The sequence below is a fragment of the Zootoca vivipara genome, chromosome 11, assembly GCF_965207765.1.
Source record: "Zootoca vivipara chromosome 11, rZooViv2.hap1.1, whole genome shotgun sequence".
Taxonomy (NCBI): domain Eukaryota; kingdom Metazoa; phylum Chordata; class Lepidosauria; order Squamata; family Lacertidae; genus Zootoca; species Zootoca vivipara.
The window spans coordinates 34,161,794-34,213,442 of record NC_142594.1 but is presented as its reverse complement, the minus strand read 5'-3'; the positions used below and the strand labels follow the sequence as shown (position 1 = coordinate 34,213,442).

The 51,649-nt window shown below is 46.6% G+C and overlaps 2 protein-coding genes across 6 annotated transcripts; one reads left to right on the top strand and one right to left on the bottom strand.

The window, feature by feature from the left end:
• The first annotated feature begins 11,523 nt into the window (after positions 1-11,523).
• On the top strand, positions 11,524-43,360 carry NMT2 (N-myristoyltransferase 2). 4 transcript variants are annotated; one of them, XM_035129571.3, is made up of 12 exons: positions 11,524-11,636; positions 22,861-22,937; positions 29,948-30,050; positions 32,192-32,310; positions 32,526-32,617; positions 32,863-32,979; positions 34,915-35,085; positions 37,004-37,112; positions 38,684-38,854; positions 40,105-40,272; positions 41,679-41,816; positions 42,634-43,360. In XM_035129571.3, the coding sequence occupies exons 1-12, from the start codon at positions 11,609-11,611 to the stop codon at positions 42,652-42,654; spliced, it is 1,314 nt and encodes a 437-aa protein (XP_034985462.2). In that variant the 5' UTR covers positions 11,524-11,608; the 3' UTR covers positions 42,655-43,360. The 4 variants fall into 4 exon arrangements, with proteins under 4 accessions (XP_034985462.2, XP_034985461.2, XP_034985460.2 ...); XM_035129570.3 differs by having other exon boundaries at positions 29,948-30,092; XM_035129569.3 differs by having other exon boundaries at positions 22,861-22,996.
• Positions 43,361-45,434: 2,074 nt separating this feature from the next.
• RPP38 (ribonuclease P/MRP subunit p38) lies at positions 45,435-48,569 on the bottom strand. 2 transcript variants are annotated; one of them, XM_088654448.1, is made up of 2 exons: positions 48,324-48,569; positions 45,435-46,559 (listed from the first exon to the last, which is right to left on the bottom strand). In XM_088654448.1, exon 2 carries the CDS (start codon positions 46,524-46,526, stop codon positions 45,678-45,680), a length of 849 nt encoding a protein of 282 aa, XP_088510574.1. In that variant the 5' UTR covers positions 46,527-46,559; positions 48,324-48,569; the 3' UTR covers positions 45,435-45,677. The 2 variants fall into 2 exon arrangements, with proteins under 2 accessions (XP_088510574.1, XP_034985464.3); XM_035129573.3 differs by having other exon boundaries at positions 48,476-48,569.
• Between the last annotated feature and the right edge of the window lie 3,080 nt (positions 48,570-51,649).

Here is a 51,649-nt window from a genome sequence, read left to right as displayed (position 1 = left end):
CCACCGACAGTGATTCAAAGGCCAAAGTACATCTCTAATGCAGAAGCCCAAATGCAGTGCAGCCATATAAATCCTGTACTTTTCCCCGGGGGGCAATTTTAATACCTGTTGCGTTGTTTTTGAAAGAAAATTCAAGGCAATTAAAATGAACATTGCCATCTGTTTTAAATGGCTCCCTAAACTGGGGGCAAAGGTGAGTGTATCATTAAAGAGCATAATAATTCTTGTGGATTTCACAGATGTTACACAATTTGCTTTGTATATTTTGTTCTAATGTTGTCGACAACAAATATTAAGAAAGCTACACTACTTGAGACCTTTGGGAATGCTTGTATTAAAGAATACATATTTAACGTTCTTGCTATGTTTCAAGGGCAAGGGTGGTCTCTACATTGGAGATCCATAATGGATGTATTGCAGTATATTAAATAAGAACAGAAGATGAGCCTGTTAGGTCAGGCCAAAGGACAATTTAGCCTAGCATCCTGTTCTCACAGTGGTCAAACATATGCTTATGGGAAGCCTGCAAGCATATTATAATGTACATAATTCCTGTAAAAAGAAACTAAAGCTGCATTCATAGATGGGGTTTATTGCATTTGTTTTACTGGTTATAATGAAAGAGCGTCTGTCCCAATTTGCAATGTTCATTTTACCCTGCAAATACCTATTGCATTACAGAACTTTGGCTTTCTGATTAATTTACCAGAATGTTGCGCTAAATTTTAAACATCAGGAAAGAACTGCATGTTGGAACACCGTTTCAGATTTCATCGCATGAGCAGCTGAGTTGTAATCATAATAATAATAATAATAATAATAATAATAATAATAATTTATTATTTATACCCCGCCCATCTGGCCGGGTTCCCCCAGCCACTCTGGGCGGCTTCCAAAGAAAAACAACAGAAATTCTAAAATACAGAAATCCATCAAACATTAAAAGCTTCCCTAAACAGGGCTGCCTTGAGATGCCTTCTAAAGGTCTGGTAATTGTTCTCTTTGACCTCTAGTGGGAGGGCATTCCACAGGGTGGGTGCCACTACCGAGAAGGCCCTCTGCCTGGTTCCCTGTAACTTGGCTTCTCGTAATGAGGGAACCGCCAGAAGGCCCTCGGAGCTGGACCTCAGTGTCCGGGCAGAACGATGGGGGTGGAGACGCTCCTTCAGGTATACCGGACCGAGGCCGTTTAGGGCTTTAAAGGTCAACACCAACACTTTGAATTGTGCTCGGAAACGTACTGGGAGCCAATGTAGGTCTTTTAGGACCGGTGTTATGTGATCTCGGCGGCCGCTCCCAGTCACCAGTCTAGCTGCCGCATTCTGGATTAGTTGTAGTTTCCGGGTCACCTTCAAAGGTAGCCCCACGTAGAGCGCATTGCAGTAGTCCAAGCGAGAGATAACTAGAGCATGCACCACTCTGGAGAGACAGTCAGTGGGCAGGTAGGGACTCAGCCTGCGTACCAGATGGAGCTGATAAACAGCTGCCCTGGACACGGAGTTGACCTGTGCCTCCATGGACAGCTGTGAGTCTAAAATGACTCCCAGGCTGCGCACCTGGTCTTTCAGGGGCACAGTTACCCCATTCAGGACCAGGGAGTCCTCCACACCCGCTCGCCTCCTGTCCCCCACAAACAGTACTTCTGTCTTGTCAGGATTCAATCTCAATCTGTTAGCCGCCATCCATCCTCCAACCGCCTCCAAGCACTCACACAGGACCTTCACCGCCTTCACTGGTTCTGATTTAAAAGAGAGGTAGAGCTGGGTATCATCAGCATACTGATGGACACCCAGCCCAAACCCCCTGATGATCTCTCCCAGTGGCTGCATATAGATGTTAAAAAGCATGGGGGAGAGGACAGAACCCTGAGGCACCCCACAAGTGAGCGCCCAGGGGTCTGAACACTCATCCCCCACCACCACTTTCTGAACACGGCCCAGGAGGAAGGAGCGGAACCACTGCATGACAGTGCCCCCAGCTCCCAAGCCCTCTAGACGGTCCAGAAGGATGTTATGGTCGATGGTGTCAAAAGCCGCTGAGAGATCCAGCAGAACAAGGAAACAGCTCTTACCTTTGTCCCTAGCCCGCCGGAGATCATCGACCAGTGCGACCAAGGCAGTTTCAGTCCCATGATGAGGCCTGAATCCTGACTGGAAGGGATCCAAATGGTCCGCTTCTTCCAGGCGTGCCTGGAGTTGTTCCGCAACCACTCGCTCAATCACCTTGCCCAAGAATGGAAGATTTGAGACTGGGCGATAGTTGGCCATATTGGCCGGATCTAAAGATGGTTTTTTAAGAAGCGGTTTAATAACCGCCTCTTTCAGCGGGTCTGGGAAGGCTCCCTCATGGAGAGAAGCATTTACCAACCCGCGAAGCCCATCGCCCAGCCCTTCCTGGCTAGCTTTTATAAGCCAGGATGGGCAAGGATCAAGGAGACAGGTGGTTGGTTTCATTCGTCTAAGCAGCCTGTCCACATCCTCGGAGGTAACAGATTGAAATTGATCCCACAAAACTTGACTAGACAGGACTCTAGCACTCCCCCGCCCCGGCCCTGCTCCCACGGTGGAGTCTACCTCTTCCCGAATCTGAGCGACTTTATCTGCAAAAAACTTTGCAAAATCATTGCAGGAGATCATGTGGCCCGTACTGGGCCCGGATGGAGCAGGTGGTTCCGCTAAATTGCGAACCACCTGGAAGAGTCTCCTGCTGCTGTTTTCTGCAGATGCGATGGAGACGGTGAAGAAGGTCCTCTTCGCCGTCGCCATTGCCACTTGGTAGGCTCGAAGTTGAGCTCTAGCCCGTGTCCGGTCTGATTCAAAATGAGTTTTCCGCCACCGGCGCTCTAGCCGTCTCAACGACTGTTTCATTGCCCTCAGCGCCGGGGAAAACCACGGGGCTGTCCGGGCTCCATGCAATCTGAGAGGGCGCTTCGGAGCCAGACAGTCAATAGCGCTGGTTAACTCCGCATTCCAGCGGGCCACCAGGGAATCAGCTGAAAGGCCATCGACATGGGATAAAACATCCCCTACCACTCTTTGGAAGCCAATTGGATCCATTAAGTAGCGGGGGCGGACCATCCGAATCGGTCCCACCTCCCTGCAGAGGGAAAGGGTTGCGGAGAAGTCCAGTTGCACCAGAAAGTGATCTGACCATGGCACTTCTTTTGTTTCGCTTTTACTTAATGTCAGATCACCAACATCCATAGAGGTAAACACCAAGTCCAAGGCATGTCCGCGGCTATGAGTTGGGCCAGACTTATTCAGGGACAGCCCCATGGTGGCCATGCTTTCCACGAAGTCCCGAGCGGCTCCTTGTAAGGTCGTATCGGCATGGATGTTAAAATCCCCTAAGACAACCAAGCTAGGTGTCTCCAGGAGCACATCCGACACGACCTGAAGCAGCTCGGGCAGGGAATCCTTGGTGCAGCGGGGAGGTCGGTACACCAAAAGGAATCCTGTACTGCCTCTATTGCCCAACTTCCAGAACATGCACTCAGAGAACTGGGTCTTCCCAATAGGACGCCTGGTGCAAACTAATGACTTCCTAAAAATCACTGCAACCCCCCCTCCCCGCCCAGATGGCCTGGGTTGCTGTGCATAAGAGAAACCTGGTGGGCAAGCAGCGCCAAGAACGGGCCCATCGGCTTCCTCCAACCAGGTCTCTGTCACACATGCCAGGTCAAATCCTCCATCCACAATCAGGTCGTGAATGGCGGTGGTCTTATTCATCATCGACCTGGCATTGCACAGCAGCACCTTCAGGTCATGTGGGTATCCCTTGCTGATTCCAATATCCGTCCGGTCAGGACCAGACCTGGAGGCAGGGATAGTCCTCAGACAACGACTAAGTCTGCCTCCTCGGTAATGACATGGTCTGGTCTTAGCGTAACTCCTCCTCCTACCCGTGACCACTGAGATCGGTTGTTCCAGTGCACACACCCCTGTGGAATCTGCCCCAGCCATTTTGCTTGCTGGGACCCCCTCCCGGGCAGCCCTGACCCCTCCCCTTAAAAACAAAATAAAACCTCTGTAAAAAACAGCAAAGAACTCAACAAAAGAAGAACACAAAAAAGACAATAAAACAATAAAACCAAAAACAATAAAAATTACAAATACACTAAAATTTAACAGATTCCCACCCCCAACTAAAAATCCCTCCCACCTACCACCCCAAACACAATAAAACAATAAAACCAAAAACAATAAAAATTACAAATACACTAAAATTTAACAGATTCCCACACCCAACTAAAAATCCCTCCCACCTACCACCCCAAAGAAGATAAAAACATTAAAAATTCTTTAAAAAGCATTTTAAAAAGGACTCTGTGCTGTTTCAAGTTCCCCTGGGCAGCACCAGCAGCAGAGCGGCGGCAGCAGTCCTTTATGAGGCCTTCCAGGCCCCGCCCTAAACCAGGTGGAAGGAGGCAGGGACAGGGCCTGTGGGCACTCACAGCAGGAGAGAGTCCTGGGCAGCACCAGCAGCAGAGCAGCGGCAGCAGTCCTTTATGAGGCCTTCCAGGCCCCGCCCTAAACCAGGTGGAAGGAGGCAGGGACAGGGCCTGTGGGCACTCACAGCAGGAGAGAGTCCTGGGCAGCACCAGTAGCAGAGCGGCGGCAGCAGTCCTTTATGAGGCCTTCCAGGCCCCGCCCTAAACCAGGTGGAAGGAGGCAGGGACAGGGCCTGTGGGCACTCACAGCAGGAGAGAGTCCTGGGCAGCACCAGCAGCAGAGCGGCGGCAGCAGTCCTTTATGAGGCCTTCCAGGCCCCGCCCTAGACCAGGTGGAAGGAGGCAGGGACAGGGCCTGTGGGCACTCACAGCAGGAGAGAGTCCTGGGCAGCACCAGCAGCAGAGCAGCGGCAGCAGTCCTTTATGAGGCCTTCCAGGCCCCGCCCTAGACCAGGTGGAAGGAGGCAGGGACAGGGCCTGTGGGCACTCACAGCAGGAGAGAGTCCTGGGCAGCACCAGCAGCAGAGCAGCGGCAGCAGTCCTTTATGAGGCCTTCCAGGCCCCGCCCTAAACCAGGTGGAAGGAGGCAGGGACAGGGCCTGTGGGCACTCACAGCAGGAGAGAGTCCTGGGCAGCACCAGCAGCAGAGCGGCGGCAGCAGTCCTTTATGAGGCCTTCCAGGCCCCGCCCTAAACCAGGTGGAAGGAGGCAGGGACAGGGCCTGTGGGCACTCACAGCAGGAGAGAGTCCTGGGCAGCACCAGCAGCAGAGCGGCGGCAGCAGTCCTTTATGAGGCCTTCCAGGCCCCGCCCTAGACCAGGTGGAAGGAGGCAGGGACAGGGCCTGTGGGCACTCACAGCAGGAGAGAGTCCTGGGCAGCACCAGCAGCAGAGCAGCGGCAGCAGTCCTTTATGAGGCCTTCCAGGCCCCGCCCTAGACCAGGTGGAAGGAGGCAGGGACAGGGCCTGTGGGCACTCACAGCAGGAGAGAGTCCTGGGCAGCACCAGCAGCAGAGCAGCGGCAGCAGTCCTTTATGAGGCCTTCCAGGCCCCGCCCTAGACCAGGTGGAGAGAGGTAGGGACAGGGCCTGTGGGCACTCACAGCAGGAGAGAGTCCTGGGCAGCACCAGCAGCAGAGCAGCGGCAGCAGTCCTTTATGAGGCCTTCCAGGCCCCGCCCTAGACCAGGTGGAAGGAGGCAGGGACAGGGCCTGTGGGCACTCACAGCAGGAGAGAGTCCTGGGCAGCACCAGCAGCAGAGCAGCGGCAGCAGTCCTTTATGAGGCCTTCCAGGCCCCGCCCTAGACCAGGTGGAAGGAGGCAGGGACAGGGCCTGTGGGCACTCACAGCAGGAGAGAGTCCTGGGCAGCACCAGCAGCAGAGCAGCGGCAGCAGTCCTTTATGAGGCCTTCCAGGCCCCGCCCTAGACCAGGTGGAGAGAGGTAGGGACAGGGCCTGTGGGCACTCACAGCAGGAGAGAGTCCTGGGCAGCACCAGCAGCAGAGCAGCGGCAGCAGTCCTTTATGAGGCCTTCCAGGCCCCGCCCTAGACCAGGTGGAAGGAGGCAGGGACAGGGCCTGTGGGCACTCACAGCAGGAGAGAGTCCTGGGCAGCACCATGTGAAAATGGCAATGCAAAACTCCTGCGATTTTCTGGAAACGGCATGGAAATGAGCAGTGGTAAACTTCCTCAAATTCTGCTACATTTCCAGAAGTGGCTTTTACATCATGTGGTGAAAGAGCATATAAAATGTAAGCATTAGCAGGTAAGGAAACAAAGGTCTCTGATACATAGTTACTCATCTCATCCTGGGGATCAAACAAAGAAGATACTCGTAGGAGATGTTTCCGAGCACAGTTCAAAGTGTTGGTACTGACCTTTACAGCCCTAAACAGCCTCGGTCCAGTATACCAGAAGAAGCGTCTCGACCCCCATCGTTCTGCCCGGACACTGAGGTCCAGTGCCGAGGGCTTTCTGGCGGTTCCCTCGCAAGAAGCCAAGTTACAGGGAGCCGGGCCTTCTCAGTGGCACCCGCCCTGTGGAACGCCCTCCCACCAGATGTCAAAAAGAAAAATAACTACCAAACTTTTAGAGGACATCTGAAGGCAGCCCTGTTTAGGGAGGCTTTTAATGTTTCATCAATTATTTTATTTTTCTGTTGGAAGCCGCCCCGAGTAGCTGGGGAAACCCAGCCAGATGGGCGGGGTATAAATAATTTATTATTATTATTATTCAGCTGTTCTCCAGAGTACCTGGTGTGTAACTTAGATGGCACTTCCCCCAGCCAACGTATTCAAGAATCCCCTGCCACCTTGGTAGGGGAAAGGACCCTGGTTTGTGGTATTGGGGAAGCATTGGGATTTGCTCGGGGCAAACTACTCTCTCATGATCCTGCTTTTTTTTCTCATCTCCCTTACTCCACACCTCCTCAGCCACTGCTCCTCACTCTCCCTCACCGCCATCTTGTAAAAAGGGACACTTTCTGGTTGTGTCCTTCCTAAGAGGTGTTGAAATGCATATTTACTCTGCACCCTATCCTACAAGCTTCATAGTATAACATTTATACTAGTGGATGTATACCAGGGGTACCTAAGTCTTAGCCCAGGGACTTGATGTCGCCCCCGCAAAACAATTTCTTATGACTGCAGACCCCTCACAATTTTGGTAGTGAGCATGGCATACTCCAAAAATAACTATCCACCAGCAACTCTGGGCCACTGCTGTCACAGGGTGGAATAAGTTTCTGCCATGTTCACTGGCTGACCTTGGGCCAGGTCACTGTTTGGAGAGTCTGGTAGATGTTTTTCTCTTTGACATCTGGTGGGAGGGCATTCCACAGGGCAGGTGCCACTACCGAGAAGGCCCTCTGCCTGGTTCCCTGTAACTTGGCTTCTCGCAGCGAGGGAACCACCAGAAGGCCCTCGGCGCTGGACCTCAGTGTCCAGGCTGAACGATGGGGTTGAGAGACTCCTTCAGGTATACTGGACCAAGGCTGTTTAGGGCTTTAAAGGTCAGCACCAACACTTTGAATTGTGCTCGGAAACGTACTGGGAGCCAGTGTAGACCTTTCAAATAATGTAGGTATTTGAATGAATATAGCATATCCTGTCTTCTAAACTCACCTCCCCACAAAAAAAGAGAGATCACCACATTGGCAAATGCAGCTCCTGGAAATGTCAGCTGTACTGGCAGGAAGAGTTGAATGGAATATGTGGCTAGGTCAATAATTTAGGTGACTCCTAGAAGACAGCCAGGCCACACCCAGTAGAGAAAACCCTCAATGTATCTAAAGCAGCTCCCCTGTTAATCACACAGAAGTGATGCAATCATTGATTGATGCAATGCCTACAACACCTAACAAATCTGAACTTTGCCTCTCCTTCCTTGCGATAGCATTCTGCTTCTCCAGAGAGCCGTTTGAAAGTGCCACTGTTGTCTTTTTGACCTAGATGCTGGCACAAGGAGCAGTGTTTGAAATTAATTGAGCCAGCAGTCTCTTTGATAGTAACTCTCGGCAATAACCCTCAGTTACTCACCAAGGACCAGGTTATAGCTCTATAAACGGTGGCACCAGCTCCACTGTGCTTTTCGTTAGCTTATTTCTGGCAGTTTTTTAATTTCAAGCAAAGGCTGTTAACGAACAGGATGTAATTAGTGTGCACAAATGAGGCACTTCTCGGGGATAAAACAGCTACCCAAACAAAAGCAATGATCCTAATTTAAGAAATCAAATCTCTTCAACACAGAAACCTGATAACCATTAGAGAGTCACTAAGAGAAACACGTATTACTTCTTCAAAAGATTCAAAGACCGCTTTTCAAACAAAATGCTTCCCAAAGTGATTTACAAACATGTTTACAACAAACTAAAGTTCAGTCCAGATAAGATGAGGCTCTGTTGGTGGGTGGACCCCAAGATCAGATGGATAGGATGTTGGTTGCTCTTGGTGGAGTTGCACTCTGTCGCTTGAGGCTCAGGTGGCTTCAGTGTGCTTTCCAGTAGCTGTGCCGCTCTCTGGACAGCGATAGCCTAATTTCTGTTGTCTATGCTCTGATAACCTCTAGGTTAGAATACTGTAATGCATTATATGTGGGGCTGCCTCTGAAGACAGTTTAGAAACCTCAGCTGGTGTAAAATTCAGTGAGGCAAGATGGCTTGAGCATATTACACCAATCCTGGCCTGACTGCCAATTAGTTTCCAGGCCCATTTCAATGCCTCAGTACTGTACTGCAATACTTCAAGAACTGCCTCTCCTTATGAACCTACCTGGACCCTGTGACCATCATCTGAGACCCTTTTTCATGTGCCTTCATGAGAGATCTGGAGGATGGCAACATGAGAAAGGGCATTTTCTGCAGTGTCTCCGTGTTTGTACAATGCTCTCCCTAGGGAGGCTCATCCTGCCCCTTCATTATACCTATTTAGGCATCAGATGAAAACGTTCCTCTTCAACCAGGCCTTGGGTTGATTAGCATTCTATGGTATTTTAGATGTGTTGGGTTTGGGTTTCTTCTTCTTTCTTTTTTGTTATTGGTTTTGTTATGTATTTTGTGTTTTTATTTTGTATTTTTATGCTGTGAACCACACCATGAGATCTTGGGACGAAGGGCAGTATACAAATTTAATTGATAATAATAAGAATAATGCATACAAGCAAACCATAATTTTAAAATCAGATTAAAAACAGACATGTCATTGCATTTTAACTGTTACAGAATATGACTAAGGTCAGCATAAACTAGCAACAGACTAGCGATTAAAAGCAACAGTCAAAAGGTAGGTCTTCACACCCTGTTTAAATAAGGAATGGAGCCTGCCTAACTTTGTGCAGAATTGAGTGCCGTAATTATAGGGCCGCTGCTGAGAAGGCCCTGTTCCAAGGGTATGTGAAGCAGGGGCAGATTACTCGCTAGCTGCTAGAGGAGGAAAAAACAGTCAATCGGGTGAGCGGTTGGGGAGAGATAGAATGGAGCATCCCATCTGGCTAACCACTGCACAGTTAAATGTTGTAATTTGCTACCACAAGGTGTGTTGAATGATGGCCAACTTATGTGGCTTTGAAAGCAGATTGGGAAAATCCATTGGCTATCAATGGATGCTGTTCACAGTAGCTGTATTACCGGTATGTTACCTCCAGGATCAGATGCCTCTGAGAAGCTGCTGCTGGGGAGCAGCAGTTGGAGAGGATAGGGCACTCAGTTCCTGCTTGTGGCTTTCCATAGGCACCTGCTTGTCCACTGGGGGGAACAGGATGCTGGAATTTGATAGGCTTTTGCTTAGTGGCTCTTCTTAGTGTGAGCCAGTGTGGTGTAGTGGTTAAGAGTGATAGACTCATAATCTGGGAAGCCGGGTTCGCGTCTCCACTCCACATGCAGCTGCTGGGTGACCTTGGGCTAGTCACACTTCTCTGAAGTCTCTCAGCCCCACCAACCTCACAGGGTGTCTGTTGTGGGGGAGGAAGGGAAAGGAGAATGTTAGCCGCTTTGAGACTCCTTCGGGTAGTGATAAAGCGGGATATCAAATCCAAACTCTTCTTCCTCTTCTTAGTGCAGCCTCATCCTTGTGAATTTCCTCTACAACATCTGTTCATGTAAGCCAACAGTGGGGAGGTACAGTAGTGGCCTTCCAAATGTTGCTGGAACTACAAATTCCATCCCTGACCATTGGCCATGCTGGCTGGGGCTGATGGGAATTGAAGTCCACCAACATCTGGAGGACCATAGGTTCTTCACTCTCTTATGTAAACAGTGGGCACGCTGCTTTTTAGTATAGCATGCTTATTTAAAGAGCGTGTACATCCTTTGGCTACACAGGAGCACAGCAGATGAAAAATTAAATGCGGGTTTAGTTTCACACAATAGGTGAAATGTTTTGGCCCCAGTCCAGTGGATCCAGTACACATGCAATTGGCCACATGAAGCCCCATCTGTTAACCATACAGAGCTCAGGGTTGGGGACACCACCAACCATGCAATGGGGTGCTTGCACAGAACTTTCCCCAACATAAAAACCGTGGGTAAAATTAATAAAAAAATATTTCTCATACCCTGCCCATCTGACTCGGTTGCCAACAAAAACACAGGAAAAACAAGAAGCAGCATTAAAACTTACCTATATAGGGCTGCCTTCATATGTCTTCTGAAAGTCAGATAGTTGTTTATTTCCTTGACATCTGAAGGGACCACCACCGAGAAGGCCCTCTGCCTGGTTCCCTGTAACTTCACTTCTTGCAGTGAGGGAACCACCAGAAGGCCCTTGGAGCTGGACCTCAGTGTCAGGGCTGCATGATGGAGGTGGAGACACACCTTCAGGTATACTGTACAGGGAGCTGAGGCCGTTTAAAAATCAGCACCAACACTTTGAGAAAACAGGGAAACACCTCTGCTAAGATAGAGGTGCTGTCCCACAGGCATGCATAGCTCCAAAGGAAACAATATACATTGTTCATCCTCCCCGCTTTTAGGATGTTTTTTAATTGTGCATATTTATTCATTTAAAAATATGTACATACCTATTAATCAACAAAATCCTCTAACCCGTTTACATAAAACAATAAGGAACATTCATTTAACCCCGGTAAAACCACACATTAAAAGCAAGTAGTCATAAAATTTACTAAAATGCAACCAGCAGTTTTAAAACGCATCTACGTAATAAAATTCCACGTTAAAAATACAAATTTGCGCAGGCTTTTTTTATAAGATGAATGAGAAGACATAGCCGACTGGGGACATAACATTTATTAACATATAAGCAAAGGGACCCGTCCTAAAACGCACGTGCCCGTTTAACATTACGGGGGCAGGTTTAGCAAACTTCAGGAGCGGATGAGTCGATTGCGCTCGAGCCAGCCTCGCAATCCTGAGGACGGGCCTCCCGGCGAGGGAGCGTCTCGCTTCCCGGCGGGCTGCGTCTGGCGACGAGCGAAGGCGGGGCAGCGACGGGGGGAGGCCCGCAGCTAGGGGGAGCTCCTCCGGCCGCCGCCGCCGCCTTGCGCGCCCAAGCTGGTTGTCTTTCATAGGCTTGTGCCGGCGAGTCCCTCCTCCCTCCCTCCCCCCCCCCACCTTCCCCCCGTGATGGCGGAGGACAGCGAGTCCGCCGCCAGCCAGCAGAGCCTCGAGCTGGACGACCAGGACACCTGCGGCATCGACGGCGACAATGAAGAGGAGACGGAGCACTCCAAAGGGTAGGGACGCCACCCTCCACCCAGCCCGGCGCAGTTGCGCTCGCCTCGTCTGCAGCCCGGCCGGGGACGGAGCCCGGGTGGGCCCGGCCTGGCGAGCGGCAAGCGCGGGTGGGCGGCCAGACCCGCCGACGGCTCCCTGCGGCATTGGCGGCGCGCGGCGTGGCCCGGGGAAGGAGGCGGCGGCGGCCGGGGCGACCACGACCCAGGCGGGAGGGAGCGCGCAGGCCACGCGGGTGCAAGCGGCCGCCTCGGGCTCGGCCGCCGCTTTTGTGTGAGGTGGGAAGGCAGAGCGAGCCGCTCCCCTGCGCGCCTTGGGCGGGCGGAGGGGCGCGGGGCCCAGCGGCTGCTGCTGCTCTTGCTGCAGCTGCCGGGTGGCCGCGGAGGAGGCAGCAGCCCCGCCGCCCGCCGAGTGTGCAAGCCCGGGTCCCTCCACGCCGATCCGACGCTTCCTTCGCCCGGCCCTGGGCCTGGCATTTGCTGCAGCTGGCGAGCAAGGGAGTCTGCTTGGGAAGGGGGCTTGGCCGCCCTCTGCACTCGCCGCCGCCGCAGCCGCCCCCCTTCCGCGGTTGCCTCTTTCTCTTCCTCCACCTTCCCGCGTGCTTCCTTTGTGGACGTCTCTCGTGTTTTGCAGCCGTTTGTCTGCCGTTCAGAAGGGCGGCACACACACACACCTCTCTAAATCTGGCTGCAAGGATATGGCCCCTCGCTTGCGCCCCCCACCCCGGGATAGGGAAGGGCTGTTTGCACCGCTAAAGTGTCTGGGAGTCAATGGAACCGGGGTACCAGTCTCTGATGGATTGATGCAGAACCCAGGGATGTGGTCCACCCCCGTGGAAATTAGGTTGCGGTGGGTTATCTGTAGCCCTGCTGACACCCCCCCCCCATCCCTCAAAGTCTTTATTGCAGGTAAAGCAAAGGGTGTGTGACTTCTCTAGCCAGAAAAAACCTGTCATCTATAATAAATAGGGTTTGGAGGAGAGAACATGTATCAAAGAGTTATATGCAGTGTGTGGTTGGTTCTGAAAGCCACAATCTCATCTCTGATGCAGGTAGAGGTAAAAGCCAGTAAACGCATTGAGCATGCACAGAGTGCTTTTTAATATTATGGTTGATTCACCAATGAAACCCTCATTTAAGTTGAAAGGGCTCCGAGGGCAGAACTTGCAGTCAGATGTAAGGCACCCAGGGAGATTTTTGTTTCAGTGGTATTTTCTTTTTCCAAATGTACCTGCTAGGGGCATACATATACATTCAGCAAGCTGAGTGTCTGGTTCCAACTGGAAAAATCAATGAGGGGAAAGTAGTTTTTTCCCCAGATTGGTAACTACCAATCATAGGAATGTGTTGGGTGCTAACTTGTGTTGCTGTGCAGACTCTCCTGAATCTGATAGACAGACTTAGGACGCAATCCTTCCTTCCAGGTATGCAGGTTGGGAGAGGTTAGGATGTGCAATATAATCTTGTCCCTTCTCCTACCATTGGCTGAACTTAAGCTGGCATAAATTGTGGGGTGTTTTCCTGATGTTTCTGCTTAGGCTGGCTGAGGGACAGCTCATGGAAGTTAAGCCAGGTCCAGGACTAAAAAGGGGCATTTAAAGGGTATGAAAGGGGCAAGTTGGAGATACGTAGAGGGATAAACGAAGTTATGCTGCCTTCTAATTTCCTCTGTTCCCTAGTCTCGCTACACAGAGCATAGCGTAACTTGCACCACCAAAAATGCAGGTTTCACTAAATTCAGCACCTACGGTAGGAGGTCTTTGAAAGGGCAGGAAACACAGTTAGGATGCAGCTTATCTTCTATACAGAGGATGTACCACCATATCTGCCTGTTTAGGATTGATCTGTTAGATCAGGAGTGGCCAACTCCCAAGAGACTGTGATCTACCCGCAGAGTTAAAAACTGGCAGTGATCTATCCCCTTTTGTGGGGTTCAGGTCAAAGTTGTTGAGCTTTTTATGGGCTGCAGGGCTAAAATGTTTAGCTTTTTTTTAGGGGAGCCAAAGTTCTTGGGCTTCTTTGGGGGGGATCCAGTGATCTGCCAGTGATCTACTGCAGACACCCAGTGATCTACTGGTAGATCACGATCTACCTGTTGGACATACCTGTGTTAGATCATGAGTGAGCCAGACCCTGACCTTCCTGATCAAACCCTTTGAGTTCAAATAGCCTGGGCAAAGGAAATTAGGCTATGCTGGCAAAGTCGCAGGGATCTGCAGGCGTTACTGGTCAGCTCGTTGGCGCTGCTTTCAAACTGTGCAAAGGCACAGGGGTTTGCAGGCACTGCCAGTGAGCTGTCTGGTGGCACCTGCAAACCCTCCCTTCATACACAATGCTAAACGTAGGGCAGATAGTTATGGCTGGTGCATCTTCTTATGTTCTGACATTGGTGCCACAAGAAGCAGCAACTAAAGCGGAAGTGGGCAACCTCTGGCCCACATGCCAAATTAGGACTCCTGCTGTGTCTAATTTGGCCCGCAGGCCAGAGCTTCCCTACTTAAGAGCCTAAGAAGAGCCCGCTGGATCAGATCAGTGGTCCAGCTAGCCCAGCATGCTCTTTTCACAGTGGCCAGCCTGATAGATGCCTGTACGAAATCTGCAAGCAGGAGAAGAGCACTCTCCCCTCTTGCAGTTTCCAGCATCTGGTGTTCAGAAGCAGACTACCTCTGGCTATAAAGGGAAGGCCATGGCCTCCGTCATGGCTAGTAGCCATTGATCCTCCAGAAATTCGTCTGAACTTACAAAGCCGTCCAATTGGGTGGCCATCGCTGCATCTTGCGGTATTGACATTAGAACGTAGGACAGGCACCCCCAAACTGTGGCCCTCCAGATGTTTTGGCCTACAACTCCCATGATCCCTAGCTAACAGGACCAGTGGTCGGGGAATATGGGAATTGTAGTCCAAAACTTCTGGAGGGCTGAGGGGATGCCTGACGTAGGAAGATGCCTCGTACTGAGTCAGACCATTGGTTCATCTTAGCTTAGCATTTCCAAAAGTAACAAGCAGTGACTCTCTAGGGCAGGTATGAGGAACCTCAGACCTGGGAGCCAGAACACTCTGTGTGGCCCTTGGGACTCTCCCCAGGCCTCTCTAGCCACACCCCTCACCAGTCCTGATTTGTGGTGTCCTTGATCGTGTTTTTTTTGGCCTGGCTGATATGTTGTATTCTTATTTTGTATTTTTCTGTTGTGAACTGCTCAGGTGTCTTCAGATGAAGGATGGTGGAATAATAATAATAATAATAATAATAATAATAATAATAATAATAATAAATGTGTCCTTGCTGATGTTTCCTGCTGTCTGGATGAATAGAGAGGGCTGTGTGAATGAGCAGAAACTTGCCCACTGAAAAAGGTCCCCCACCTCTGCTCTGGGGTTTTACACAGGAGTCTTTTTCAGCTGTGTTTTGGCAAAGGCTGTTACTGAACTTGGCAGCATGTGCCCAACCACTGGACCCAAGTTGCATCCAGTGTACAGTGGGAAACACCTCATTTCAGTTTGACTTCATAAAGGAACAGTCCTTTTGCAAGCCAAAACTATTTAACCCTGTATCTCACTAATGGGAACTATGGTTCATGGGCTTCAAGGAAAGCCACTTCTTACACTTTCCCCTTCTTTTTCTCAAATATGTTGCTTTCTCTTTATTTATTTATTTTAAAAGCTTCTAGTGTTTGAAAGAGAGGCATTCAGATTTTTATAACTCAGATAAATTGTCTAAAATTAAAGGCAAGTACACAAACCTGGAGGGCTGGAAAACAAGATTGTCTTGTTGCTCAGCAGATGCAAAATGTTTGCCAAGGGAATAAACGTGCTTTGCTGTTGAAAGAAGAAGTTAAGTTGTGGCAGAAGCAAAAGTATTAGTTGATGCTTAGAGGTGTATCGAATCATCTTAGCAGGTGCCTTCTGAGTCCTTCTGGCCAATGCATAGCTTATACAAGACAAACTTGGGGTATGCCCACTGAGTAGACACTTGGTGACCTCCAGATCTAGTACACCCCGATTACAAGTATGTTTGTCACTCTCACATTTATTGCTAAAATGTCCTCGGTGTATTTTCCCACACAACACTCTCCCCATCCACTTGAAGATCTGTCAGCGAAGTCCTGCTTCAGATTATACCAACTTCTGTGGAAGTTAATACCATCATCTACTTGGAGCAGGGCCTTTTCAGTATCTGCCCCCAAACTGTGGAATGCTTTGCTTCAGGGAAGTGCATTTGGCCCCATAACATTTGGCAACGGAGGAATATTTTTGCTCCACAAGCACTTTGGTAGCAAGGCCTCTGTTAATTGGAAGGGATATCCTAGGACACCAAGGAAACCTCTGGCTCATGGGTCTCATTACGGCTTCCAGTCCTCCCCATTTGGCATGGCAGACCCATTTTGGCCAAGCCACAGCCCCCCTGCCAGTCACTGGACCTCATGACATTGGGTGTTGCCAGGTCAAAAGGTACACCTGGCTTCTGTGGAGAGGCAGGTTTGAGGATTGATCTTTTTTTCTTTTTTTTATCTTGCTTGTTTGGTTTTGGTTCTGTTTTAAGATTGCCTCTTGGCATCAGTAATGCCTTTTTTTGTTTTTATTCTTTAAACAGCTTTGGGGATTAGATAGAACTGTTGTAAATTTAGTTAAATAAATAAAACTGTAATGGATGATGATGATTCCCCTAGGCTCCTTATTCATTTTGGTTAAAGGATTTCTGAAGCTCACTGGTGTCTTGAAAGCGTGGGACCTGCTAGGTAACCACCGTCTTTGCAAACATTTACAAGTATGCTGTGTGTATCCTCTTTAAAGGGTAATTTCAGCTCTCCATAGACTCCAGCTGTATCATTCAATTTGCACTGTGCTGCTGAGATAACAAGAACTAATTAGAGTGACACCAGTTTGGATACTAAGGGGAGAAATTGTACTAAATTCAGTTGTATAAATAGGTACCAGCTCCACAGAATTTCTGGTACTAACATATAGGAAAGCTTACGGCAGAGGTTAATTTGTTTCTCCTTATACAGTATCTGTCCAACAGACTTTATAAACCCTTTGTGATTGGGACCCATTATTCAGAGTGCCAAAAGTCAAAAGAGATGTTTGAAGTCATCAAAGTTGCAGTAGCAAGACTAACATTGATGGATCCTTGTCTGATAATCCCCTTATGCGCATGGTAAACATTATTTTGGAATCATTCCCTCCATCTTTGACGTGCAGGCTGTGAGTGTCACTGCTTATGTAGCCCCCAAATGGCAAACCCCCACCACACACACAAGAGGGGAGGAGATATCAGCAGATTCAGGAAAAACCCAAGACTTTCAAGACCACGCCACAAACACACCATACATTTAAAGCACATGGCTTTCTCCAAAGGATCCTGGGAACTGTAGTTTGCTAAGAGTACTTGGAATTGTAGCTCTCTGGGGGGATAAACTACAGTGCTCAGGATTCTTTGGAGAACACCATTTGCTTTAAGTGTATGGAATGGACAGGATGCTAAGGTAGGAAAAAACTCTTAGGAACAAACTTAATTAAGCAACCTCTCTCCTAAAACAGCCCAAAGGAAGACTGAGCATGTTCTGTGGATACAGAATGTAGACTGACTGTTTGGAAAAGGACTCAAAAATTTGGCTTGGGGGGGGCATAGCTGGCTGTAATGCAGAACAGGAGCACTGCATACTGCAACATTTTGTTGCTGGTCTTGCTAGGCCATTCTAAACCACTTTGTTCCAGATTGAAGTCTCTTCGTGTCCTTAAACTTGGCTGTTCTGGGCAATCAGTGTGTTCCCTCTTCTTTCAGGTATATTCTTAAACCTTGGAAGATGGTAATGTTCTGCCCTCCTATTTAAAAAAATATGTGTCCTCTTCTCCCCCCAACCCACCCCCACCCCGGTGCCAAACATCTCTTCAAAGTTCCCCCCAGCTTTTCTGTTCATGGAATCTTCTCTGCTTTGCTTTGCTTTGCAATCTTCTTGAAATGCAGTTGCTAAAACTGAATGCCCCTCCTTTGTGTTAAATCAGCTGAAATGCACAAGGCCCCTGTGTCAGCTGAAGTCCATCCAAATAAGGAACTGGATGGGCTTGGGATCCTGAGGTTGCACCACAGTGCCTGACATCTACATAAAGCTACCTTATGCAGAGTCAGGCCATAAATCCACTTAGCTGAATATTGACTGCTGCCACAGGGAACAGTTCTTTGAAAATCAAGATGTAGAGGACTGAATCCAGTAACTTCTAGATGTGAAACATGTGCTCTAACACTGAGGTATGGTACTCTAAAAATGCCCCACTCAAAAGCTTCTTCTTGTAATCAAAGTATTTGGCTATTTTCTCTGTGTGTAGATGACAGCACAGCTTATTGACCTGAGGTTTCTATGGGGGTCATTCCAATGAAGGAACCCAATGTCAGTAGTAAGAGAGGCCAGGCAATCTAGTCCTGAGTAGCCTTGTAAATAGCCACTAGCCTGGTTGCTGATGGTAAGGAAAAATTGCTTCCAGGTAATCAGTCAACAACCCGTGGAAGCATACCGACATTTGAACTGTGGTTCTTTTGGACCATTGGTGTGATCCAAATAACTAATGACAGTATTCCAAAATCCATATTAGGACAATGTCTTCCTTGGGTCAACCAAAACATTACAAAATGGTGTGCGAGCTTTCATGTTCACCAGGCGAAATGGTAAATGCTTGTGAGGGGAGTTGGCTGATGCAGAAGCTGTGGATAGAATATGCATTTAGTCACAGTCTTAAGACGGAATGTGGGAGGAGGTAGCAGACATTCAGAAGAGGCTCTGTTTGGTGTGTTACAGGTTTCAAGTTGTATTGGGAAGAAAAATACAATAGTTAACGTCCCAGTTCTGAAAATACAAAATCCAACTGTTACCTAGATTTGTCTCCATCCTTAGGTAATACACATAGGCCCTTGACAGATGGAAGACAGCAAAAAAAGGCAATTTTTACATCAACAAAACTGCAGATCAGTTTCGCTAGGTGAAAAATAATTTTAAAAAGCCTATAAAAGCCAAGTTAGGGAGCTTTACCTAATACAGTAATTGGAGGGAACATTCCCTCGGACAATACATGTATGTATGTAAGGGCTTGTAAAAATTCTTGCTTTTCAATTTATTTATAAAGCTCATCTAGGAAGGCTGACTCTACCGTAACTATTGGAGTTGCCTCTGGCTATGCCCCTGCTTCTCTATGGGTCTGGTTTTTAAAATCAGCATTAGTTTGGAATTAAATTGCTGCCGGCAGTTTCTCCCCTGGGGTGTTTGAAATAATCGGTTTGCAAAGTTCTGAGGGCCAGACTCATGTTTGTACCCCTGATCAGAATTAGGTTGGGTTAAAATACTATTCATTCTTATTTTTTTATGTAAAAAAAAAATCCTTCCAGTAGCACCTTAGAGACCAACTAAGTTTGTTATTGGTATGAGCTTTCATGTGCATGCACACTTTTTCAGATACAATTTTTAAAGGCAGCCTTGTTCACGCATCCTAATTAAACGCAAGGGACTATGGCATAGCTGTTGCTTTCTTTTTGTCATGAAGACAAATCAGGTTTTCAACCCGTTTTCCTCTCTGCAAACAGAAGTGAAAAATGTATTGGTTGGAGTGAAAGTTTCACTGCTGAAATGAATGTGCAAGTAGGCTGCAAGCAGAAGTAGTTACAAACACTTTGTCTGCCTTGTAAAGTTGTTAAAAGCTACTAACCTCCCCCCCCCCAAAAAAACCCAGTTCACTTTGTTTTTGTGCTGGACACAGAAGAGAGACACATTGTACCATCTTTCCTCTGCTAGCCTCCTTACGACTTCGTATGCAATTCCTTGTCACCTATGGCGACTGCACAAATATTTTAAAACAAATCTGATTCAGTTGGCTTTTCTTTTTTAATTGCGTTTATATGCTCAGGGTGGATTACATGGTGTTTGGGGCAGTCTCCAACCCAGACCTGCTTTAAGTGCAACACAATTGTATGCCGTTAGGTCAGCCATTGCCAGCCTGATGCTGTCCAGATGTTTTGTACTGCAACTCATCAGCTGTGGCACCAGGTTGGCAAAAGTTGTGCTATGCTACTCTCTAGGTCCAGCTCGCTTACACACCTGTGCAGGCCCGGCTCTAGGGGTAGTCTCGGTGGCACAGGGCACTGGGTAGCAGGCGCACGCTGCCGGAGCAATTTCCGCACCACAGCGCCAGGGCACCCGACCTGCTTGAGACGGCCCTGCACCTGTGCCCAAGGATGAGAATTAGGCAGGTTCATAATCACTGGGCTTGATGACAACTTGCCACAGTAGGAGTCCAGAGCCACTATATGGGCACATGGAATTGATGTTGTAGCTCCTTTGGATCCTGGCTGTTGATTCTGTCACTTCTACAGTATGCATATAGCAAGGTGCCTTGTTCCATCAATTGCCTAGTGTTACGGGGCTGTGAATCATACCATTCACTTGTTGAAATTTGTTGAGCATAGCGATGCATCCTCAGAAAATAAGCAAATGACAGGAATACATCAGCAATTACTAATGAGGGATGGGATACAGTAAATAAAAGCTCAATGGAATTGATTGCCTCTCGTTCCTCAAAATGCAGAAAAGGAACAAATTATTGGGCTGGTTCATATTTAATGTTAACCATGATTTAGTGCCAAGTGAACAAGCAGGCAAAGCAAAAGGGACCATGAGCTTTGCTTATGCAGGTAGCATTAAACCACGTTTAGCAATATGCAGTATTCAAAATTAGCCAGGCATATTTTGCACCTGAGAAGGTGCCTGGGTGCCAGGATGGTGCCTGACATCTCCACCATCTGGAGGTACATGCCAGGAGATCACTGGATCTGGACTGGTCTCACACGCAAATACCACATCCTGTAGGAATAGGCCAATATATATGTGGACTATCCCTGGAAAAAGTGCCTTTTTCTGCTTTAAGTTCTTAAAGCTCTTACCCTAACTTAAGATTGTCACCTGAACTAGCCAGATGTTTAACTGGGAATCAATCACAGCTGGTCCATCATTTGGAAAATAAGACTTTAGAGCTGCCTGGCCCCAAAATGGCAACTAGACATTCCGTTTTGGCGACTGTAACCTTGGTTTAAGGAGCCATTTGGCGCCTAGCTTATATGAGTTTCTAACACTGGATGCAAGAACGAGCTCATTGTATGAATATTTTGAGTTGCTGCTGAGGGTTTTTGAAATATTAAGTAAGGGTAGATTTGGTTCCCTCCGGATACCGCAGAAATGCAAGTTCCATCAGCGCCAGTCAGCACAGCAGTGGTCTAGGATGGTGGGAGTTTGAGCCCAACAACATCACAGGCTCTCCATCCTGGTTTTAAGGGGAGGACCATAAAATCAGAATGGGAAACTGGCCTCCAGATGTCGTTGGACTCCAGACTCCATCTTTGACCACCAACATCTCAAGGGCACCACCCTGGCTACATGAAGACTCAAAAAGAAACCAATTCACAGCAGAGGGTGTTACAGAGAAGACATGACTCAAGAGATGGTGGTAGTTATAGTCTAACAACATTTGGAAGGCAACACTCTGATAGAGGATTGCAGGGAAGGATTAGGTTAATAGGCTCCATCATAAATTCTTCAAGGAACCAGATACAGTGGTACCTCGGTTTATGAACACAATTGGTTCCGGAAGTCTGTTCATAAACTGAAGCGTTCATAAACTGAAGCGAAATTTCCCATTGAAAGTAATGGAAAGTGGATTAATCTTTTCCAGACGGTCTGCGGAGTACTTAAACTGAAGCGTTCATAAACTGAAGCGAACTTTCCCATTGAAAGTAATAGAAAGTGGATTAATCCGTTTCAGACGGGTCCGCGGAGTACTCAACCTGAAGCGTACTTAACCCGAAGCATGGGTGTAATTGGTTCTGGAAGTCTGTTCATAAACTGAAGCGTTCATAAACTGAAGCGAACTTTCCCATTGAAAGTAATGGGAAGTGAATTAATCCGTTCCAGATGGGTCCGCGGCGTTCGTAAACCGAAAATTCGTATACCGAGGTGTTCATAAACCGAGGTTCCACTGTAGTAGGCTTGCCTAGCTACAGTGCTACCTCAGTTTAAGGACACAGTTGGTTCCAGAAGTCTGTACCTAACCTGAAGCGTACTTAACCTGAAGCAAACTTTCCCATTGAAAGTAATGGAAAGTGGATTAATCCGTTCCATATGGGTCCGCAGAGTACTTAACTTCAGGAGTCAGCCAACTGAAAGCCTTTTGTTGTTAACTACCAGGAAATTTTCTTTTCCAGTTTCCAGTGCCATTTTTTTTTGCATGCACCAATGTGCAGAGAAAGGTTTGCAAGCTAATAATGCTGCTTAAAAGATGTGATCATGTCAAATTCCTTGCTGTATTTGGAACCTCCTGCTTTTGTGGTACTGAGCACACAATCCCTTTTGATCTCAAGCTTCAAGGGAGGGGACGCCTGCAATCTCTCATTCCATGGTGTGACACGAACATTTAAATGAAGACATTTCCCCCCCTAGGTTGACATTTTAAAATTAGGTTATACGCTGATGACCACAAAACAGTTTCGTGATTCTGTGGAGGTGTGGTAAAAATAGTCCTGTGCAGACGAGGCTACATAAACTTGATACAGAAAATAATGATATCATTGATGGCTGTGAGGGATGCAGGTATCAAAATATTTTTCAAATATTGTCTTTTCTGCTGGATGCTGGGAGTGTATGCAGTGCAATTCAGATAGCAGAGTTACATTTTTTTCTTCCCAAAGAACCTCATTCTATTATGTTTCACTATATTTTTCCTCCCCTATGGTTTTGATTTGGGCCATTTTAAAATGAGGCTGCATTTTTTTAAAAAATAAATAAATCTGGGTTGTATTTTATTCCGCATTTTAATAGATTGTTTTTCTTTCTTTTACGTTTTGTTGTGATCTTGTTGGTGTCAGGTGCCCTGAGCCTGCCTCTCACTGGGGAGGGCGGGGTATAAATAAAATTTTATTATTGTCCTTCTTATTCCAATTACAAAGAAGGTGCTTCTATGTGGGGGGTGCATTTTTTGGGGGGGTGGAATTGTTTTGGGGAGGGTGATGATGTAATTTAGCTCCACTTTTAAATACAGAGACTGCATGAATACGCTTCTCTTCCAAGGTTTAATTTAATTTTTCATTCTCTAGCAGAACCACCCTGAGCTACTTTTGGTACATTCTTGGAGGGGTGCGTGCTTTTTAAAAACAACACCAGGTCATCTTTTTTCCAACTCTCTATTTTTTTACAGAAGTCCTGGAGGAGACTTGGGAGCGAAAAAGAAGAAAAAGAAACAGAAGCGAAAAAAGGAAAAGCCCAATTCCGGAGGTACCAAATCAGACTCTGCATCTGACTCCCAGGAGATTAAAATTCAGCAACCTTCAAAAGTGAGAGCCTGGGCTTCATTTTAACTTTGGTAGCATAGTGTGAGAATCGTAATAGGCAGTGCTGGGTGAAGGGGTGTGCTGAATGGGCTGCTGTCACAATTGCAGGTAAAGGTAACTGCCCAACAGAAAGAAAGCTACCGTATTTTTCGCTCCATAAGATGCACCTGACCATAAGACGCTCCTAGTTTTTAGAGGAGGAAAGGGGGAAAGCCCCGTTTTGGGGGGGATCAGCTCAAAGTTGTGCAGCTTCTTTTGTGAAGGGGGAAAACCGCTTTTTGAGGATCAGCTCGAAGTTGTTGAGCTTACTTTGCAAAGGGAAAAAAATCCTGTTTTTATGGGGTTCAACTCACAGTTCTGCAGCTTCTTTAGGAAAGGAAAGGGAGCCATTTCTACAGTTTCCAAACAGATAATCTAATCAGCCGGTCACATGTTGTTGGGGCAACAAACAGCCTCCGTCTGCAGAACATTCAACAATGGAGGCCTGGGCAAGGGGGCGGGGCCTGGAAAGGGAGCCAGCGATCGACCACACATTCGCTCCATAAGACACACAGATATTTCTCCTTACTTTTTAGGAGGAAAACAAAGTGCATCTTATGGAGCGAAAAATGTGGCACTTTAATAGACTTTTCAAGGTCTAAAGGTCAGACTCTACTATCCTGTTATTCCAAAATTAGAACCTTTCCCCCTCTCTTTTTCTCTCTTTTTGGCTCCTAAAATTCATTATCCTTGTTAGCAACCATTTTGTAGAACTCCTACTCCGGAAAGGTTCATATGTGCCAAATTTAAGAAATTTTCATTTAAATTTGTTGACTTATTTTGATGCACTGTAATTTCCTTTTTTTAAAAAAAGCATCTAATAGTGCAATCCTGTATGTGTTTACTCAGAAGTAAGGCTCAATAAGTTCAAAGCGCCTTACTCCTAGGTAAGTGGACATAAGATTATAACATCCATTATAGTTGGAGGACTTCAACACAAATCTGCATTTTATTCAGTTGCCGTTTTGTGTAGTTACAGCACAAATTACTTTGAATTACCTGCTTTCTGATTTTGCCTGTTGTTTGTTCTGCTGCTTCTCTGCATGCATCTCTCTCTGCGTATTTTGGAAAGAAGTTTGCTTGCTTTGCATTTGAATAACTGCTAAGGTATCACAGCCAAATTTTTGCACAGTGGGTCCAAAGTGCAGTCTTTTGTCTTATGTTTGGATGTAATTGGATGCCATTTGGAATCACCGATGGTGGGATGAACCTTTCAAAGCTATCTTGGATTTTAACCAGGGATTTCAAAAACACTGATATTTTGATTTCTTAGAATTCCTGGCAACACTGGGCATGAGACGGTAGGTGCTTTATAACACCACTTAGTCATAGCGTTCTCTAGTGAATACCACAGGACAGAATGACGGAGAGTTCAAATACGAGAACCTCTGTGAACCCATTTCTTAGTCTATGAGCAACTCTCTGTCTCGCTCGGCACACCCCACCCGATTATCTTGAGCATAACAACTGCTAGGTTGTTAAACCTCTTCCCGCAGTGCTGTAGAAATATAATTGCATACCTACCCACACAGAAAGGGCCTGTAGGTTTTTCTGCTAAATCACAAAGACCAAGTACTACTTTGTATGTCAGCAAAATTCAAGCCTGCCTGTGACCCATTGTGTTCTCCGTAGCGTGGGGGGGGGGGAGAGTTATTTTTATTCCATTTACAAACGATTGCAGCTTGTCGTAAGTTCTGGTGCTTCAGACCGAAACTGTTTACTGTTGCTGCCTTCTGTTGCCTCGGCTTTATTCTGAGGGCAGCGATTCTAAACCCATTTCCTTGGAAGTAAGTTCAACCTGAATCTCAAAAGCCTCTTCTCCAAGTAAATGCTTTCCGCTTGCCAGTACATCCCTTCCATTTGGTTTTTCCCCCATACAAGTGCCAACTCAGGTTGGTATCTCGGGCAAATCTGACAGAACACAAGCCTCATCAAAATCATCCTGTGGATGCCATGGCTGATTGGGAAGAGTTGATGTGCTGTGGCAGTGGTTTTCAACCAGTGTGCCGGTGGCGCCCTGGGGTGCCTTGAATGATGGTCAGGGATGCTGCGGGCAGCTCTGTCCCTGATGCCCGCTCACATCTCTGCCTCCCAAAGGCTTGCACAGCTGTTTATTGCAGCAGCCCTGGCTATAAGCTCTGCAGGCAAATGGCACCTCTCTTTGGGACCAGCAGCGGCTGCCCAAAGGACTCCCAAGGAGAGAAGAGAGGAGAGAAGGCTAAGGGAACACTCCGCAAGGGAGAGTCTTCAAAAAAGGCTCAGAAATTCATGGCTTTCTGTCCCATATTTGGCAGGTGGGTTGCATTTGCTTACAGGGAGCGGGAAAAGGCAGAGAGCTCAGCCTGCTGCAAACGCACCAGCAGGGTCAGTATGGTGCTCCTGCCAGTGCATTTGCACTGCGCTGACCACACACCCCAGCCCTGCTCCCTTGCACCTTCCCATCTGCCTCCCAGTAAGCAACTGCAACATACTTGTCACACAGTTAGCATAGTGGCTCTGCCCCGCTTCTTATGCTTAGACGCACCCATTCAAAATAACCTTTCAGTGGCTAGTCTGCTTAAGATTTGGGTCAGCTTCTGCTGTTTACATACAACTTCCTTTCCGAAGATTGCCGTCATAAAAATGAAGTGATGTCTGATCCAGCGCGTCCCCAGATCACTTTCGGGTGGCGTTGATTCTCATGAGTGCTGCAGGATCTTTTCCAGCTGCTGTGTGTATGGAAACCAGTTGGCAAAAGAGGTGGCTGAATGAAATGATGTATCAGATTCTTCTGTGAACTGGCCCCTGGTGTAGGGGGATTTGTCGGTGGTTATTAAAATGTGGGTTTGATCTCTTGTATTTTTAAAACGATAACACAGCACCTGAAACCTCTGCCTCACCTGGTGCAGTTCCCTTTCTCAGGTAAGGTGAAGGAAATGGGCCTGTGCTTACATCCCTATTTCTTTCCTAAATAGTATTTTAAGATAGATTAACAAAGTTTCAATCTATTATATAATATTGGAAAACAGATGGAGAAGAGAAAACAAACAAGGCTGGCAGAGAGGATATTTGAGTTAATCTGTTACCCATAAAGTGTATTCACAAGTCAATCAGGGCAATAGTTTGAGAAACAAGTTCATTTAAAGCAGTAGTTCCCAAACTTACATTTCTGTGGTTAAAATACCTAGATGGGGATGATAGCCTGACTTCAGTTACCTGTCCTACACATTGTCTGTGGGGCTGTCTTTGAAAACAGCTAAGAAGCTGCAGATGCTGCAGAATGTGGTAACACAATTAACTGGGAAATGGAGTAACGGTAGACTTCTCCCAATTCACGGGGGGGGGATTAAGTTAGTGGCTAGGATTTTATTTTTTAATTGTCTTGCAATCTCTTACATAAAAACCATCCATCGGACCAGGTTTCAGCTAATTCCACCTGTGGGAGTTGTTGTGCCATCATTGCCAACAGCCCAATGTTTCTGTAATCAGCTCTTCAAAGTTTTTAATTCTAGTTCATTCAGGCTAAACACCCGTATTGATGGCAAAGATGACAGCCAACATCCTGGAGAAGAAGTTTCCTGCTGAGAGCACCTCAAAGTCCCAGGTGCTCTGTGAATTGAAAAAGTGTGGGAATCACTGATTTAAAGCGTTTTAAAAAAGAAAAGAAAAGTGACTTATATTGTCTTTTCCCTTATTATTCCAGTAGTCGACAAATAAAAGGCCATCGTTATTGGACTGTTTCACGTTACAATTTTCATCACAGTGGTTTCCTGAAATCTGCAAGTCTCTCTCTCTCTCCCAGGCATCTTTTTGAGGGCTTCTCATACGATAACCATTTAGCTTTTAACTAGCTCCGTAGTGTGTGTGGTAGGTCATGTACAAGCAGATAAGTGCAACAGTTTCTGTTTCATATGGTTTAAAGCCTGCAGAACGAAATAAGTATGCTAGGTTAGTGCTAGGGGGGGAAATCCAGATTTTCAGAGGCAGCACTACATTTTGAGGCATGTTGTAAGTGGGTGGCAAGTCCCAACTCACCTACTTTGGGGCTTCACCTGGGAGGGAAGACATGGAAGACCAAGTGCTAGTGAACAAAGTTCAGTGAGCCATCCTGGTTGGGGGCTCAGAAGCTGGTGGTCCACTGCGAGTGCTTCAGCATCATTGTACAATTGAGTTGAAGCCATAGCCCTTGAGCTGGCCAGTTGGGGCTCTGCAATGTCCTCCTTGAAGTGAGGGAGGGGACTGTACACAGCATTCCAGGTGTGGCGATGCCATATATTTCTATAACGCCATTATGCACCAACAGGTTGCTTATTCACAGTGAACCACAATGAGCCCAGCAACCCTGGCTTATAGTGACATTTGAATGTTGACATTTTTTTTTAAAAAAAAAAACACTTGGGGAGTCAAATTGGATTTCTTGGGTTGTCTGTATTTGCTTTTTATACTATGTTTAACTGCCGGTTTTAGACTGCTGTCATCGTTTGATGCCTTTTGCATAATGGCGTTTGGTTTCAAATGGCTCTTTTTAAATAATATGGTACTGAGAAATATGATATGGGTGGCATATTACAGTGGTACAGTGGTGCCTCGCTAGACGAATTTAATTCGTTCCACGGGTCTTTTCTTATAACGAAAAATTCGTCTAGCGAATCCCATAGGAATGCATTGAATTTTTTTTCTAATTTTTTTTTTTGCCCATAGGAACGCATTAATTGAATTTCAATGCATTCCTATGGGAAACTGCGATTCGCTAGACGAATTTTTCATAAAACAAATTCGTCTAGTGAGGCAACCTCTGCTCAAAAAATCCTTTCGTTAAGCGGAAATTTCGTTAAGCAGGGCATTCGTTAAGCGAGGCACCACTGTACCTCAGTTTAAGTACACAATTGGTTCCAGAAGTCTGTACTTAACCTGAAGTGAACTTTCCCATTGAAAGTAATGGAAAGTGGATTAATCCGTTCCAGACGGGTCCACAGAGTACTTAAACTGAAAGTACTCAAACCAAAGCGTACTTAAACCGAGGTATGACTGTATTATTATTGGGGCGCGGGTAGCGCTGTGGTCTAAACCACTGAGCCTCTTGGGCTTTCCGATCAGAAGGTCAGTGGCTCGAATCCCTACGACGGGGTGAGCTCCCATTGTTCTGTCCCAGCTCCTGCCAACATAGCAGTTCTGGAGTACTGTGTCCAGTTCTGGGCACCACAGTTCAAGAAGGATACTGACAAGCTGGAACGTGTCCAGAGGAGGGCAACCAAAATGGCCAAAGGCCTGGAAACGATGCCTTATGAGGAAAGGCTTAGGGAGCTGGGTATGTTTAGCCTGGAGAAGAATAGGTTAAGGGGTGATGTGATGGCCATGTTCAAATATATAAAAGTATGTCACATAGAGGAGGGAGAAAGGTTGTTTTCTGCTGCTCCAGAGAAGCGGACACGGAGCAATGGATTCAAACTACAAGAAAGAAGATTCCACCTAAACATTAGGAAGAACTTCCTGACAGTAAGAGCTGTTCGACAGTGGAATTTGCTGCCAAGGAGTGTGGTGGAGTCTCCTTCTTTGGAGGTCTTTAAGCAGAGGCTTGACAGCCATATGTCAGGAATGCTTTGATGGTGTTTCCTGCTTGGCAGGGGGTTGGACTGGATGGCCCTTGTGGTCTCTTCCAACTCTATGATTCTATGAAAGCATACCAGTACAAGTAGATAAACAGGTACTGCTGCGGCGGGAAGGTAAACGGCATTTCTGAGTGCTCTGGTTTCCGTCACGGTGTCCCGTTGCGCCAGAAGCAGTTTAGTCATGCTGGCCACATGATCCAGAAAGTTGCCAGTTCCTTCTCCAGGTGGATCACATTTAGTCTAAAGTAACTCTTGGTAGGGACCCAGGTGGCACTGTGGGTTAAACCACAGAGTCTAGGGCTTGCTGATCAGAAGGTTGGTGATTCGAATCCCTGCAACAGGGTGAGCTCCCATTGCTCGGTCCCAGCTCCTGCCCACCTAGCAGTTCAAAAGCACATCAAAGTGCAAGTAGATAAATAGGGACCGCTCCGGCAGGAAGGTAAACAGCGTTTCTGTGCACTGCTCTGGTTTGCCAGAAGCGGCTTAGTCATGCTGGCCACATGACCTGGAAGCTGTACGCCGGCTCCCTCGGCCTATAGAGCGAGATGAGCGCCGCAACCCCAGAGTCGGACACGACTGGACCTGATGGTCAGGGACCCCTTTACCTTTAACTCTCGGCTATGACCTGTCCGTCTTGGATGGCCCTGCACGGCATAGCTCATAACTTCTTGCAGTTATTCAAGCCCCTTTGCCACGACAAGGCAGTGATCCATGAAGGGGAGAAATTATCTAGACGAGAGCAAACACAATATATGGCATTAGTTGATTCATATATACCAGTAATAAAGTAAAACTGTTAATTCCTGCAATATATTTGAGCTTTCACACAATGTTAAAAGCCATTTCCGGAAAACTTAGGCAACATGGCATGTTTTTACTACTCGTTTCCTGTTGTTTGAGTCCGGAGGTGGGGGGTGGGGGGGATCCATTTGCAGCCCCCTTAAACCTGGAAAATCACAGGAGTGGAGTGACAAAATTTGGGTGCTCTATCCCAGCATATATTGTTGTTCCCTGCTGTTATCACGGGCAAAGAGAAACACACACATGCACAAAGGGTGGAGGGGTAGTGACATTGCCCAATGGCAGTTGTTGTTGTTGTGTCACACCACACCTAACGGTGCGAGTGAAATTTAGAATGATATATCAGTCAGGAAGCCACAGTTCCATAGCACAACAGGTAATGCAGTGAGAACGGGACCTTAGAGCACAGGACTAGAAGTGCTAGCACTATAATCAGGAAAGCTAATGCAATATTCCCCACATCTTGGATGCACCCTAATTGACTCTGCATCTCTCTCTCTCTCTCTCTCTCTCCCTCTCCCTGCAGAATCCAGCCATTCCAATGCAGAAACTGCAAGATATTCAGAGAGCCATGGAGCTCCTCTCAGCATGTCAGGGCCCAGCAAAGAACATTGACGAGGCGAGCAAACGTAAATACCAGTTTTGGGATACACAGCCTGTACCCAAGCTTAGTAAGTCTGTAGCCGGGACCGGATAATGAAAGTGTTCTGATTGACTGATTGAATATATCGATTTACAGCCTGCCTTGTGGAATCCTAGTGCAAAAACAACCAGAACGAAAGAAGCAAGTGTATCGGCAGCGTTAAAAACCAGTCTAATCGGAGGTGGAAACTTCTGGGGAAGGATGCCCAAAAGGCACCTGTTGAACCAGCAGAGAGAGAGGAGGGTGGTCACAGTTGCGTTGCCCCTTCCGCCCAGCTTCGGGGGGCGCTGGTCAGAAAGTGGGATCCATTAGCAGTTCTACGACCCCTATCGTCCTTCCACTGTATATGGGACTTAATAGAGCAATCTAAGCAAAAGTGGCAGCGGAAAGGAGAGAACTCAGACTCTCGTTTCTGTGAGCTTGCGGTGGGATCCTGGGGCAGTTGACAAAAGAGAGGCAGAAGGGAAAAGAGAAAGCTTAACAGCGGGTGGATTTTAACATCAGGTCCTGCTCCTCAGATATAGTCACGGCTTGGGGGGGGGGACTTAGATCTGCCTACTTAGGGCCCTTTGACACAGGCCTCATCTGCACTAAACATTTAAAGCAATATCATTCCACTTTGAACAGTTGTGGCTTCCCCCAAAGAATTAAGGGTACTGAGAGCAATTGGAAGGCCTTTTTTCTCCTTACAGAAATGCAATTCCCAGAGCTCCCTGGGAAGAAGGATCAATTGTTAGACCACTCTGGGAACTGTAGCTCTGTGGCCCCCCCCTGCTTTTTAACCCTTTCCTCTGTTCGGTCTTTTTTCATGCTTAGTTGGATTTGTGATGAAATGTCAAAGGAGAAAAGGGATGAGTAAGGACTGTAAAATGAGAAGTATAAAACCAGTTAAAGAAAAACTGGTTTTTAAAGACTATATAATTTCCAAAGGGAACCTCTGATAGACACGCAGGAGTTGTTGGGGTGCATAGCTGCCAAGTTTTCCCTTTTCTCGCGAGGAAGCCTATTCAGCATAAGGGAAAATCCCTGTAAAAAAGGGATAACTTGGCAGCTATGTTGGGGTGGGTGTTGAATTCCCAGTCCCCACCTTGCCATAGAAAAGTATTGCTGCATTAATTGGGAGCCGTGAGTCTGCTGTTGGGGTTTGAATCTGCATTTGAAGCGAGTTCATTTTGAGGAGCGGTCATGCTTATCATATTTATATCCTGCCTTTTCCCCTGACAAGGGACTCAAGGCGGGTTACAGAAAATAGAAACAGCTAAAAGCGCGGGGGGGGGGAGAGATTTTTTGATATATATTTTTTAAAAAAACAATTAAACATGAATTATAGCATTCAGCAAAAAGAGGCAAAAGGTGACAGGCTGACTGGTGACATCCAGGGAAATTGTGTGCTCACAGTGGTTATGCTGGTGTAACCAATCAAGATACAGTACATTGGACTGACTTGAGTAATTGAGGGCAGCTGGGAGAACACAAACTGAAGCTTACTTTAGTATGACGTCTAATATTCTCACTCCATATTGGTTCCATCAATCTTCCCCTCGTCCCTTAAAAGTAGGGATTTTCAAAAGCATGCTGTCAGGGAGTTGTTGCGGCTACTCCCGAGTAAAGACGCTGCAGTCCGTTGTGTCTTTAAAGGTCTTATTGTGCATGCTATTTACAGTGCAGAGATAGCAGAAAACATGACCGCATAGTCACTCTCAGAACCCGGCAATGGTGTCCGTCGGCTTCGGGGCCAGCATAATAACCTGGGCACCCCGAAACACCGCCCCTTCGCGCTGCATCTGGGCGCCGGAAGGAGCGGTGTCCCTTCTTCCCCTCGCTGGCTGGGGCGGTGCCTGGGCTCCGACGCCCCTCTGAGCCGTCCCTCCTCCCCTAGATGGTCAGAGTGGTGCAGGGGCTCCGATACGTCGCTGAGCCCTTCTTCCACCATCTGTTCCCCAGAGTGTTGCCAGGGCTCTGGTGCCTCGCTGAGCCTTCCCCCTTCCATTCCGCTTTCCCCGCTGTCGCTGGTCAGGATGATGGCGGGAGGCTCCCTGTAAGGAGTCGCCCTGACACATGCCCATAAGCTGCACACAATGGAATTTTTTTCCTTTCCCTGCTTCTTCTTCTTCTTTTATGAACTAGGTGAAGTTATTACATCTCACGGCGCAATTGAGCCCGATAAGGACAACATCCGCATAGAGCCATATTCTTTGCCACAGGGTTTCACATGGGACACTTTGGACCTGAGCAACGCCGAAGTCGTAAGTAGAACTGCTTGAAGTCCTTTAAACACAAGCTGGGGAGGCCCACATATTTCGCTGCTGGGCATTTTTTATGTGCACAGCTCCGCTTGGGCACCAGGGGAGTTTTCCACCAGTTAGTAAATGCAGCACTTTGAGCCACTGGTCTACAGAGTCCAGCGCAGAATTCTAGTTAGTGCATTGGGACTAATGTTTTCCCTTTAATGCCTTTTCAGCTCAAGGAGTTGTACATGCTGCTAAATGAAAACTATGTAGAAGATGATGATAATATGTTTAGATTTGACTATTCACCAGAGTTTCTCTTGTGGTGAGTAACAAAATTCCATGTTTTCCCAAGTAGCAACCTTTGAAAAAATTAGTACCTGGCTATACTTCTTTTCCTCATCCCTCATCAACTCTATTTCCTTCTGTGTCGTGTCTGTTGCATAACAAGTCTGCAGGCAGGGAATTTTTTTTATTAAAAAAAAAATCTCGGAACAGTGCCTAGAAAGCTTGTTAGGTTCTTTTTAAATAACAACAATAAATACTAACCTGTGGTTTTCTTCTTTCCAGGGCTCTGCGGCCTCCAGGCTGGCTTCCGCAATGGCATTGTGGTGTCAGAGTATCATCCAATAGAAAATTGGTAGGGTTCATAAGCGCCATTCCTGCACACATACGGATTTATGAGAGGTAAGTCCTGACCACGTCTGATGTTAGTTTTGGCTAGGCATGTTTTAAAAAATCAATTTCATCAATGGCTGATTGGGACATGTTGGAAAGATGTTCACTGTTTTCTTAGGTCGAAATCCAGTATACAGTTACACTAGTTGAAGTCCCATTTAAAGATTCCTGCTTTGGCATTTATTGGGAATGCCCTCAATACAAGTGTGATCACTTTGGCAACTTTTTACTATTCTAAATAATGGGATGCTGCTCTATTTCATGATAGTTTGGAACAAAAACCAAGATGTCCATCAAGGCCCTGGTCTACATGGTGTTCCACATATCCACCTGGGTGGAGTTACTGGTAGGTAGCCATGTTGGTCTGCCATAGTCGAAACAAAATAAAAAAAAATCCTTCCAGTAGCACCTTAGAGACCAACTAAGTTTGTCATTGGTATGAGCTTTTGTGTGCATGCATACCAATGACAAGTTTGTCATTGGTATGAAAGCTTATTCCAATGACAAACTTAGTTGGTCTCTAAGGTGCTACTGGAAGAATTTTTTAAATTTTGTTTCCACCTGGGTGGAATACAGGATCACCAAGAGCTACCAGGCTAGTGCTTAAAAGCATGGTTGAATCAAAACGCCCTACATTTAAAACACAAATCCTTAAGCCAGCAATATGAAGCGCTTCGAAAACGTTTTTGAAAGTCAGAAGGCCCCAGTATGCAGCAGCAACCCAGATGTTTACAGTCCAAAGGTCTGTCTAATAAGGGAAGAACTTGTCTAGCCATGGAAAAGGAAAAAAGAAAAAAACCTTTTAAGGGAATCATCCCAAGTGCACCTCCCCGGGAAAGAGAGTTCCAGAGAGAAGGTGCTGGCAAATTATTTCCAAAACATGTTTTGTTTATACAGCTGGAGGAAGGCAGGATTTAAAAAATGTGGCCTTATGGTGGTACATGGTCTGCAAAGAACACATTCCTTTCAATAAGAAACAGCCAACGTACCATTGGAATATTCTCTCTCTCGAAATAATCGAGCATTCCTTTTGCTGAACGGAGCCAGCTTTGAATTCTTCGTTGTTTTAAAAGGGGTGGCTCAACTCCTTTGTTCCAAAGGTCCTGCGTTCGCCCTCAGCCACCCCGTGAGGTGTGGCCAAACAGCTACTGTGGGAGCCACTGTGCTACAGGCTAGAGGTTGTCACCCCCCCCACATACACACACACTTGTACACACACATAACACACAGCTTCTTCCTTCTCAGCAGATCTGTGCAGGTCCACTGAGGAGGGAAGTTATTGCCCTCTTAACCACTTATCAAATGACCTATTGGATGACCAGGGAGAGAGCAATTTGCATCCTCACTTGGAGCACTGGGCACCTGATCCTCCCTAGGGGGAGTGCATTCCACAAACAGGGCCACTGCAGAAAAGGCCCGTTCTCATGTTGCCACCCTTTCGTAGAGGAGGCACACGAAGAAGGGCCTCAGAGGATGATCTCAGGGTCCAGGAGAGAGGCAGTGAAAGTTGGGAGCACAAGGCAATTATGTAACATGTGAAAAGGCCATTTTGCAGAAGGTTACATGGGAAGTTCTAATCGTGCGAAGAGCTTGCGATTCCTAGTTCTGCAGCCGCATCTTTGGCACATTACATCAGTGCTTGAATTACAGGGAGAGGCCTCAACTCCCTTACGTTCTGCAACAGCCCACTTGGGCTGCTCTTTTGATTTGCCCAGAATCAGGAGGTGAGGCTTATGGCCTCACTTTCTCTCTCCCGCCTCCTTTGCAAATCCCTGCAATACACTGGCAGCATAAGAGGAAGTGAGCCTTGCAGTCATCATCTCTCATTTATTTATCGTCGCAAAAGTTTATATTACATTTCTGCACCGCAGACAGAATATTAGAGAATATTTGGATTGTTGTTGTTTAAAAAATAAGTATTGGGTTATAACTTTTTGTTCCCAGTGAAAAGAAAATGGTAGAAATTAATTTTCTGTGTGTCCATAAAAAACTGAGATCTAAGCGAGTCGCACCGGTCCTGATTCGCGAAATAACCAGGAGAGTAAACTTGGAAGGGATCTTTCAGGCAGTTTACACTGCAGGAGTGGTACTTCCCAAACCTGTAGCAACTTGCAGGTAAGCAAAGGGTTTTCCTGAGATATGGTTGCTTTTCCAAAATCTTGCAGGTGGTGGTGATATGGGGTTTATACATGCAGCTTTCAAAACACATCTTGTGTTTTTAAAGTTTCCAGTTTAATGCTGCATTTTCATTTAATGATAAATCCCTTGCTATGCACAAGCAGGTAAAAATAATTCAGTAAGAGGAATGAATAGTTTTATGTGGCGTCCAAACCAGGGATTGTGGTTTGTTTATCCTCTATAAGCCAGGATTGGGAAGCCAACCACAAGCCTTGATTTAAGCCTTAACTAGTGGTCCTGGCTTGTTGGGGAGGAATCAACCACAATCCCAGACTTGGCTGTAGTGCTAAACCATTTCCTTACTGATTTGTTTGCATGCTCGTGCAAAGTGGGAGGATTCAGGCTGTGTTTGCAGCCTGTAACTCATGCACAGTATGGATGGCTAAGCAAAGGCTCTTGGCTTAGGAACATCCCTAGAAGAGGGGATTGGTGCTGGAACAGTGAACCGGCATTGGGGGGAAATAGGGTTGGGAATACTTTGAGTCGGTGAAAGCACCTTTTCGTGCCCAGTGTTCATTTTGCAAACGGTCAGTGCAGCGCCGTCTTAAGCGCCCCTGTCGCCATGGCGCGCCGGATCTCTCCGGCGCCCTTCCGCCCCGTTTCCCAGCGCAGTGGGCGGGTGGGCGCGGCGCTGCTGCGCGACGGGCGGGCAGACACAGCGTGATCTCTACGGCGCCCTCCCACCCCGTTTCCCAGCGCGGTGGGCGCCATGCGCAGCTGCGTAGCGGACCGGCCGGTCAACGGGCGGGCGCAGCTCGCGGCGCCCTCCTGGCGGGCTGGTGCCATGGTGCTCTGCGCCACCGGGGGTCTATGATGAGCCGGCCCTGGGTCAGTGTTGGCTCAATATATGCTATTGCCTCAATTTCTTTTTCTCCATCTTTTCCGCTAAGAAAAACCAGCTTGCGGGTGAATCACTTTATGGTGTCAGTGTGAGGCTGCAAAGGGATATTTAGTGGGCTGTGCGTTCAGCTGTCATTCCCTGTTAATGGAAGAGGAAGTAGAATGCACTGTCCTCTTAAATTTTGCATTATCCTTTCCTGCCCACAGCCAGCATGGTGTAGTGGTTAGAGTGTTGGTCTAGGACATGAGCAGGCAAACTAAGGCCTGGGGGCAGGATCCAGCCCAATCGCCTTCTAAATCCGGCCCACGGACGGTCCGGGAATCAATGTGTTTTTACATTAGTAGAATGTGTCCTTTTATTTAAAATGCATCTCTGGGTTATTTGTGGGGCATAGGAATTCTTTCATCCCCCCCCTCCCCAAATATAGTCCAGCCCCCTCACAAGGTCTGAGGGACAGTGGATCGGCCCCCTGCTGAAAAAGTTTGCTGACCCCTGGTCTAGGACCTAGGAGAGCACAGTTCAAATCCCCACTCAGCCATAAAATTCACAGGTGACCTTGGGACATTCACAGTGTCAAGGGAGTTGGGGAGTGGGGAGCACATACCTTAAACAAACTAATTAATCCAGCAGTTTGGTAGATTGTGTTTACAATATTAGCTGCCAGTGTGTTAAATTTTGTGGGTGCTTTGCATGGAAACACATTTCAAAGACCGAAATCAGATTTCTGTGTAAAAAAATTCTGCTCAGTTATTTTCTAGGTCCTGTCCCAAGCAGTGGAGCAATAACTTCCCTTAAATTGGATAATTTAGTTTAAAATGTTAAGTTTACTTATAATGAAACGCGGGGATTGCAATTCAGGGACTGATGTCAAGTGAGATAAATTTTATTTATTATATTAGGTGTTGTTGTTTTTTTAAAAAATGCACTGTATCCTGTTTGTAACAGTGAAGAGGGGTAGTAATAAATATTTTGAATAAATAAAATTAATATATATATATATATTAACATTTCTAGGTATTGGCATCGATCCTTGAATCCCAGAAAATTGGTAGAGGTGAAATTTTCTCATTTGAGTAGGAATATGACTTTACAGAGAACGATGAAGCTTTACAGACTTCCTGATGTAAGCATTGTGTCTGTTCACAACACCCCCAACTCTCCCAAATATCCTTCTATCAATCCTTGACAAGGCAGACTTTCATTTTGGGAAGGCAAGACTGTTCGAGAGATGTGGAAATAGTTAACTCTGGTTGGGAAGACGCTTTCAAAGAGTTGTAGAGTTGACTTGAATGTACTGATGGCATATGCCAGGCATGTCCAAGTTTCAAGAGACTGTGATCTACTCCCACTATTAAAAAAAAAAACTGGCAGTGATCTACCAAAGTTGTTGAGCTTTTTTTCGGAAGTCAAAGTTGTTGAGCTTTTTGTGGGGGAGGGGGCCCGCAATCTACTGGTTCATTAGGGAGAAATAACTATGGCCTGTGAACCTCCCGGATGTTTTGTTGGACTCCAACTCCCATCAGTCCTGCCATTTTGGCCAATGTTCGAGGATGATGGGAGTTGTAGTCTAGCAGCATCTTCAAGGCCAGAGGTTCCCCATCCCTGCTTTAAAGGCAGGGTTTGTTCCATACTCATTATGTCCCCATTAAACAGGACAGAGAAAACAGGAGATATACGCTGTGTGACAACACAGATCCGTGTGTTTTCCTGTAAAATCTGATGAGGCCATAAGGAGACTTAGAACACAGTACAGTGGTACCTCTACTTACGAATGGAGCTCCGTCCGCCATCTTGGATGCGGTTCAGATAGGATTTTTTCTACTTACGAATTTTTAGATAGGGTTGCTTCTACTTACGAATTTTTTCTCCCAATGCATTCCTATGGGATTCGACTTACAATTTTTTTCGACTTACAAATGTGTGTTCGGAACGCATTAAATTCATAAGTAAAGGTACCACTGTACTCTTGAAGCCACTGTTTGTTTTCCTGTATTTACAAAGTCCCTCTTGGTACTCAGAAGACCGGGGTCATTTATTTATTTTTTTGCTGCCCAAACATCTGTACGCATGCAGATGTTCATGAAGGATGACTTTCCTGCCTGGTTGGTGTCTCCTTGAAGGTGTTGAATTTGCTGGGAGTTATGCAAAGCATCATTCGACAGCAGACTTCAGGCTTACAGGATGTACTTTGGATGTAAGCTAAGGAACAGTGTGTCTCCATGCGCAAACTCAGCCAGGAATTTCGGAACAGTGCCAGGACCCAGCTCCCAAGCAATTTCACACAAAAATTCACTTCTGGTCTCCCTACCCCAGCATTATCAACAACATAATGGGGGAGGCTGTTTTAGTTGTCAATTGAGAGTCTAAAACTTGCCAAGCTTTAGACTCTCAAAACTCCCAGAGATCTCTCAGATCTGTCTTCTGCCCACCTGAGTAATCTAGAGCAGTGGCCCTCAACCTTGGGCCTCCAGATGTTTTTGGCCTACAACTCCCATGATTCCTAGCTAGCAGGACCAGTGGTCAGGGATGATGGGAATTGTAGTCTCAAAACATCTGGAGGCCCAAGGTTGAGGACCACTGATCTAGAGGATAGGCACAGTAGTTTTTTCCCTAACTGAATGCCCTAGCATTGTTTTTCTGCTTAATGTATAAGCTCTCTCTTTTTTAATCTCTGACCTCTTTCGTTATAACAAGGCCACAAAGACTTCAGGTTTGAGACCAATGGAACGAAAAGACATTAAAGCGGTGCAAGAATTAATCAACAATTACTTGAAGCAGTTTAACCTCGCTCCTGTTATGGACGAAGAAGAAGTGTCCCACTGGTTCCTGCCTCAGGATCACATTATTGATACCTTTGTTGTAGAGGTAAGAGAGAGTCTGTCCCCTGCCTCCATCGAGAATGTCAGAAAAGCCCCAGCTGCATCAGACCAAAAGCCAGTCTTGTCCATCATCCATTTCTCACAATGAAGGACCTGGTGCCTGTGAGAAGCTCTTCCCTTACCATTAGAAACTCCTGTATCTCCATTTTAATCTATTAATTTATGTACTTTAAGGAAAACTGAAAACTCCCAGACAGTAAGGGGTAAATTTTATTTTGGGTAATTTACCCTGGGAGTTTTCAGTTTTCCTTAAAGTTCATAAATCCTCCCCTTATTCTGAATTATTGACAAGTGACCTTGAGCCTTTACAATGCAATAAGTTTCTTTTTCCTTCTGCGGAAACTGATAGATCATTTACAGTGAAACGAGATATTTTTAGCCGGCAACTCATTTTTTGAGTTATCTAAAGGTTTCTTTGAGTTATTTTCTAGATATCTCGTTTTAGGGATCTTTCACGGTTTAGACTCGTTCTGTGCTGCATTTTTTTAATGGCAGGCTGTGCACTTCGACACTAGAGAAGGAAGCGAGAACCAACGTGATCATTGACTGGGGAGACCCTGGTTCAAATCCCCACTCAGTCATGAAGCTCACTGAGTGGTTTAAATTGGGGTGGCATACCGTGTATGCTACCTTAAGCTCCTTGGGAAAACGATGAGAAATACATGTAATAAAGGGGACAGCCTGCACATTGAGCATTTTTGTTCTAGCTGCAAGAACCTTTGGCCCTCCAAATCCCATAGTTCCAAGCCAGCATAGCCAGTGGTCAGGGATGATGGGAGTTGCAGTCCAACAACATCTGGAAAGCCACAGGTTAGCCACCCCTTGGCGTAAAGCAGTGTTTCCCAAACTTGGGTCTCCAGCTGTTTCTGGACTGCAACTCCCATCATCCCTAGCTAGCAGGACCAGTGGTCAGGGGTGGTGGGAATTGTAGTCCCCAAAAAAACAGCTGGAGGCCCAAGTTTGGGAAAGACTGGACTAAAGTAATGGTATTAGAGATCATGATCAGCGTGAGATTGTTTTCAAACAAATTTAACAGGGCTATAATAAGACAGACTGTTGGCCATATTTATTTGGCTGGCTGTAAACTCTCAGCACATCAAATAACTCTTGGCTGCAGTAGTTTTTCTTGACCTGTAGTTCTGCCAACCAGCTTGAGTTGCTTTTGTCTGCAGTGTGCTATAGTCTTTTTCGCTTTGATTTCTCAGTAGTGTCTTTTTCCTCCCCTTCCTTTCCTAGAGTTCAAATGGTGTTTTAACCGACTTTCTGAGTTTCTACACGTTACCTTCGACGGTCATGCACCATCCTGTTCACAAAAGCCTCAAAGCAGCCTACTCCTTCTACAATGTTCATACGGAAACCCCTCTCTTGGATCTCATGAACGATGCACTCATTATAGCAAAGCTGGTAAGTAGCCTTGGCATCGTCGGTCACTTGGGCTGCTTATATATAAAACATGGTTGCCTCTCCCAAGTCTTCCGTGGCCAGGAGAGCTGGGAAAACACAATTCCTGGTGTGACACCCCACTTGGCACTGGAGAGAACAGGGCAGCCTCTGCTTATGTGTTTGAGCTCCCAGGAGGCCTTTGGGTTGTACGGAACAGCTCTCAGACAGAACCAGAGAATTGTAGAGTTGGGAGGGACTCCCAAGGGTCATCTAGTCCAACCCCCTGCAATAGCGGAATCTCAGCTAAAGCACCCATGGCAGATGGCCACCCAAGACTCTGCTTTAAGACCTCCAAGGAAGGAGAGTCCACCACCTTCCAAGGGACAGGGGGTTCACGATACACCCACATATTCCAAGTCTATTATTTTCTGAGAGAGACCTCTTTTTTGCCTGCTGCTGCTGCTGCTACTTCTAGATGGAGAAACAACTGAATAAGACTGGAGCTTTCCTTGTCCCCGTATCATTGTCTTAATCCAAACTTAAGACACAACAACAGTGACTCATTGCAGGGCTCTGGAGAGAGAAGAGCTCTTAACCTATTACCTTCCAATGAGCCCATGGGGTAGTATTCAACACATTGATCCCGTCAGCACAAAAACTTGAGGCTGTGCAACAGAACTTCCCTGTTTTCTCACATTATCTGTTTTGTCAGTACTTAATTGAAAACCTCAAGAATTATTATTATTTTTTAAAAAAAAGAGAGGAGCTCTAAATGAAATAAAAACTAATGCTAAAGTAACACTTTCCATCAGTAGATGTCATTTTAGTCAGTTGGTTTAGTCATGTCAGTTTAGTTAAAGTAAATCCAGCTCTTGGTCTCTCTCAGTTCTGTTTTTTTATACCCATTGCCATTAAAAGTCTTGACTTAATGGTCTGATTACAATTTTCATGAACAATAGATTGGCTTGCCAAGCGTGCTTCAGGTTTGTCCAGAACAACTTTGTCTTGCACAAACTATAGGTCAGAAGCCAGCAGACTAAAATAAAAAAAAACACCTTTGCCATTTGTCACATGTAAGCGGGTGCCTGTTCCTTATCTCCTGTTTGTCAGGGGTGAGGATTCTGCAAACTGGACTCCTTTGGCGCAGAACCTTGAATGTTGCCTGTGATGCATTGAGTCAAAGTGAGTTTGGGTATCAATTCCACTTGCCCGCCACTTGGAAGTTTTTGCACGCTTCAAGGTACATGTGACTAGCAACGGAATTGGGGAGCTAACCCCCAGACATGCAAGAAATGGAGGGGTGACTATACTGTACAGGATGTGTACCAAATGATGGGATCACATGCTAAGCACAGCACGCTTTTATAGGTAACCTTGATGCAAACGCTACTAGGGAAAAAATCATTATTTTTTTCTCATATTGCCAGAAAGGATTTGATGTGTTCAATGCACTAGACTTGATGGAAAACAAAACATTCCTGGAAAAACTGAAGTTTGGCATCGGAGACGGCAACTTGCAGTATTACTTGTATAACTGGAGGTGTCCTGGCATGGACTCTGAAAAGGTAACACATTTCAGTTCAGAGGCTCAGTTGTCTATAGTGATTTGAATTACCCAGATGCCCTGTGACTTTGCTCCTTCTTGTACCCTGTGGCAGGGAAGGCTAAGCTACGGCTCACCAGATGTCACTAGACTACATGTAAAATCATCCCTAACCATTGGCCATGCTGGCTGGGGCTGATGGGAGTTAAGAGTCCAGCAACATCTGGAGGGCCAGAGGTTAGCAACAAGTGTGTCTGACAAAGCCTGTTCTAGCGCTAAGTCATAAAACAGGGTTGGGGAACTGGATCCATCCAGTGGGTCACTGTCTCTCACTCCCCATGGACTGCCTCTATTACTCACCTGATGTCAGCTGATTGACATTTGCGTTCAAAGAGGATCACTTTAACCACTGATCAGCTGGTGTGCATTTACAGCTACCTCCTTTAAGGGCCAGCTCCCAGTGCCCATCATATGATGCCTTTAAAAGGGCATACTCCCATCAGTACAAATCGGTTTGCATTGAAACCCAAGGGAGAACTCCCTAGTGCAGCCAATCCCCATGGGTCTCCCTGTCAGTGCCAATCAGCTGATTGGTGCTGGCAGGGACTTCTGCTCGCAAAGGAACCAATAGGAGCTCCCGGTGGTTTCTTTGTAGCCACATCCGTACCTGCCCAACAGGTGGGGAGGCAGGCAGTAATGGTTTCTGAAGGAATGTCTCCTGGGCCAACTTGGCACCTGTGCTGGGCCTAATGATGAAGCTAATGGGCTGGATATTTCCTTACCAATGTTTTTATTTGTTACCCTTACCTGCACTAACAAACCCGCTGTTGTCTTTCTAGGTCGGTCTTGTATTACAATAATGAGGAAGGACACTTGTATTTATAGTTCTCGGAAGTAATCATCTGGGCTGATGGAAGCTCTTGGATCGGTCCCGTTCCAAGAGGAGAGAAGCACAAAGGCTGGTGAACTTTAAAATAATCCTTTGAACCTTGGGGCCATGCGGAGGGGGCGTGACAGACCCATGCCTGACCAATCCTTCAGCTCAGCTCGGACCAGAGAGAAAAAGCTCATGAACCTTTTACTGTTTTGTCGATGAAACGAAATAAAAGCACATTTCTTTTAATTTCCAACGCTTAGCTCGCATCTTGATGGAAAAGGGTTCTCTCCTTTTTTTTCCCCTTCCCCTCCCCTGCGTGAAAGACTGTTTTTTGTACAACCAACTCGATTGCAGTGGTGGAATAGAGTACAAATTCTTTACTGTTAATGTGACTGAACTGCTGCATTTCTATTTATTAAGTGGTAGTGTACATTTATCAATGTAACAAAATGAAGGAGCCGATTTTGAGTGTTTCTGCTTATTTTCCATCACGTGGATGTCATCGCCGGAAGGAGGAAATTCTTGGGGAGTATTATGACTGTCTGTTAGGAAACATGGAAAACCTTGGATGTATTTTGTAACTGTGGAGTGGTACGGGAAATGCACTGGCCTTGACTAGTGCATTTGTTTCTCCATAAGCAATGCTGCCAAATCAATAAAATAAAAAAAATTACAGATTTGTACTTCGATCTTCAGTAGATCACTGACTTGACTTCAAGAGTATTGCACTGTTTCGTGCGAGTGTGTATATGTTGCCTGAATTATATATTACTCTATTAATCTTGCAGCTGTGAAGAAGGAAAATCTTTCGGGGTTTCTTTCGGTGACCGAGTTATGAGCAGCCTGTACATAAAAAAACTTACGAATTTTAGTACTGTTATCAAGATGTTACAATGAATGTGTTCAAGGCTTTTGCAAAATTGCACATACGGTATTCCTTTTGTCTACTTGTTTTTTTAAAAAAGGGGGGGATGTCCATTTTAAACAAAAAGTATGTTTGTGTAAATAAGTAAAATTTGCTTATAGTAGTATGTCCTGGATTTTGGAGCAAAGGATTTCACTGTCCCTTGTGCTTATTATAAGCAAATGTTCACAACTCTGCAAGTACCTTTTTTTGGCTGTTACCAGCCTTAACTAATATGCCATAATGTGTCTCTTTCTTTCTTCCTCCCTCCCACCCCTTGTTCTTTAATTCTAATAATGGAAACCAGCCTAAAAAAAAAAAAGCAAAGGCCATGCATAGACATTGCTTGCTTGAAACGAAGGTATTTCCCAAACTAGACTCACCCCAGATCGATTTCCCAGTGAGTTGGTATAGGTTGAACGGCTCTTGTAAATGAGTCCACGCTTCTCTAAGCTTTCAATTTAATGCATCGTGATTCAATCAAAGGTGAAGATGTTCAGTAGTGATCTGGATAAGTTTACATGACTGGTTAAACAAGTGTGTGTGAGTGAGAGAGAGAGAGAAAACATTAAAATAACACCGAATATCTGAAATTAGTGTGGAAGTAGGAGTGAGGAAAGCCTCAGAACTACGCAAGACTTCATAAGATTAATTATAACCCTTCATTTTTCTCCTTCACTAGACAACTGAGAACAATCTTCCCAATTATTATCCAATAAATTGCTGGAGCCAAGCAGGTCTGGTCAGTGCTTGGATGGGTAACCACCAGGGAACCAGCTAGGTTTCCATGGCAGAGGAAAGGCAGAATAGAAATGTAATAAAATTAGGTAAAGGTAAAGGGACCCCTGACCATTAGGTCCAGTTGTGACCGACTCTGGGGTTGCGTGCTCATCTCGCATTATTGGCCAAGGGAGCCGGCGTATAGCTTCCAGGTCATGTGGCCAGCATGACAAAGCCGCTTCTGGCAAACCAGAGCAGCACATGGAAACACCGTTTACCTTCCCGCTGTAGCGGTTCCTATTTATCTACTTGCATTTTGACGTGCTTTCGAACTGCTAGGTTGGCAGGAGCTGGGACCAAGCAACGGGAGCTCACCCCGTCACAGGGATTCGAACCGCTGACCTTCTGATCAGCAAGCCCTAGGCTCAGTGGTTTAACCACAGAGCCACCTGGGTCCCTGTTGTAATCACCTGTTGTAATAAAATTACAACAAATTAAATATTTGTGCCGGAAAGAGAAGAAAGCAAAGCACAGTTGGTGTAGACATGTGGTGATTTTGCCTTTCCATAACCCTTTAAGCACAAACTACTGCAAGCACAGAGTTTTGCACCTGACTAAATAGGTAATAATTTAACTACACATCCTATATCCAGTTCTTGCTGCTGCATCCTTACTGTCCCTACAACTTGCCTGTTTTCAGTATTAATATTAATAGCAGCTGATTGAAACACGTTTCCTCTGAGCAGCCATTTTAAGTTGCACTACCGTTTTAGCTGTTTAGGGGCATTTTTAGTTTTTAGATTCAATAGCATGCTGTTAAACTGAACGTGGTAAGGCTGTGACCTCTGTTTAGGAAATCTGCATTGTGGGGTCCGCAAGAACAGTTGTGACCTGCATCCCAAAATCCAAATCTGAAATGCTGATTGACATGCTAAAGAAAATACTCCTCTATTAAAGGCCAAATGCACCTGGGGGTCAGTTCTGCATGCATTATTTGACCAAATGCAAGTGTCCAAAGGATAACATTGTGCTATCAAATTTGCAGATGTTTTGTGATTCCGGCATCTTAAAGAGATTACTAGCTATTGGATCTATCAGCACAGATGGATGTTTGAATAAACGTTATCACTTTCATACTATTTTTGTTTTGAATTACGTTTAATCCAGAAAAAGGCTTTGTTCCAAGCACTTTTCGATTTTCTGAAAAGACATGTGTTCAGTACCAAGCTTGAATATCTTGCCACAAATATGAATTTTGTAATGTTGGTATATATTCTTAACTGCAAGCCTCCTTTATATTACATAGCTTTTACTGACTTCTTAAACACACACAACACACACAAAGGCAAATAAGAAATGCGGGAACAAGCCAATATGATTGATTACTTTGAAATACGCTTTTTAGTTTTGGGAAGCTTCCTTCGCTTGTTTGGGTTGGGTACTATTTTTTTAACCTTGAGTGCTTGCAGGGCTGTACAACCAGGAGAGATAAGCCTGCTACCACCTGCTCTTTTCCGCTTGTGGTTGGGAGAGCGCTCTTCCGGGTCCGACTCTGTGCACTCACCCGCCTGCAAGTTCGCCGGATGAGCATCTTCAGTGGCCAGCAAACGTTCTGTTCCGTGCTGAATCCAGGGCACATCCAAATGTGGTATTCGCGGGATAATCGTTTTGGCTACCTCTGCAAAAGTGTCAGTGTCCTTTTTAAATCCCAGGGCTAGGACGGACGTTAACCCGAGGACCGGTGCGAGGCTTTCACTGAGACGGGGAACCTGGCCGGCTGGAGTGGCCCGGCTTGCGCAGAGCAGAATAAGGTGAGACGTTAGCATAGCAGGTTTGGCAGACTTGCACACAAGCACCAGAAGCAGCTCGTTTTTTTCCAGCGCTCTGGTTACTTCGTTGATCCCGATAGCGAGTTGGTTCCTGATTTGCAAGTCAGTCCACCCATGTGCTTTAGCATCTCCAGGGCAATTCTCGTCTTGAAGTCTGCTGGTCTGGCCATGGCATTGTTTTTTCTCCTGCTTCTTTCCAGAAGAGGGTTTCTTCCTTCTCCGAGTCTCTACCTTTTCTAACCCAATCTGTTTCATAACATCTCCTAAGGCCCCCAATATGTAGTGCATGTCTGCTCCATCCACAGGGCTCCACTGCAGAGTATATGGGTTGCTCAAAGATGTCTTTACAGGCATTTGCTTCGATTTACGGGCTGACGATCCCTTTGTTGCCTGAAGGGACATCTTGATGCTCTTGGTATGGTTTGCCAACCTGAGCTGCGAATGAAAAAGCAGCAATAAATTCTGTGAACTAAACCAGATACACACAACATTTATAGGCATGCACTCCCCATTCCAACATATTCTTGCTTCTTTAATATATTTTTTCTAACATACTTGGCATTGCTAAGTTCTTATCTTCTACCTAGCCTTGAAACTGCAAATTAAACGGTTCATTTGCACAAAGCATGGTTGCTTGTATCCAGCGCTACATGCTTAGCCTTACAAAAGGGGCAGTCCGCAAAAATCTGCAACAAGGATCTAAAAGTTGTAAGCAACAAATGTGTTTCCATTTGATGCTGAAATATTCTGGAATTATATTTTGGAAACAGTACATGATATACTAGAACAACGAGAAGTCTAGGAGGAAAAGCTAGTATCGTTTAGAAGGATATTTAAATCCTAAATTTTAAAAAGAGCATTCCTAGAAAAACCTCAGAAATGTGTAATTCCACTAGGCTCTCTGATCTGGGAATTCAGTTCGATTTCTGCATTTCACGAGATCTCTGCAAAAAGGCTACAATCTGCCAGGAGGGGGTTCCCTGTACAAGCCCCATTCAAATGAATGAAAATGACAAAACACTACCCTGGACTCTGCCAACGATGTGCATTACCTAGTCAAGTTCAATATTTAAGCTTCCCTCGTCTCTCTCAAGAAGATATGTCACAACCCATCTGTATAGCTGACTCCTGCCTCAATGCATCAGTCTCCTGATGTTAAACCATGTCTGTCCTATCATCAACTTTACTTATTTAAACCCTGCCCCCCCCCAAGCAGGACTTGCAGCAGCTGACGAAAATTAAAACATAGGTAAAACATAGGAAGCTAAAATATATATAAAGGATAATAAATAAAAAGTAATGAGAATACCTAGGCAGTAGATTTAGGAAGGCTGTTTGCTCAACCTCTGTAACTGCACTTGAGATAGAGGCTGCAAGGTAAACTGTGGTTGCACGACCTACACTAAATAGGGAACTGTAGTTCAAGGAGTGGGTCGCATCTACAGTACTGGGAGATCGCTGGGTAATTTGCAATAGCTTATCAAGAATTACTGGCTCCCATTTTTTCAGCAGCACATAATGGCTTTCCCCACAGAAAACATGTTGCTGAACTGCAGAAAGCTAACCAGGAGTGGACTTTTTTATGCAAAAAGTTCTTAGTTCGGATTTGGAGCGGAAAACAGGTTCAGCTGACTTTGGTTGGCTCCAACCCATGCCATTTTGCCTTATTTATGCAAAAGAAAAGGTTCTAAGGTATAAAGGATGCTTATCTACGATCTATATGAATTTTGTTTTAAAAAATAAAAGTAGTTTAGGCAAGTCTATCCAGGCACATAGATGTTTCAATTGCTTTCACTGTCAATTTTAATTATTTTTTGAACTTATAACTGTTTTTATTGATGATTTAAATATATCTTATAAATTGCTCAGTGGTTCAATTAGAATATAATTTTTGTCAAATTAAATAATACATTTAAAAAAAATCAAGTGGCAGGACAGATGGATTTGGGATAACATGTTTTTTGTGGATGTGCAAAACCTAGGATTTAGCCAGAACACGTTGCCGCGCACCCTGCTCTTTAAATCTTAAATGTTTTATTCCTAGCCCTGATAGGTAGATCTACCGACAACTACTTCGGGTTGCGGCTGAGATGAGTGTCTTTCAAAGCTTCCTTAAGCGTAAAAGGAAGAAAAGCTCCTCTTTGCAAGTTAAACAAAAACGAAGCCCAACCTTCCCTGTTAAAGAGACGTGCTCAATACCGGCCTGCTCTCTCTGCTCCGGCAGCAGGAAGCATTCGGAAACGTTGCTACAACCTCTGCACGTGTAGGCTTGGCCGAAACGCCCCCCCCCGGTCTCCATCCCCACGTGGCAACAACCAACCACTCCAGCAGAAAGCAGGACTCCTTCCTACCCTCGTGGGCGTCCTCCCTCAGGCTCCTCTCCGGCGGCCGAGAGCGCTGCGGCCCCGGCTTCCTTCCCTCGGCCTTGGAAACCTCCCTGAGCGCGCGGAGGGAAGCGGAAGAGCCCGGCTCGCCTGGCCCAGGACCGCCCTCCTTCCAGGCGGAGCTTGCGCCCGGAAAGCGAGGCACAAGGCAGGCTCCCAAACCGTGGTTTGCTCCTCCGGCGACCGCCAGAGGGCGCTGCGAGCACAGTCTTCGTGTAGGTTTCGTGCGAGCTGATGCCCGACGGGAGCCCCGCTGTGCTCGACGGGGCTTTACTACGAGGATAAGGTTGCGCGGAGGGGGGGGGGGGCTGCAGCCCAAGCCTTTCGGCCTTACTAGTTTCTGGCTGAGCGTTCCCTCGGACTCCCCGCAACCCAAGACATAGGGGAAGGGGGCCCTGGGGCCCTCTAAACGTTGCTGGAGTCCAGCTCCCACCAGCTCCAGCAAGCATCGTCAGAGACGATGGGACTACTGGAGTCATAGAAGAATTGTAGAGTTGGGACCCTGAGGATCTAGTAGTCCAACCCCCCTGCAGTGCGGAAATATGCAGCTGCCCCATACAGGGATTGAGCTTGCAACCTTGGCGTTATCAGCTCTAACCAAGTCCGGCATCAGTGCACAATATCAACCGTGATTAGACCTTCCTACCGTTTCCCTCCAGCTGGCAGAGGTTCCTGTGCTACACACATACACAGAGTGAGTATATTTAGAAAGCTGTAGGAGGAGAAAGCTGTACCTGTTGAACTACCCAGATCTCTTTCTCTCTCTCTCTCTCTCTCTCTGTATGTACAGAGAGAGAGAGAGATCTGGGTAGTTCAACTGGTACAGCTTTCTCCTTCAGTAAGTGTTGTGTATTGAGTCAAAGGATTTTATCTCTGTATTATTGTCTGTATTTGCATTAGGATAAAGTAACTGCCTTTTGGTTCCAGAGGGTACAGCTACTATTGGTTCATTTAAGCTGCTGTATTTGGATCCTCTGTCTTATTGGTTCCCTCCAAAAGGCAGCACTGTGATTGCCTGATATTGTTCCCTCCAAAATGTATCCCCTTCTAGCTAGTTCCCTGTCCCTATAAATGTAGCCTTCCTGCCCTCACAGTCAGTCTTGTTCACTTTAATAAAGAGCTGTTACTAGAGAACTGTCTCCAGCATGTTTTGTCAAGAGAGCTGAAATCACAAACCCCACGTCACAACAACTGGCGACGAAGGTGGGATCCGGAATGCTGAGGAGCGGTTAAACACAACCCTGCCTCAGAGTCCGGATTGCAGCTGAGAACAAGACTCACTGGCCAGCTGAGAAGACGACCCTGCCCGCTAGGACAATGGAGAGTCCAAGGGTATTGGAGCCCTTCCAGCCATCAGAGCCCCACACCTGGGAAGACTACGTCGAACGCTTCGAGTTCTTCGCAGTGGCTCAAGGGATCACCGATGCCAGCAAAAGAAGGGCCACATTCCTGAGCTACTGTGGGCCCGAGACCTTCAAGCTAGCCAAGGCATTACTTGCTCCAGCGAAGCTGAGTGAGACATCTCTCCAAGATATTCTTGCCTGCCTAACAAGCCACTTGGCGCCTACTGAGACCAAGATGGCCCGGCGGATGGAGTTCCATAAGAGGCAGCAGCATGCTGGGGAGTCTGTATCCGCATTTCTGGCTGAACTCCGGAAGCTCGCTCAGCACTGTGGCTTCCAAAATCTGGAAGAGACTCTCCTGGATCGGTTTATTGGTGGTCTGAGCAGCAAGAAAGCCAGAAGACGCATCGTGGCTAAAGAAGAGGTTACCCTTGCTTCAGCCTTGAAGGAGGCCACCGCCACGGAGAATTATGAAAGAGAGGAGCTTGATGCCAGTCGCAAGGCCACTAAGCCACAGATAGAAGTTGCGCATGCCATGGACGAGCTAGAGGCTACTCCGAGCCAGAGCCCAGTCCGTGGGGTCGAGTTGGTGCGTCAGGCCTGCACAGTGCACAAAGATCACCGAGGCAGTTGCCCAGGTTGTGGCGGAAACCATGGGCGGAAGAGTTGTCGTTTCAGGGATGCTATGTGCCGGATGTGCGGGAAGACAGGTCACATCGCCAGGGTCTGTAGATCGGTGGCGGCGGGAGCAACAGGAGCACCTAGACTGGAGCATCGCAGACCGCCCACAGCAACTCATTTTCGAAAGGACTGCCACTACATAACGGAGATCAACGGGAGGGCCGTGCAGTTTCCAGCGCAAGGCAAGGCACACGTCAAGGTGAAGATTGAGGGTCAGCAGTGCGACATGGAGGTGGACTCTGGATCTGCATTCACCATTGTGTCGGACCAGACCGCGAAGACATTCTTCCCCAGGGGTAAGTTGCCCCCTCTGGAGCCCTTCCCGGCAACCTTGCAGTCGTACTCAGCAGGCCGCATCCATGTTATGGGAATGTGTGCCGTGAGAGTACAGTTCCGGGACAAACAGGCTGTACTCAAACTGGTGATTGCGAAGGGCAGTCGCCCCAGTCTCCTGGGCACTGACTGGTTCCCCGCCCTGGGACTGAGTATCTCAGGGCTTAATTCAATCCAAACCTGCCCTGAGATGAGCGAGGCATTATGCAAGGAATTTGCTGGTCTCTTTAATGGAAAACTGGGTTGTTATAAAGGGCCCCCAGTTGACTTCGAGTTGGACCCCGGGGTGGCCCCAATCCGACTCAAACCAAGGCGAGTGCCATTTGCACTGCAACCCAAGATCGAGGCAGAGCTGGATAAATTGGTCAAGCAGGGAGTTCTCTCACCCGTGGACTCTGCTAAGTGGGAGACTCCAATCGTCACGCCCCTTAAAGCAAATGGGGAAGTCAGGATATGTGCAGATTACAAATGTACTATCAATAAGGCACTCAGGGGAAACTCATACCCCATTCCAGTCGTATCACATCTGTTGGCTAAACTGGCTGGGGGCAAGGTGTTCGCCAAAATTGACCTGGCACAAGCTTACCAACAGCTGCCAGTAACCCCACAATCAGCGGAAGCACAGACTATTGTCACACATAAAGGGGCGTTCAGAGTTAACAGATTACAGTTCGGAGTTTGTGTGGCCCCAGGGATTTTTCAAGGGCTCATGGAACGCCTGTTAAGGGGTCTGCCGGGGGTCTTGCCATTTTTTGATGACGTTTTGATTGCTGGAAAAGACCCA

Coding starts and splice junctions, on each gene's coding strand:
- NMT2 (XM_035129572.3), top strand. CDS start 11,527: ATGGCGGAGGACAGCGAGTCCGCCGCCAGCCAGCAGAGCCTCGAGCTG. Junction 38,855..40,104: donor TTGATACCTTTGTTGTAGAG/GTAAGAGAGAGT, acceptor TTCCTTTCCTAG/AGTTCAAATGGTGTTTTAAC. Junction 41,817..42,633: donor CTGGCATGGACTCTGAAAAG/GTAACACATTTC, acceptor TTGTCTTTCTAG/GTCGGTCTTGTATTACAATA.
- RPP38 (XM_088654448.1), bottom strand. CDS start 46,526: ATGTCCCTTCAGGCAACAAAGGGATCGTCAGCCCGTAAATCGAAGCAA.